The sequence below is a fragment of the Octopus bimaculoides genome, chromosome 10 (genome assembly GCF_046866305.1).
Source record: "Octopus bimaculoides isolate indiv1 chromosome 10, ASM4686630v1, whole genome shotgun sequence".
NCBI classification, from domain to species: domain Eukaryota; kingdom Metazoa; phylum Mollusca; class Cephalopoda; order Octopoda; family Octopodidae; genus Octopus; species Octopus bimaculoides.
In genome coordinates, this window is record NC_142937.1 from 14,774,979 (window position 1) to 14,847,067 (window position 72,089).

Here is a 72,089-nt window from a genome sequence, read left to right on the forward strand (position 1 = left end):
TCCGCACACCTCATTTCACCCAGGTCACCATTATTATCTCCCCTTCACTCAGCCTCTTTCTTCCCGTCATTTTATCCTATTAAACCATTTATCCCAATACATTTTTTCCTCTAATCCCTTTCTGTTGAAGAGTGTAGGCTCGCAATGTCGAAGACTTTTCCATTCTTCCTGAGAGTCAAATTAGTACACCCGCTTGTTATTCCCTCACCTGTCTTTGTCTTGTTTTTTCTGTACATTTCAACTATATGTATTTCTTTACTACTCTGGGCACAAGGCCTGAAATTTTTGTGGTGGGGGCCAGTCAATTAAATCGATCCCAGTACGCAACTGGTACTTAATTTTTTGACCCTGAAAGGATGAAAAGCAAGGTAAACCTTGACAGAATTTGAACTCCGAGCATAAAGACAGACGAAATACTAAGAATTTCACCCAGCGCGCTAACGTTTTGCCAGCTCGCTGCCTTGAACTCTATGTATTTCACAAATGCATGTGTATATATGTGCAGGGGCGGTTAGTGTGGTTGAATGGTTAAAAAATTTGTTTCACAACCATGACATAATAGGTTCAATTCCACTGTGTGACACCTTGGGCAAATATAATTTTCTATTGCCTTGGGTCTATCTATAGCTTGCAAATGAAATTGGAAACAGAAACCTGTAAGCCCTATTGTACCTGTAATTCGAAATACACAGCCTTGTACACACTGGTTCTACCTGAGAATTACGTTAAGGGTACATGGGTGTCTATGGAATGCTCAACCACTTACACGTTAATTCAGAAGCAGTTAACTCAGTCTGTCGTAAAACTCAGTTCTTTCATGGAACGATGGAGATCCACCACACCTGTTTGGTATCTCATACTGAGAAAGGCTAAAGAGCTAGAAACATGTCTATATCAGTTTGGAGAAGAGAAAGTGGAGGAAATAAAAATTTAAAAAAAACACTGTTCATCAATTTTCAAAATAAATACACAAACAAAAGTAAAATTATTATCCTTTTTATTAAAATAGCTATTGAAAATTCACCAAAGTGAATGTGCAGGGTAGAAAAAAAAATAAATAACAAAAATCAATAAATTAATGGTGACATATTTATCACAATTTGACAGGATTATGAAGATAAATGGAAAATGCTGCTAGTTTTGTTCATAATTTAACAGCATTCAAGATTATAACTGTATACTCTGATTAGAAAGTTATCGATAACAAAACTGTATAATATAGCAAAGATTTACTTGGGTATTAATAACAGATTTATGTTGGTTCTACATCTAATAATAATTATTCTTTCTACCATTGGCACAAGACCTGAAATTTGGGAGAATGGGCTTGCTGATTACATTGACCCAGTGCCAAACCGATGCTTATTTCATCAACCACAAAAGGCAATGTCAACCTTGACAAAATTTGAGATCGAAATGTAAAGCTGAGAGAAATACTGGTAAGCATTTTGTGTGGCACAGTAACAATTCTATGAGTTTGTTGCCAATCTTATTCCTTTCTATAGGCACAAGGCCTGTAATTCAGAGAAAGGGGGCTAGTCAGTTACATCGTCCCCCCACCCCAGTGCTCATCTGGTGCTTATTTCATCAACCCTGGAAAGATGAAAGGAAAAGTTGACCATGGCAGCATCATCAAGCCAGAATAATGCAGCTAAGTATTTTGGCTGAAGAGTTCCAAGCAACTTGAAGAGGGAAGAAAACAATAGTTAAATTCACAATTTGAGAAATTAAAGTTAAAGGGAAATGAAAACAAAAAATGTTTAGAATTTGGCCCTGATCAAGAAAACAGAATTGATACATATTTAAGTAAACAGAACTTCACCTAATTAACCTAAAGCTGTAAATAAAGACGTCCAATTCAAAGACTATTCTAAGTACACTTTTGGTATAAGCTTTAAACTGTAAGGTAAAAATATAGTTAAGACACTAATTGTTTGAAATTCTGTATATAAAAGGTATATATTAGCAAGCCCTATATAAGATACAAAATGTGTGATATATTGTGCATTTCCCAAGGCCACTAGTGACAGAAGTAAAATAGAAGTACACACAGCCAAGAATCAAAACTAAGATGTAAACTCTGGCTCACTAACAGCCAACATCCTATCTCTAGTACAGTATTACAACTAGATGTTGGCTTACATTGTGTAACAATTTTTTTGTTTTTGTCTTTGGTCAGTGTTATTTTGTACTTGTTTCTATCTAGAACTCAAAGGAAATTACTATTTCCTTCAACCTTTGCTTTCCTGACTTGGACGTCAATGTTTTGAAACTGACCTATTTTCCATTACATTTCAAACAGATTCAACACTGAGTTGCTGAGGCAGAAATAACGTTATAGCAAATGTTCTGCTCAATACCACAGATCTGCTTGACCACAACCAGTTGAGCATGTCCCTTAGTGGTTGACAATATGTGTATCCCTGATCAGGAGTAGTGGGGGACATCATAGCTGTGTACTGAGAAGGATTCTTTGGGGTTTGAATAAATGTAACAAAAGCAAGGTTTAAAGAAAATATAAACCCTTTTCATACTTTCTAAGGGTAAGCAAATAGAAAATAACAGCTGCTACCTAAAGGCTAACAACATAGCCTGTTTGCATCAACATGGTTTGCTAGAAATAGCAGGCAAATTTCCTTAAAATTACACACAACCACCTTCAAAAAAAATAAAATAAAACTACATTATGTAATGTAGTTCTTGATATAGATACGCTATGTCTAAAAATGAAATAAGATGGTCAAGGCAGATCTCAAGGACTATTTACCAGGTTTGAACAGAAGCCAAACAACCTAAGTTTTATGCGTGTGTAAACAAAAGCCTTCTGTCAAGATTATTTTAACCCTCTTAATACCAATTAGCCTAAAACCACCTGTTCTACAACACGAACTTCTAGATTAAGAGTGATCTAAAAACCTTCCATCATAATGACAAGATGGTTCTAAACGCTTTTAATGACTAAGGTCTTTTACAAGATTCTTCACTGTTTTCAAAATTCATTGAAACAAAGCAGTTAAATATGGCAACAGAGAGGTTAATTCAAGCATTCTGGTATGAGGGAAAATAACTCCAAATCTGATCCTTACTATATCCCTATGAACAACCTTCTGTGAGAATTAAACTATCATATAGAAGAAACTGAAGCTGAACACAACTGGATGGCTTTTAAGATTAGTTCTTTTCAAGTGATAAAGAAATGAAATAACAATGTCAGTGGGGAATACTAGTAACTATTTTGGGAGGGTCATTTATAATGTAGTGATGGAAAATAAAATAAAAAAATAGTATTGATAGTTATGCTAAGGAAAATAATAAAAATTAGTACAAAACAGAAGTTGGGGGAAGATATTGAAGAATGTCTAGATATTACACTGTCAAAATTATTTTAATACAAAAAGTGTGAAATTCTAACAATTCAATCAAGTCCCATGAAATAAAGAATTTTTGAAGAAAAACAACAAAAATCATCACTTTCTTTAGTGACAGTTTTTTTTTTTCTTTCATGTGCAAAAGAAAATCACAACCAATGTGTTTGGAAAGGAAATAACAGTCATATATATATACATATATATATACATTTACATCTATTTCATAAATGGTACAAAAATTTAACATGATCCTATTGTAGCCAGTAATAAACAAAAAATGAACAAAACTTATATAACAAAGACTTATTTACAAATGGTACCTAAAGAAAGCACCACAAAATAACATGTTGAAGAAGGTAATGGTTTCAAATTTCAGTAATTGTTTCACTAATTTTAGGGGCAAAGGTTAAGTCGATTACATCAATCCAACCCCAGTACTCAACTGGTATTTTATCAACCCTTAAAAGGATGAAAAGCATAGTCAGCCTCAGTAAAATTTTAATAGAGAACAAAGAGCCAGATGAAAGGTCACTAGGCATTTTGTCCGAGATGCTAACAATTCTGCTTGTTCACTACCTTAAAAAAAAAGTTTACAAGAATTTAATACCTGAACCTTGTTCAACAAGCCTCCTCCATCACTACTAATCCAAGACCAGAATAACAGAATTATACATATTTTTATAAAATTTAATTTTTTTTTTTTAAATAATTTTATTTATTTTTGAGACTTCAGCTCTTCTCACAGATTGAAAATATCTTAACTAGATTAACTTTGGATTTCCTCTACTTCAAAATCCAAACAACCTACTAGTCAAGTAAATTTCCTATTTACTTTTACCATTTCTCAAACAAAGTATGTATAAATGTTGCATTGCAAATGGTTAAAAAAAAAGATAGTGCCATCATTAATTAAACTAGCAAACTACTGCTTGTACTGACTGATGTTCAACCATTCATTAACATAAAGAAGCATCAATGGTTTGAGAAGATCGTTAATCATTGCCTTAATGAAGGCATAAAAAATGCATTTAATATTACTGTGAAAAAGACAACACTATCTTTCAAAAAAAAAAAAAAAGTTAGACTTTCAAAACCAATATTTTCTGAGTGTGTGTGCATGCATATACATGTGCGTGTGTGTGACAAGACAAAGAAAGAAGACACCAACATTTCAATAAAGTTGTATATAAAGGGGAGACTTGAGGTTTGCAGAAGTGAGAAGTTAACTCCTATGGCAATTTTCTTTTGTTTTTTTTTATTATTTGAATTACATTGATAATTACATTAGGCTAAACCTACTTAATCTGCTTGAAAACAAATGGGAGTTAATGATTGTCCATACACAATACATATTGAAAACATCGACATTTCAAAGAGTACCCACTGACAAATGAATACAATAACCAATCACTTTTCGAGCACCATAAAACTTTTATACAATAACAATGATTAAAGAACACAAACACTGATAAATAGACTATGAAACTGGAAGATGACTAGAAAAAAAAACAAGCTAATCTGCAACAAGTAGGTTCCCAACATTGTACTTAAGTTTGCAAAACCAAATAAATAAGCATGTTCTAATAGAGTAACCTGCAACTACATCATTAGTCTCGTAAGTATAATGACATTTAAGCATTAACACAATGTTAGATGCTGCTTAACTGCTGAGGTAGCTGCAACATGGTATCATTTAGTGAAAGTTTAATTTACTCACTACTGAAAAATTCAGTTAAGGCATTTCACTTCTAAGATAACAGCAACTGAAATAGGTTTCACAAATTCACAAGAAGCTAACTTTAAAATTTCTGGTGAATGAACTGAATTACAGTCTAAAATAGCACTCATAAAACCATCTTCCTGTAAAAGGACACAGCTTCAAACATTTCAAATCAATCAAACCCACTTCCTTCAATTTTTTTTTTTAAAAGAAAAGTTCCAATTAATTTCAGACACAAGCATCTATATAAAGAGAGGTTATTAAAGAAACTTGATAACTATACTGTTTTAGTGGATTAAAAAAAAAATGTCAAACTTGGGAATCAGACAAGGATGTTATACCAACAAAACAATTTGGTGCGGGGAGATGGAATTACTTTCAAAATGTCACTTATGCAATACCATAACTTGCTTCTGGAGAAATAAGAGATGGGAACATGAATTTTTGCTTATTTTTAAACTTTTTTTTTTTAAGAATCTTGACTGATAAACTTTTTGTCAAAAACAAAGATATTTTCATTTGATTTTTAAATTAAATTACTTTGCTTCACATTCAGAAGAGACAAGAGACTAAATATGAACAAAAACATTTATGATAAATAAAAATTCTAAAAGTAGAAAATAAATCTTTAATTTTATCTACAAAATATCATTTTAAAGCTAAAATTTTCATAAACTGTGATTAGTAAAAACAAACAAAAAGAAAGTTTTGGAAATAAATATATAAGCCTATAAAATATTAGAAATAATATTTCTTTCCCAGGCACATGGCCTAAAACTTTGAGGGAGAGAGCCAGTTGATTACATCAACCCCAGTGCTCAACTGATACTTATTTCATCAATCCCAAAAGGAAGACAAGCCAAGTCAACCTTGGCAGCATTTGAAATCAGAGCCGAAAGAATGCCACTAAGAGCTTTGTCTGACATGCTGACGATTCTGCCAGCTCGCTACCTTTAATCTGAGAAATAATGATGAAATTAAATATTTTGGAATGTATTTTTTATCTCAATTCAGAAAAGCATTTGCAAAAACAGAGAAACAAAAGTAGTTCATTTTCTACTCACAAAACAGTACATTTTGTGCAGTTACATATTCCCAGGTAAGAGAAATGTCATATAATCACCAAAGACACTAAGACAAAATCAGGAAAGTCAGATCACAGAAGGAACATTGAATAAACTTTAGAGAAACTGCTAGCCTTGAAAATAAGAATAACTCGAGGAAATATTGAAAGAAATAGTAAGAAAAAATCAACAAAAGCTACAAGTATTTACTTCAGTGTCTTAAATAGTTATCTTAAAACTTATTGAATGCAAAATAATAAATAAATAAAAATTAAGGGGAAAATGTCAGAGTTATTCTTGTTTTTGTGTAACACTTGAGAAAATAATTTCTAAATGTATGTAAAAGCATTTTATTTTCCTCAACCAACTGTGGTTTTTGTAGGAAAATAGTATTACTCCAGTATTAATCCAAGTGCTTATTTTCACTTTGACCTGATTTAACATAGAAATTTAACATGGTCCAGTATACCACAGGAACATAGCAATACTTGATCTTTTTATTTCTTCTTCTTCTTCTTCTTACACCAATGAATTGACTTGCCTGGTCTTTGTAATTATGTACGGAGAAGGATTATCTCCATTATAAGGGAAAACATGATCCTGAGGTCGCTGAAAATAAGAAAAAAAATTAAATAGATGTGTGTGTGTGTGTGAGTACATAGATGCATAAAATGTGTGGATTTTAAAACTGATAACCCTACTTAATCTTTATAGTGGTTGCCTACCTTCCCTCCCTTTTCCTATTTCCCCCTAATTCATGTAAACCCTTACCCATCCACACTCCTAATTTCTCTGTCCCAACCCACTTCTACTCACCCTTATACTTTGAGGTGGGAGCCACTTGGATACAGCAAAAACTTGCTTTGCTCCACTCACTTCTTTCATACCTTGACTTATCTCCTAACAAAAAGCCACCTACCTTCTCAGATTTCATAGCCTTGCAAACCACATGGCAACCTCACTCATGCCAGTGGCATGAAAAAAAAAAGCATACAGAACACCCTGTAAACTGGTTGACATTAGGGAAGGCATCCAGCTGTAGAAACCATGCCAAAGCGGACTTTGGAGTACTTGGACATAATGGATCCTGTCAAACTGTCCAACCCACACCAGCTTGGAACATGGATGCTAAATGATGATGATTCTAGTTTTGTGACTTTCTATGAAGATGGTCTAACAAAAGTTTTAATTTAATTTTAAAATTTTTAATTAAATTCAAAAATCTTCAATTATATAACTGATTGTGCAAATGGCACATAAAAGCACCTATTACACTCTCAGAGTGGTTGACATTAGGAAGGGCATCCAACTGTAGAAAACCATGCGGATCTTTTTTAAAACGGGGGCCACATTTTTCATTAACGAAACACTTTGAAACTTGGATCACTGGTAGAATGTGTCATATAAAACATCTTTTTCTCTTAGTCTTCTTAAAAAAAAAAGAAATCCATAAACTATTCCATGTTAAAGTTGTCGTATTTCTGTAATTTCAACCAATCACTGACGTCCATTCAGCCGATATACATTAAGTGCCGACTACATAAACAAACGATTCTGAAACAATTAACCCTAACCCTAGGGTTAGGGTTGAAGCAAATTTAAAATGAAAAAAGCAAATAAAACGAAGAATCGTTTGTTTATGTAGTCGGCACTTAATGTATATCGGCTGAATGGACGTCAGTGATTGGTTGAAATTATCGAAATAAGACAATTTTTTACATGAAATAAATTCGAATACAAAAATATTTTTCTGTTCTATAACACAAAATAGATAAGTATACGAAGTTTGAAAGTCTTTCGGTACCAAAAGCACTACGTAAAACATTAATGAAAAATGTGGCCCCCGTTTTAAAAAAGATCCAACCATGCCAAATCAGACTGGAGTGATGCAGCCTTCCAACTTACCAGCCCTGGTCAAACCGTCCAACCCATGCCAGCGTAGATAACAGACGTTAAATGATGGTGATGATGAAAGGCAGCAAGGTACCAGACTGAATGATGGCAACACTTTCCACTATTCACCGAGTTCAAGGTATACAAGAATTGCTAAATACTAGGATCAGCATACTACCAACACATCCTCTAGAAATTTGATATTTTGTCAAAAGAAATTGAATTTGTCCATAAGAATATGTGATGAAATTTAAGTCTTACTTTCCGTAAAATTGGTTTTAAAGGGGTGCTGCAATTCGGTCGCTGTTTCTCAACAGAGTCACAGTCTTGTTCAAGATGTTTGTTCCATTTCAGATGACGAGGTGTTCTGGGAGCTATCAAAATAATACAAAAAAAGGGATAAAATAAATTGTATATTCAACAAAATACCGACAACTGAAAACAAGAATTTCAGCAAAAAGTGGTTTTATCAACGTTCAGACACTTAGGAATTTAAATCTTAAAACACAAATTCTTTTCTCATAAAGTCAACCTAATTTCCAGTTCAAAACAATCTAATTACATTATATGTTTCTAAAAATGTCAGAACTTTACGTTTTTCTAATTCATCCATCTAGATTATGCTGGAGCAAATGTTTAGGCAACTGCATAGCTAGCTTTCATCTAAGCACATAATCACGAACCAAAAGAATTCATTTCGTAAGTTATTCAAACTTAGGCAGAGTTATGTACCTTGCTTGAGGTTACAATACCGTAACTAAAACAATGTTAGCACACTTGACCTCGCAGTCAGAGCTTTAATCCCACGGCCACTCAATCATCAAGAACACTAAAGTTTGCTTCTAAACTAGGCAACTAAGTACAAAAGTTACAAATTAAAAATAGATGCCTCAATATTTCCCACACTTGACATAACTTTCATCCGTCCAAGATTGAAAATTTAAATACCTTCATATTTCTGTTATAAATTTGTACTAGTGTATCAATATTTCTTTTAATCTTGTATTTGTTTCATTCATCTGATTGTGACCATGCTGGAGCATCAACTTAAAGGGTCTTAGTCGAACAAATGAACCCCAGGACTTATTCTTTGTAAGCCTAGTACTTATTCTATCAGTACCTTTTGCTGAACAGCCAAGTTATGGGGACATAAACACACCAACACTGGTTGTGAAGCAGTGATAGGTGGGACACACACACACACACACACAACAGGCTTTTTTCAGATTCTGTCTATCAAATCCACTCACAAGGCTTTGGTTGGCCTGAGGATACAGCAGAAGACATTTGCCCAAGGCGCCACGCAGTGGGACTGAACCCAGAACCATGTGGTTGGGAAGCAAGCTTCTTACCACGCAGTCATGCTTGTGCCTGTATACTGATGTTTTGTTTCTTTTGCTTGTTTTTTTCTTTTCCTCACTTGAAATATGGAATTCAAATATTCTCATGCTTTGAAAGACACACTATTCAAATCAGTGGCATTAATCACATATTGATGATTTAAGAAGATTAATTTCATCACAAATTATAGGAAATAATAATTGATACATTCTAAGATCGATCCATTGACTGATTTATTCCTATTTTATTGTTTTTCTCAATATATTCTAAATAATGGAAGGAGATGCGTAACAAATTAATATATAACATTGCAGATCTGGATAGTATCCACATCAAACTCCCATTGTGACATGACCCAGTAAAGAAACATGCATACAGTATATAATTTATATTCACTGGCCTTGGTGCAGATTTGGTTATAATTATATAAATATAGATATATATATATAAAAGGATAACATTTGTTTTTATAAGTGTCAAAATGTGTATTGAAGAATACAAATTAAACGATATTTTTTACGAATGTAGAATTGCCATTAGAATAGCAGAAATACTGAGTAAATTACCCTTACAAAGTGGAAAAAATTTGTCAATAACCAGCCGGCCAGCCAGTTAACAGATTTTTCGAAAAAATATCATTTAATTTATATGTGCAAGAGAGACGATTGCGCTGGTATGGACATGTGGTGAGAATGGATGAGGATAGCTGCCTGAAAAAGTGCCACATCCTAACAGTTGAGGGAACCCGTGGAAGAGGTAGGCCCAGGAAGACTTGGGCTGAGGTGGTGAGGCAAGACCTTCGTACATTGGGCCTCACCGAGGCGATGACTACTGACTGAGACCTTTGGAAATGTGCTGTGCGTGAGAAGACCCGGCAAGCCAAGTAAGATTGTTGCCAGTGCCCCTGGACTGGCTCTTGTGCGGGTGGCACATAAGATGCACCATTTTGAGCGTGGCCGTTGCCAGTACCGCCTGGCTGGCCTTCGTAGGATTTTCGAGCGAGATCGTTGCCAGTGCCCCTGGACTGGCTTGTGTGGGTGGCACATAAAAGACACCATTTCGAGCGTGGCCATTGCCAGTATCGCCTGACTGGCCTTCGTGCAGGTGACACGTAAAAGCACCTACTACACTCTCTGAGTGGTTGGCGTTAGGAAGGGCATCCAGCTGTAGAAACTCTGCCAAATTTAGATTGGAGCCTGGTGTTGCCATCCGGTTTCACCAGTCTTCAGTCAAATCGTCCAACCCATGCTAGCATGGAAAGCCGACGTTAAACGATGATGATGTATAAATGTGGAGTAATAAAGACATCAGTTATTCACTACTGGTTATTACTATAAATGCTTAGGTTTATAGCAATTTCTCACCAGGTTTTGTTTTTGCTATCAACTCATAATAGTAACTAAGATGCATCAAGAATGGTTAATGTTGTATGAAGGGAACAGATTTTTATTCTTTACTTACGAGGAAAGACAGTAAATTCTTCAAATGATTGGCCAATCTGAACACGAGGGGCCACCTGTTGTCCATTGCATGTTGTATGAATCCAGGTAATTTCATCTAACTCAGCTTCTGACTGGAAAATAGATTGAAACAGGAAAAAATTATTGTACACAGCAGTTCTGGTAGTTCTGTCTTAATAAATATTAAAGCCTTCACAACTTAATGTTTTTGTTACCATATTTTTGTCAAAATGCACTGCATTTGTTTCAATTAATTTTGGAAATAATGTATTTAAGTAAAACAACCTTGTCATTAATAAATCAGGATTTGAAACATAAATCAAGATAAAATTTTGACAGAAGTGGCGCAGGAGTGGCTGTGTAGTAAGTAGCTTGTTTACCAACCACATGGTTCCGGGTTCAGTCCCACTGCGTGGCACCTTGGGCAAGTGCCTTCTACTATAACCTCGGCCCAATCAAAGCTTTGTGAGTGGATTTGGTAGACGGAAACTGAAAGAAGCCTGTCGTATATATGTGTATGTGTGTGTGTGTGTATATATATATATATATATATATATATATATATGCGTGTTTGTGTGTCTGTGTTTGTTCCCCCACCACCACCACCATCGCTTGACAACAGATGCTGGTGTGTTTACGTTCCCGTAACTTAGCGGTTTGGCAAAAAGAGACCAATAGAATAAGGACTAGGCTTCCAAAGAATAAGTCCCGGGGTCGATTTGCTCGACTAAAGGTGGTGCTCCAGCATGGCCGCAGTCAAATGACTGAAACAAGCAAAAGACTAAAAGAGTAAAGAGAAGGTTTTAAATTAGATCATTTTTTTTAAAACAGAAAGTGAATATCATAGAATTAAGGATTCTTGGGTGGTTTGGTTTCGAAAGGGTTAAAGAATTTCCACTTAAGAGAGATCTAAGAAGATAAGATCAACAATCAGAGAATTGAGATTTCAACACTCATTACCTCAACTGCAATGAAGTTAAATTCTTATGCTATCTCGAGTATTTATCTCAGAAATTCTATCACACTAAGACTAAACAATTACCATAGGAATACTCTCAAACAGAGTTGACCTAAGGCAACAAACAATCATTCATTTGCTGTGTGTTGTTCTCTATACTGTTTATTCTATTATGCTGGCAAAGACTGGATTACTATCGAATTTAGATAAACACATTACTAAGAATAATTCTTTCACGGGTCCATGAAGTACTTTCGTAAATTTTACTTCAAAAGTGAAATGAGAAGGCGAAAGTTTAGCAAAATCATTTTTATTCTCTTTTATATATTTTGTTTCAGTCAGATTGGGCCATGCTGGGGCATCACCTTGAAGAATTTTTTCTTAATCAAATGAATCAACCCCAATACATCTTTGTTTTTAAGACTGATACTTATTTTATCAGCCTCTTGATAAACTGCTAAATTATGGGGATGTAAGCACATCAACACAAGGACACACACACACACATGTATATATATATATATATATATATATATATAACAGGCTTCTTTCAGTTTTTGTCCACCAAATCCACTTGGTTGACCCAAGGCTATAGTAGAAGGCATGTACCCAAGATGCCACACAGTGGGACTGAGTCTAGAACAATGTGGTTGGGAACTACACAACCTGATTATTTAATTTTTGTGTTTGGTTTGCTAGATTCTTGGTGTAAGCTAGTATGTTGAGACATACTCTGCTGTATCTTGGTAGGGTCATTATGCCAATAACACACATACTGGTTGTATTTCACTGCTTCATTATTTGTTTGTCAATTGGTTAACTAGTTAACAAAGTAACAAAACGACTTGTAGTAGCGAGATCATATCATTGTTGAAATTGTAAATGACATCAAAAGAACTTTGACAAACCTAGCTCATCGACTGATTGACCAAATGCTTAATTGAACAATCAATTAGTTGATTGATGAAATAGTAACCAAATGACAAATTATGAAGAAGCGAAATAGAACCAATGTGTGTTTAGTATTGGCATAATGGCTCACCCAAGGTACAACAAAATAACTATTTAATATTTATCAACATCTTACGTAATTTTTACATCCACATTTCCATGCTTTTATGGGTGGAACGGAATTTATTGAGGCAGATTTTCTATAGTTGGAGGCCTTTCTTGTTGCCAACCTCACTTGTTTCCAAGCAAAGTAATATTTTCTCCATGGCCAGACACGTTTTCAACAAAATATTAGAAATGAATTACATTCCTTTACAACTATCACGATGCCAAGACAAGGACACCCACTGGGCTTCTTTCAGTTTCTATCTACCAAATCCACTCATAAGGCTTTGGTTGGCCCAGGGATAGAATAGAAGACATTTACTCATGGTGCCATGCAGTGGGACTGAATCCAAAAGTATGAAACTGGGAAGTAAATTTCTTAACCACACAGGTAACACCTGTGCCACAGATCATCTAAAATATTTGTAGAGATCACATTCAATCCCATTGTGATCAAATAAAAACTTAACTGTTATACATGTACAATTTATAAGTAACCCCCCTCCACATTTAACAGATTTGTTATGATTTCACAATAAAACTACAAAGTTAAAATGATTTTATTACCAGCTGATCAGGTGGTCGAGAATCACAGCACAATGGTGACAACAGTGGACTACTTCTCAGAGAAGAATGTTCATCGCAGACTGACTGCAATATGAGAAATGGATGAGAAAAATATATGAATTACAAAGATACAACAAAACAAAAGTTAAAATAAAACGAGTCATTATTTAACACCGATAGTTTTTAAGAAAGTGGGAGGAAAATAGTTGTTAACCAGATATTCATCAATTACAATGGCAATCTGCAGCTTACAGAGTTGAACCATACTTTTTTGGGTAGGTATCCAAATGGACTATATTTTTAAGACTATTACATATCTTTGACTGGAACAGAGGGGCCTCTCAAGATAACAAAATTCAAGTAACAAGTAAGAGTTAACACACCAACAAGGTATGAAAATTAAATACTTTATATCTATACACACACAGACGATATGAGAGGTATTTGGAAACAATTATCAGTATATTACTCTCTTCAAACCAATAAGGTTTTTATTTCTTTCAGATCCCCCATGGTAGATAAAATCCTAGGACAAAAAAATGGAAAGATGAGCAGTTATCTGTTGTCATATGTGAGGAACACAATGATTTAGAAATTTACAACTTTCTAAATGTAAGATCTTTTATACATAAAGTTCAGTTGTGGATTGGATGCCTCTGACAGGAATGTTTCAATTGTATTAAAAAAATTTGATGTTTAGACCCTATGAGGACACTACAATTCATCCAACAGACTTTAAAAAATTATCAGATTTCAGAAAATCAATAAGGGTCATTGCCAAGTATTTCTGATGTCAAAGTAGACTACCAGAACCATGGTGCATGAGGACATCCCATACAAGTTGTATGTATTGACAAGAGGTTGATACATGTCTGCAAAGACAGAGGAAAACCATTTGATCAAAGCCAAGTGGTTACTTAAAGTTAAACCAGCATGAACATAGCCTACTTTGGGTCATCTCTACAAAAGAAAAACTTGAACCAAGAGCAAAAAGAGGAGAAATGACAGATGGTTGTGTGCAGATATTTCTGACATCCCTATAGCAATGCACACTAAGTTTGCAGCAACTGTGAAGGTTTTTGGGAGTGGTGAGGAACAAAGGTCATGTCATGTCACTTCACATCTTTCCACTACTGGAAACATTCAAGCACTGGATGAATGATATATGCAGAGGAAGGCTTACACTTTTCAACAAGGCTCAGTACTTTTTGACAAAGCCTTCATAGCTCAAGATTGGATGTCAGACAATCTTTACAATCAGTTAACACCAAAATTGTAAGCTCCAAACTCGCTAGCTTTAAATCCTATTGATTACATCTGCCATCATGTAGGTGATGGTCCAAAATGAATGAATACCATTTAGTGCAAGCCCTGACGGCGTCATCAAAACTGAAGTTAGATCCATAGACTAATCTTATAGAAAAGCTTGTCAAGAACATGTGCACAAATTACCATTATTAAAATACATTTGATGTATGCCAGATTAGGGTTGCTTTATCATATTACCAAATATATCCTCAAATACTTCTCACATCTTGTACATATTCATACACATTGCATATACACTTACATACATATATACACACACTCATTCGCAAGCAAATGTCATAACAAAAGATTACACACACATTCAAATACCATCAACAACATCATTTTGCATCCACTTTCCATGGGTTGGATGGGTGCCATAGTTTAAGTCAGTACATGCAAACAAGTTGATGGACAGCATCTTGCTCATGAGTTTCATTTCTGGCTTGCTTTCTACAGCTAGATATTCTTCCCAATGCCAAGCACTTTTAAAGTGTACTGGGAGTATTTTACCTACCAAATTCACATACAAGAGATTGGTTAGCCTGGAGATGTAGCAGAATTAAACATGTTCACATTCCCTAAGAACGATATGTCCCCTAGCTCTGTGCTTTCAAAGCATAGAGAGATCTAAAAAAAAAAATCCCTTACTTGTAAAACAAGATTTACATTTGACGGATATTTATCCTCATTTTGTTTGTTGTTAACAGAACATTTTGGCATATGGCGTAGTGGTTAAAAGCACGGGTTACTAACCCCAAGATTCCGAGTTTGATTCCAGGCAGTGATCTGAATAATAATAATAACAACAACATCGAAAAATACCTTAGGAATGAGAACCCAAGTTCGAAATTTCCCCAAGACACCTGATGAAGGCTGGAGGGTATATCAGCTGAAACGTTGTGTTAACAACAAACAAGATGAGGATAAATATCCATCAAATGTAAATAATGTACATAATTCCTCGTCTCTTGAATATAGAACTGAAGTAAGATTTAATTACCAGAAGAGTGTCAGGACATAAGAATACTGTGTCAAATATGTATTCATCCAACCCATTGTTGTTGTTGTTGGCACTCCGTCGCTTACGGTGTGGAGGGTTCCAGTTGATCCGATCAACGGAACAGCCTGCTCAGGAAATTAATGTGCAAGTGGCTGAGCACTCCACAGATACGTGTACCCTTAACGTAGTTCTCGGGGATATTCAGTGTGACACAAGGCTGACCCTTTGAATTACAGGCACAATAGAAACAGGAAGTAAGAGTGAGAGAAAGTTGTGGTGAAAGAATACAGCAGGGTTCACCATCATCCCCTGCCGGAGCCTTGTGGAGCTTTTAGGTGGTTTTCGCTCAATAAACACAACGCCCGGTCTGGGAATCGAAACCGCGGTCCTATGACCGCGAGTCCACTGCCCTAACCACTGGGCCATTGCGCCTCCACTCCAACCCATACCAAGAGGAAAAAAAAAAAACATGTAAAAATGAAATGAATGAACAGATCATGGGGTCTGCTCAATCGAGGCTAATATAGGATTAAAGAACAATACCAACAAAGCTTTCACTGGTGATTTAGTAATACATTAGGAGTTCATCCCAAACCAAACTTACCTTATTACTATTGATCTTATTTGTACCTTCAAGTTTTCTCAGAAAGTCCTGAAATTCAGCATAAGTATGCTCACTTGATTCATATTTTGGTGATAGCAAATATGAGGAGCCTACAACAAACAATTTTCAATAAATAAATAAGAATAAGAAAAAAAAGCATATGTGAGTGAGTTATTTAATTAGTCATTAAGATAGAATTTACTTAAATATTTACAGAAAATCACTATCATATTACAGTTGATGTCTACATCATATTAAATATTATAGCAAGTTTTTTTGTTTTTTTTCATTTTTTGAAATTTTATATTTGTTTCAGTCAATAGAGTGTGGCCTTGAAGAATTCTTAGTTGACTGAATCAACCCAAGTATTTATATTATAAGCCTAGTGCTTATTCTATCAATCTCTTTTGCTGAACCACTAAGTCACAGGGATGTAAACATACCAACACTGTCAAGTGGTGGTGGACAGACACAAAGACACACATATATAATCATTATCATCGTTTAATGTCCATTTTCCATGTTGGCATGGGTTGGATGATTTGACCAGAGCTGGCAAGCCCAGAGAGCTTCATCAGGTTCTAGTGAGATTTGGCTTGATTTCTACAGCTAGATGCCCTTCCTAATGACAACAACTTTACAATGATGTGTGCTGGGTACTTTTACATTTACGCTTCAATTTTCCATCCGTTTCAGCAAGAGTTTTAACAATTCCAACTTTTTTTTTTTTCTGAGAATTATCCAGGAGTGGCTGTGTGGTAAGTAGCTTTGCTTCCCAACCACATGGTTCTGGGTTCAGTCCCACTGAATGGCACCTTGGGCAAGTGTTTTCTACTATAGCATCAAGGGAAGCAAGGCACAACAGGAATGGTAAATAGTTTACAGTACAAAAGAAATCACCTTGAACTTACTAAAGTAATATTCGTGATGTTTTATCTCTACTAAGTATAGAAGTAGATGTGTTGCATAAGATTAATTTTGAGGATTTAATCAAAAACTTTGCTATTAAAAAAAAAAACAAGGAATAAACTTTGCAAAGTGGAAATATACAAAAATAAACATTATTTTCCATCTTACTGTTAGTTTTGTTCCATTTTGAGAAATAAAAATTTATTTTATGGTTTATTATTGGTTATATTTTGAATTACATAAAAATGGGAGCACCAAAAGGTGCTTAATCCAGCCCTGCTTAGCTTTGTCCACCTCAGCTATTACTCATTCACCCCAAGCATTCCATTTCTGTCATTATACTCTTATTTCTTTATTGCCCACAGAGGGGACAAACAAGGACAGGCAAACGGATTGAGTCGATTATATCGACCCCAGTGCGTAACTGGTACTTATTTAATTGACCCTGAAAGGATGAAAGGCAAAGTTGACCTCGGCGGAATTTGAACTCAGAACGTAGCGGCAGACGAAATACCGTTAAGCATTTCGTCCGGCGTGCTAACGTTTCTGCCAGCTCACCGCCTTATTATACTCTGTCATTATACTCTTGCTCTCTTCACCTCTATCCATTCTGGTTCTTCTAGCACCACTCTCTCCAACTCCACCTTCTCAATCACATCATTGCCTAGAGTGAACACATGTGCCTTAGAGCAGTTAGTACTCTTTACTCTTACAGTGTACAAAGCAATGTACCAACTGTGTTGTGTCAGAATCCACTTGGTGAACTCTGGAGAGTGGTTGGCAAGTGAGTAAAGAAAACAGAGCATTTAGAGCTCCTTTTGGTCCTGTCACATTAAGAATATGGCAATTTCTCTGGTGATAGTGCCATGATAAAATGCATACAGTGTACTTTGTCAGATAGTTGGTAAAAATGGAGAGAAAGAATAGATTTGAGAGGACCTTTTAATCCTGTTCTGCCAGGGATTTGACAATATGTCTAGTGCTAGTGACATGATAAAATGCACTCAGTAGTCTCTTTAACCCTTTGGCATTCAAATTACTCTATCAAATGTAATGCTTATTCATTCATATTGTTTTGAATCACTTGTGTATTTATCTTGTAGTTTTGAGATGTTGATGATTGATTGTTTATTTTCAGAATGACATTGTAGGATAGGTGTCACAGACCAGATTTAGATAGTTTAAACAAAAAACAGGTAGGATATATGGGCTGGATGTGGCCAGTTTAAATGCTAAAGGGTTAGGTGGTCAGTGATAGGAAGGGTATTCAACCACAGAAATCAGGACAAAAATTAAATGTACAAACACCCGTAAGAACTGACTAAAACTATGACAACATGTCCAATGCAAACCAGAATGGAAAGCATTGTGGCTGACATCATCATCAGTGTTTAACGTTCACTTTCCATGCTGGCATGGGTTGGACAGTTTGACATGGGAGCTGATCAGCTGGGAGCTGTCCGCACTACAATTGTCTGTTGGGGCAAGGTTTCTATGGCTAGATGCCCTTCCTAATGCCAACCACTTTACGGAGTGTGCTGGGTGCCTTTTATGTGGTGTTGAAATTAAAATGATAATTATAAAAATCAATACCACATTAATTTTGTTGATTAGTAGAATATATCAGCAAAGTAGTATTTACTATAATGTTGATCAAACAGTAACGAGCTGTTACCACAAACATAATTGTCTGTGCACACACCACTTCCCAACCATGTGGTTTCAGGATCAAAAGGTCAGTCCAACTTCTTGGCATCTCAGGTGTCTTCTACCATAGCACCAGAGTGACCAAAGTCTTGAGAGTGAATATGGTAAACAGAAACTGAAAGATGCTCAGTATATATATACATACATGCATACGTATTATGTATGTATATATAGTTACAATTAGGTGAGCTTCTTCACATCTGTGTGTGTGTGTCTGTGTGTGTGTGTGTATAGATCTCTGAAAATTCCTGGACTACAAGTGTCAATCTACTTGTCAACCATTGCCTAGTTTTGTGCCTCTGAAGACATGAAAGAAAGGTAAGTGTTAGTGACAGTTAAGGCAATTGGCTATAAAACAAAGTTTCATTAATAATGGTTTCAAATTTTGGCACAAGGCCAGCAATTGCAGGGGACGTGGGGTAGTCAATTACATCAACCCCAGTTCTCAACTGGCACTTATTTTATCAAGCTCAAAAGGATGATAGGCAAAGTCAACCTCAGCAAAATTTGTAACCTCCTGACTGGCCCCTGTGCCAGTGGCATGTAAAAGCACCCACTACACTCTCGGAGTGGTTGGCGTTAGGAGGGGCATCCAGCTGTAGAAACTCTGCCAAATCAGATTGGAGCCTGGTGTAGCCATCTGGTTCACCAGTCCTCAGTCAAATCGTCCAACTCATGATAGCATGGAAGGCAGACATTAAAACAATGATGATGATGAAATGCCCCTAAACATTCTGCCCAACAAGCTGACGATTCTGTGTGTTCGCCACCTTAGACCTACTCATTAATATATTCATGTACCCATGCTAGTATAGAAAAAGTGGATGTAAAAACTAATGAATAAAAGAAGATTAACTCACCAGAATGTTCAAAGAGGTTCTCGAGCATATTAGCAAGAGGTGAGTGGTCATATACTGCTATAGAATTCCAATCGTGGGCTTCCTTGGCATCTGTAAACAAATGTTTGACTGTCTCCTTCTTATAACAAGTATCATCTGCTTGATGGTCAGCCTCTAAGTTCAAGCGTTTGGGTGGGCTTCTATATTTTCTCCCAGAACAGGAAGCCTCAACTATTGCTGAATCATCTAATATGGGTGAAAAATAAGTCTTACAATGGTGTGGGTGGGGAAGCGGATATTCCGATCCATCCACATCACTTGAACTACTAGCGGCCAACATGGGGGAGCAGGTCTGCCGATTTGATCGAACTGTAATATTTGGACTTAGTATTTTGTAGGGAGATGGAGACCTGACAGTGATGTTAGAGCTATTCAGTATCTCTTCACCAGACAACCTAGAACATGGACTGGAAGTTTCTGTATCAAGTTTAGAAGGAGTTTGTAGTGGTGTAACATAGATTGAAGTGTCTGACTCTTCCAAAGTGTCATCTTGTTCATCGTTAGAATAAACTATATATTCATTGTTCGACTTTGACTTCACAGATTTTTGGTTTGGCTTAGACTTGCTCGAAGCAGTTGAACTTTGGAAGTTATTCTTCAAGTTTTTATTCTGTATTTTATTTTGTGCTTCCAATGAAAGCTGTTTGGATTTTTTTGGTGTTGAATTGAATTGAGATTGACAGTAATCTTTACATGCCATTTTCTGTGATTTTGGAGGTGATACCTTAGCGTTACAAGCCATTTGCTTTCTGTAAGAGCCTTTCTTTGGTCTGTTGCAAACATGATTTGCATTAGCCGATGAATTCTGGATATCTTTACTTGGAGATAAAGGTTTGGCCTTGGCCTTACATTCCCTGTCAGCTCGGGGAACTTCATTCCTGTTACCAGTATGGAGTTTTCTTCCATTTAGACCCCTCTGTACATTCTGAACATCTGCTACAATCACTGATGTTACAGGCTGACTATTGTAAATGTTTTCTTTGTTATGTATCGGTGTGTTTGTTAATGTGACTGAAAAATTAATGTGTCTCTCATGAAAGTTGCTATCATCAAGCGATAAACCAGTGGTATCAAGAAATTGAGCTTCATTCAAGTCATCTTTTATACTGGGATCATCATCTATACTATCAATCCGCGCTCTGTTCAGTACATCAATCGAACTAAAACTTGAATCAAATGAGTTCAGGGTCATAGAACTTATATCATATGTTAAAGTACTGGCATCAATGCCGCTGTCATATTTTCCAATCACTTCCTCCATGGCATTAAAGTGATAGAAACCAAGTGTATAATACAAGTTATTACATATTTTAGATGATGTTCTGGGAAATAATTCTTACTGTTTTGCTCATTTCCTGCAATAGAAAAAGGATTTATTAGTCATATAAATACATTTCGTTCCCTCATTTACAATATTTAAATACAACTAACAATGATACATTAAATACAAAAAAAATATAACAAAAAACAGAAAGCATTATTCAGAGAAGAAAAAAAAAAGAGTCTGACAATGTTAACTGATGCACATGATTGAGGAAGAAGCAGTCAACAAACTACAAAATAAGTGAGTTGAGGACTTTCTATGATTTGCTCTGGATCTCAACAACCATGTTAAAACAGCAAGCCTTGAGCTGCATTGTCAATGTGAAAAATCCAGTTCTTCACACTCCACACATCCGGTCACTTTTGCAAAACATCCTCCCTCAAATGCTTCAGAACATCGCAGTACAACTCTCAACTGATGGTCTGGCCCTGGCGGACGAATTCTCGATGCACAATATCACATTTTGAAGGGTGATGCTCATGGCAGGTCTTCCAGGGACATTCTTCCATCTTTGAAATGCCCATACCACTCGAAGCATCGCACACGACCCATTGCCTTGTCACTACAAGCCTGCTGAAGCATGCTCAATGTCTCTAGCAGACTTCCCAAGTTTAATGCAAAATTTCACATTGGCTATTTGTTCCTGTGATCACAAAAACACAAATTTCACAACTTGTGAAGTAAACACAGCGTTGTCACTCAGCACACTGCCTCATGAAGGTCACTGCTAGCTCTCACTGCACACGCAACAATGTGCTGCCATCTGTTGGCACACTACAGAACTAGTCCGAGAACTTTTTGATACCACCTCGTATCAAACACGTTTTTATAGATTTAACACATACACTATTATAACCTTAAAGAAGCAGTTAAATTATTCTTTCATAATGTTATTCTTCAAATTTCTCTTCAGTTCTAAATTCCTAGGTCTGAATTCTTCCTGAACTTGTCACAATTACTTCCAGTCATTTCAAAACTAACGAACTCGATACAAAGTGTTTTAATCAAAACTTGTTCAGAAGCACAACAGAAGCTCTTGTCAAACAACATTAATCCCTTTAAGTATCTGTTTCAGTGTGTGTGTGTGTGTGTGTGTGTGTGTGTGTGTGTGTGTGTGTGTGTGTGTGTGAGAGAGAGAGAGAGAGAGGCAGAGAGATAAAAGATTAGGAATAGTGTTATTATTTATTTAGTGCTTTTAAAAAATTAATCCTAAATGGTTGATTTAAAGGGGAACAAAAGCTGGGGAAGAGTTTTACAGAAAAACTGTCTTCCACATGTAATGAATTAGAGTTCATTTCACCTAAGTGTGTAATCCAGTAGCCCAAAGGTAAATATCACAGGTAAAAAAAAGGATTCAAGTTGAAGTAGTTATTAATAGAAAGAAGGTAAAAAGAGGTAACTAAAAAAATGAATTCTGTGATAATATTCCCTTTGACAACCCCACTATTTCACTAAGGGTATAGAAAAATATTAACAAAGGGGTTATTAAGTTTGAATTTACAAATAAGATCAACTGGAAAAGAGTATTTCAGTCGTTCATGTTTATAAACCATACTTAAAATTATGTAAGTCCACAAAAGTATGTCCGAAATTTTAGACATCAGTTATAACTGAATATCATAAGACACCAAAATTGTCCTAACAGCACACTATAAAACTATGGCCACCCTTAAAATGGTAGCCACTAGCAAAGTACAAGCAAGGCCACAGCATTAGCATAACGATACTATAGATCAAACAGATAATGTACAGGTATGGACCAGATACGTTTACATGCTAATAATATTATAAATATAACACTTCAACTTTGAAAGATAAACCATATCTTTATCTTTATCTTTATAACTTTCAAATTTCATTTGAGATTCAGCAGTACCCGTGTAGTGGTACTGTCCTAGTCATTAAGTCAATGAGAAGATTTGCTTGTTTTAGCAGTGTTAGTAATGTTAGTGGTATGGAAGGTTACTAAAATTTAAATATTAGTAGCAGTTTGAGAAAATTGATAACAACACTGACTCGTTAGATTACTACAGCAGATCAACTGATCAAGTAGTAACTCAACAGGAGATGGAGAAGTTGGTGATATCAAACCACTGATAACATTATCACAATGAGCAGATGTGCATCATCATCGTTTAACGTCCGCTTTCCATGCTAGCATGGGTTGGACGATTTGACTGAGGACTGGTGAAACCGGATGGCAACACCAGGCTCCAATCTAATTTGGCAGAGTTTCTACAGCTGGATGCCCTTCCTAACGCCAACCACTCAGAGAGTGCATGGGAACGATATTTAGGAGCTATCTGTTTAGCTCATGTAGAGCTTATCGGCATTCAGTTTTAATGTAGGAAGCACTTTCCAAAACAAATCAGATATGCTACATTGACAGTAAATTTCTTGTAATGTACTATTTGGTCTACCCCATAAAAGTGTGGTTTACCATTATTCTTAATTGTCTGCCAAGTAATTTTTCAGTTGGAAATAACTTGCATGCACTAGGTGCACTGCAAAAGTGCAAAAGACTCTTCAAACTGACAGCTTCCGTAATGCAGACTTGATTGTTTGCACAATTCTTTCTGCTGCACCATTAGACTTTTAGACTATAGGTCGTACAATTTCTTTGCAATGTCGTTAGTTTAACCCTTTAGCATTTAACCTGGCCAAATCTTACCCAAATATTCTGTTTTATGATCAAACTGACCAAATCTTGCCTCTCAAACATACCCTACGATGTCACTCGAAAAACAAACCTTTGCATCATCAAAATCTTGAAGCTATGAAATACTATATGATGAATTCAAAACAATGTGAATAAATAAACATCAGAACTGAGAGACTAATTTGGATGCTAAAGGGTTAAGTAGTCCTTTAATTGAATAAATTCTGAGTCATACTTCAACCCGTATTTTGTTTCCATTCAAAACCTGGTACTTATCCTATCGGTCTCCTTGCCAAAGCAACAAGTTATATGGATGTAAACACCAACACTGGTTGTCAAGCAGTAGTGGTAGAAAGCACAGACACACACACACATATACGATGGACTTCTTTCAGTTTTCAACTACTAAATCCACTCACAAAGCTTTGGTTGGCTCAAGGTTATTGTAGGAGACGCCCAAGGTGCTCCGCAGTGGGACTGAACCCAGAATCATGGGTTCTTACCACACTGCCATGTCTGCACGTATATATTCTTTTGTTTCAGTCATTTGACTGCGGCCATGCTGGAGCACCGTCTTTAATCAAACAAATCAACCCAATGACATACTCTTTGTGAACCTGGTACTTATTCTATCATTCCTTTTTGCCGAACCACTAAGTTACAGGGACGTAAAGACACCAACATGGGTTGTTAAGCAATGGTGAGGGGGATAAACACAGACACAAATGTACATATATATATATACATGACAGGCTTCTTTCAATTTCCGTCTGCCAAAGCCACTCACAAGGATTTGGTCAGCCCAAGTCTATAGTAGAAGACACTTGACCAAGGTGCCATGCAGTGGTACTGAACCCGGAACTGTGTGGCTACTTACCACACAGCCACTCCTACCATCATCGTTTAACGTCCGCTTTCCATGCTGACATGGGTTGGACGGTTTGACTGAGGGCTTGCAAGCCAGAAGGCTGCATCAGGCTCCAATCTGATCTGGCAAAGTTTCTACAGCTGGTTGCCCTTCCTAACGCCAACCACTCCGAGTGCGGTGGGCGCTTTTTACGTACCACCGGCACAAGGGCCAGTCAAGCGGTACTGGCATCGAGCACGCTTAAATGGTACTTTTTACTTGTCACCAGTACAGGAGCCAGACATACGGCACTGGCAATGACCACGCTCGAATGGTGCTTTTTACGTGTCACTGGCTATATCTATATATATATATATATACCTACTCGTATGTATACACAGAGATTATCAAACTGGCAATTTCCCAGCTCCAGCACAATATCAAGTTCTTGCTTCATTTCTCCACTATTCGTTTGGCATTTTACAAAATAAAATCTTAATTTTAAGGAAAAGAAAACACACAAACACTACTTGAGTTGAACCCAAGTCGAGCAAGTGAGAGGTAAAAAAAAAAACAAATTGTTTATAACAATAACATAGAATCGCAACAGAAAATTCAAAACTTGAGACATCTGTTATAAATTGAGTATCACATTTCACCAACGTTATCCAAGCGGTACGGCACACCATATAACTGTTGCTCGTCATCACTGAAAAAACTGCTAACCGCATGCAAAATGCATTCAACGCCACAACAAAATTAGCATAACAAGGGTATCGAATTCCCATTGGGTGGAATTCTGGTTTAAGCACCCCATATAACCCTTCGTAACTTTTTTTAATTTTTGGAATTTTCGGGAAATTTTTGCAAATTTGTTCTACACAGAGGAATTCATATGAGTATGAAAAAAAATTTTTAGTTCGTATGATTTAAGCACAATTTAGCTGAGATACTGACTAAATGTTAACATTAATAATACGGAATGTCTTCTTTAAGCAGCAATTTCGACCCAGTACTTGACTAGTACTTTATTTTCTCGTTTTGGTATTAAAATATAGCAAACAATTCCAGGTTTCATATTTTGGCGTTACGATTAATCGCATATACACACACTTATACATATATACATAATACTTTCAGCTGTCTATTATATGTCACCGTAGCATCACCGTACACAAATAGATAAGGAAAACTAAATGCTATCCACACGATGTCGGTTTATCAGCTGGAATCGTTAAAATACTGTTGACATGATAACCAGGATTGATTCCACGCTGATAAACACGATAACTTACAAGAAGACGAGAAGGCCTTACATGGTCGTTTGATTCGCTAGAAATAGCAGCCAAATACTCCACAAATCACACACTAGCGTTTTTAAAATAGATTTAAGACAGCACTCTAGGTAGACTATGCACGTACAATAAAGAAAAGGTGGTATGCATAGCTGGAGAAGCTTTTGATCATAGATTAGTTCAATCAAGACCCATCTAGGATTAGACAACACATAAAAATGAGACATAACAGTAAACACGATAACTCAAAATATACTTTGATGAAATAAAACCTATTCAATGAAACTAAAACTTTTCCTTTAGAAATTTTAGAATGTTCTATCCAACATGCCTGGTTAGCAAGCTATAAATCATACGCATTAAGCATGATTTTTACATAGGGTTAAAGTCTGAAGAAGAAAGAAAAAGCAATGAGAAGTTGGGACAAAAGAAGTAAAGGATTTATACATTTTGCTAAGACTGAAATCTAGTGGCAAATAGAATATATTTATATATAGTAAAAGTTCGTAACTATACACAAGCCGTATTAGCAACATCATGGGTCTCTGGACAAATCAACACACTGGGTCCCTAAATTTGTGAGGCCGTTTGTGTACATGCCTTACAACAACACACACTATACAAAAATTGTTTTCTCATTATGAACACTAAACAGAAAATATGTAGGCAAGATATTAAATGGTTTGTAAATATATGGGTAATCATATATTTGTTATAAAATGGTAATACACCCCAATAACCACAGAGAGGAAATATACACACATTCATTCATGCATGCACATTAAGAAATACTTAGTTACTGACGTATAACAGAAAATCATATTTCGAAGACAGGAATAAAAACAGTTCATGGTTTAACTTCATAAAAAAAACTAATTACGTTGTTTAAAAATTAAAAGAATACAATTAAATCCAGATATGAAATCACGTTTAAGTGTGCAAGATACATATTAGAAATTAACAACACTAATATAATAAGTGAAATCCAGGTATGTTCTCTGTTGTACTTGGTGTGATTAGTGAAAATGTTACTCTAACCCATGTCCCGTTCAATGCCAGTGGAACCCCACTCCCGGTTTTTTTAAGTGACTTGCAATGCAACAGTTAAAAGACAATTTTGTATGCACACAATTATAAATTAAACTAAACCATGTTATCAATTGCTTTTACATTCAATGCAAAGAAGTATTGTGAGAAACTTAACAGCTTGCATATTGTGAATGTGGAACCCTTGAGTTTTTTTAACATATAACAGTTTGACTTAGCTCCATAGTGTTGGATTGCCATCTTCTTTCGTTTTCAACTCGTGTGTGTATACATATATATATATACACACATATATATTTGCACGAAGCGTAATGATGCTCAATAAGCATCTACCTGCTAGAAATAAGAGCTAAGTCTTAAATTAATCCACCGTAACGCACCAATATAACAGAGGGAAACAGAAAGCACTAAAACATTTAACAGCACAAATAAAAATATTATGCAGGTGTGTTTACGTCCCCGTAACTTAGCGGTTCGGTAAAAGAACCGATAGAATAAGCACTTGGCATCCAAAGAATAAGTCCTGGGATCGATTTACTCGACTAAAGGCGGTGCTCCAGCATGGCCACAGTCAAATGACTGAAACGAGGAAAAGAGTATATATATATATATATATATATATATATATATATATATATATATATATGTATGTATGTATGTATAAAATGACACAATGACAAAACAACATATGATATCTTCTGGACATATATAAATTTAGTTTCTAAAGTATTCAACGCATAAATACATATATATACCTGTAAATTTGTGCAGCAAGTTGAGTTAATCTGGTAAAATAAGCCATTAGAGACAAACGGATGTTATTTGAATTTCGCTCCGTTCCGGCATGCATTATAAACAGGAAGTTGTGTCATAATATTTCTCCCACCTTCCTCTCTCTTTCTGTTATAGCACCCTTCCACCACTTTTTCTTACTATTTAATACAAACAGTTTTGAGTGTCTTATCGCTTATTCATTCATTGACCGCGCGTATTGAGCTGTTTGACCCATAATTGTTTCTGTATTAAGTAGCACTCGGGAAAGAGTTAGTCCATCTCACCGACTTCATTACTTGACTGTTATATTACCACGCCGAGCGAATTCTGACGATGTTGGCTTTGCCTTTCATCCTTTCGGGGTTCGATGAAATAATTTACCCGTTGAGTATTGGAGTCGATGTAATCGACTAGCCCCCTCCCCCATAAAATTTCTAGTCTTATACTCTTTGCTCTTTTACTTGTTTCAGTCATTTTGACTGTGGCCATGCTGGAGCACGGCCTTTTTTAGTCGAGCAAATCGACCCCAAGACTTATTCTTTGGAAGCCTAATACTTATTCTATCGGTCTCTTTTGCCGAACCGCTATGTTACGGGGACGTAAACACACCAGCATCGGTTGTCAAGCGATGTTGGGGGTCAAACACCGACACAAGCATATACACACACACAGATACAAGCATATACACACACATACATATATATACATATACATATATACGACGGGCTTCTTTCAGTTTCCGTCTACCAAATCCACTCACAAGGCTTTGGCCGGTCCGAGGCTATAGTAGAAGACACTTGCCCAAGGTGCCACGCAGTGGGAATGAACACGGAACCATGTGGTTGGTAAGCAAGCTACTTACCACACAGCCACTCCTGCGCCTTATGCTTACATTCTGAGTTCAAATTCTGCCGAGGTCGACTTTGCCTTTCACCATTTCGGGGTCGATAAAATAAGTACCAGTTGAAACCTGGGGTCAATATAATCGACTTACTTCCTTCCCTGAAATTGCTGGCCTTGTGCCAAAATATGAAATTAGTGTTAGGACTGTGAACTGGCAGAACTGTTAGCTCATCGGACAAAATGCTTAGCGACATTTCGTCCGTCTTTACGGTATGAGTTCAAATTTCGCTGAGGTCTCTTTTGCCTTTCATCCTTTCAGAGTCGATAAAATTTAGTAGCAGTTGAGTACTGGGGCTGGATGTAATCGACTTCCCCTCAAAATTGATGACCTCGTGCCAAAATTAGAAAGAATTGTTTGGCGGACTTTTGGAACGGCTACTGCTATCCAACGAAGAAGGGAAGAAGCAAGGAATTGGGGAGTCAAAATATGAGAATGGAATTTTTTGGAATAAATTTTCACATTCGTAATTCCAATTGCATACTAAAAAAAAAAATTAAGCAAACAACCAGCCAATTCTTTACTCTTTTCTTTCTTTACGAAGTAGTGATAGCTATTCCGAAAGTTCGCCCTTTATTTTATTGATCGCGGAGGGATGAAAGAGAATTTGACCTCAGCGCTATTTAAACTCAAGGTATTCCGTCTATGATCAGTATTTCCTCTAAGCCGTTGCGTTTGTGCGCGCACATTTTACATTAAAGAAAGGAAAAATTGTGCACATATAAGTTGAAATTTGATATATTTTTTCTTCTTTTAATTGAAGAAACTCGAGCATGGATGCGTACATACTTTGCAGAAAAAGACTAAATTTGCACACGAGCAATACTCTACGCACACCCACAGCAAAAAAACAGAGGGGACCGTCGCTCATGACTATTATGCAGTGTTTTGTTGGCACACCTATACAAATGTGCCCTCCCACCAATTTTGTTTCCACATAATGTTCAGAAAAATTAATGTCTTCATGGAACTTTCTACAAATACTTCTCAAATGTTGATTACAGTTATATCGGAATTAACGTTTAAAAAACTGGTGGGCACGCACACATACATACATCAAAATCTTTTTTTAAATTATTTCAAGTTTTGGTGCTGTGTGTTGGTGTGTATGTGTGCGCACCCACTAATTTCTTTTTTCTTTTATTTTTCACATCAAATTCCGATGTAATCCAAGACGTATTTATAGAAAATTTAATTTTAAAATAACCCAGAAAGTCGGTGTGAGGGTAAACTTGTTAGGTGCGCCGTTTTGTTTTGGGGTATTTTTTAGGATCACATTACCTACCCAGTGTCTCTTTACATTTCTTTAATTCAGAAAGTGGGGCGTGATTTAAGGTGTTATTTTGACTGCTATTTTTAGCAGGTTGAGCTATTACATAACGGATCCCTCGCGTTTTTTTTTGTTTTTTGTTTATACTTTAATGTTCAACTTCCACGAAGTGAGCGTGTCCCAAAACTTTATAGGGATATTCTGTGTTCACTTCTATGACTAAGATAATGTTATTGAGAAAAAAGATCAGAATGAATGCCAGGCAATCTTAACCTTCTACGTATGAATCTCATGCCTTGCTGCTAAGTTTAAAGAAAATTATACAAAACCCACTCTATTTATAGCAACTTGTATTGTACATTTTACACGAGCCAACCATAGAGCCTCTACGCGGTCGTGCAACCTGTTAGAAATAACAGCCAAATATCTCTTTTTGGTTGTATATCTGACATTCATATACCGTAGATTCATAAAATAGTTTGTTTATTAAATATATATGTTCGTTAATTTTGATTCCTAATATTATCACAAAATATATATGTTCATTAATTTTGATTCTTAATATTGTCACAAAATTTGTGGGAGCGTACAAGTGATTAGATAGGTGTTTAACTTATAAACTCCAGAGGAATATAATGTAAAATAGAGCCCAGGATTTAAAGTAACATATGAAGAAACATAACATCGGGTATTTAATTTGAGGTTCAACAATTTTTGTTATCTAACTACGTCTAGCAATTATGCTAATTATAAACCAAAAAATAAAATTTATATTTTCGGCTTCTGCAATACTTATTCAATATCTCCTATAAGAATGGTTTTCATATTTAACACTGAAAGTATTTGATTCTTGCTTTGTAGAGAGATATTTGATGAAACATGCGAAAAAATTAGGAAAATGTGAAGAACTGACGTTTGTAAAGTGTTATTGAGGGTCCTCCACCGCTTCTCGCAGTTTAAGAGCTTTTTTTTTCCAAAGCGGTGGAGTAAAATCGCTTTTCTTTTTAATGGTAATAAATTTTAGCCAACGCTTTTTGAATTTAAAGGGTTACAGCTGAATCAGTTTGTTCTAGGTTGTTGATTGTAATCTGTCACTGTTTCTAGACCTAACGACTTTTTCAGACACATGTATATCTCCGGCTGACAATTTTTGGTACGATTTTGAATACCTACCTAGTTGTGAGTAACTGCCTTGAGAGACGAAGAAAAACAAGGGAGTAAATTTGATAATCCAGAATAGAGCTACGATGGAAGTCTAGTCTTCGCTCGTTAATCTCTAAGCAAATCTTGTAGCCAATTTGGCTACAAGTACCATTTTATTGTTCAGCACTTCTTTGCACATCAACAATGTTGAGAAGGACCATGACCGAAATGCCTACGTCTGGGCCACTCGGAATCTCTCTGCATTCGGCCCACTCGTTCGTAGGAGAGGTCACTTTTGTACATTGTGAAAAGCCAAGCAACAGCACATCATCATCAACCTTTGGACATTCCTAAGACTCATAGCCTGTTTTCCATTACGTCTAAGTAACCTAGATCTCAACATAACCCCTGAAGAGGAAACCAGTCTGTTGCAGCATTACTCATGTAGTAACGCCGTGCGCATGCGTGGAATTAAACAGCCAAGCGTTCCCGCTTAATTCTATCTCTTTTACGGTCGGCCGACCATGAGCATGGACGTGTTTTGCTGTCTCTCACCATCTTTCGGACTTACACTCGACAGCTCGCTTGCAACTACATACCCACGTCCCAACAACTATGCTCATACACACAGAAGCTGTGACAACAAGAACTAAAGATGTATATATTTACCACCTAAATAAAGTGTTGTTTAAGTTGATAGTCTGGAGTTCAGCGTTCCGTTATATATTCATTAATTTTATATAGGAAAGTCAGGTATACATCTAATGATGTATAACCAACTTTCCTATACTCATTTACCGCCGAATTGACGTGAAATGAAATGTCTTGCACAAGAAGGCAACGTACCGCCCGGTCCGGGAATCGAAACCACGGTTTTGCGATCGTGAGCGCAACACCCTAACCACTGGGCCACGCGCGTACACAATTGTCTGCTTTGCTGCCACTCAAATTGTGACCATTACCCATTACCCTCTTGAGATCGACGTATGTCAAAAGAAAGAAGAAAAAGGGAAGTTTGTTTTATTTAAAAGGTAATTTTCGTTTATTATTACCGTCTGCATTTACCACACCAAACTAAAGTGACCTGGCTCTAAATAACAACAGTAATATTTATGAATAAGTCTGGGCCGCTATTAATGAACTATCTTCTCAGTAATATTGTGCTTGGCCACCCGTAAACCTCAAAACCTCACACAAACAGGAGGAAGAAAATACGATTTTGTTTTAAACTTCTGTATGCTCACTTATCTCATAGGATATTAATTCACAACATTATCTCTTGAATAAAAAGAAGTGGAGAACTTTTTTGTTTATCTTGCCCCCAATAATTAAATTTTATCTTCTTTAACTTCCTCCCACCGTTATTATTATAACAGGGTGTAACTTATTTCTTACCACTCGACAAATTTTACACTTGTTTTGTGATAATGATGAAAGTGTGTGACCTAGTGGTCAGAGTGATCTTTCATAGCAATAACTTACCAAATATTGGTAAAACTGCATATCAAAGGTAGGATTTCCTTGTACTTCGAGTCTAAAACATTCTTTGATTCTGATCAATTATCCACTAAAAAGCAAAATTTCGTCCTTCATTAAAGTACTACTTATGTATTTGGGAAGCCCTTGTTACTCTATAACATCCTGAAATGTGTCCAGACAATCTTGATAGTCAAAGATTCATACATCAGCTAATAACAGTAAGTTTCAATGAAACTGTTTCTTCCTGCCATTTTGTTTTATTTATATTATATGACATGAAACCAGGATTACAATAAATTACCTCTAATAACGGATTGTAATACCCCCTCACACACACATACATAATATTATTATTACTATATATTACTATATATACCGCCGAAGTCGACTTAGCCTTTCATCTTATCGTCGTCTATAAAATAAGTACCAGCTGAGCAAAGGGTCAATGTTATCGACTAGTCCCCTACACCAGACTTGATGGCCTTATGGCAAAATTTGAAACCATTATTATTATTATTGAGTGAGAAAGCAATGCATGTCATCAAAGTGGCACTGGGGTAGAAATATACGAAGCCCAATATACCCATCATGGCTACCCGTCTGATAAGGGTACACCAGGCACATGCATCACAACTACATATGCGTGACATGGTAATCTCATCTCAAGATAAACACCGCATTACCTTGCAGGTGAAGCCCACTTGGACTTTTCTTCAGGTGAAGTAGCCCATCACGTTCAAAAAATCCTTGGATTAGGTTTGTTTAAGAACAATAAACGAAACACCTGGTGAATTATTCAAACCCCAAAGAATCCCTCTCAACAAATGGCTGCATCATGATCAGAGTTGCACACATCGTCAGCCACTGGGAGACATATTCAAGTGGTTAAGGTCAAACAACTGACAAGCAAATCTGTGGTACTGAGCAGAATATTTGCTGTAGTCCATCAAAGACAAAGCATATACATGATAACACTTCCAATCAGTTAAGATCTCAAAAGCCATAGCAACACACACTTACACACATGCGTTCTTTGTTTTGTCCTATACTGTACATAATGTTTTTCTTAATATAAACTTTAATGTTTAATAAAGAAATCATTATTGTTATTATTATTTTTATTATGAAAGCCTCTCGGATAGTTCTTAATTACCGGTTATTCTTTCCTTGAAAGCAGGCAACAACAAATCACCAAAGATTTCAAGTAGTGCTTTCTCCTGTGACTCAAAGAGATAATTTTCTCCTTAGAATGTGAGCTGTACCCAACAATGCCATCTTCTGGATCACCTTGAGCCTGACAGCAACTCCAATCTTCTTGATATGTTTTTCAAAGCCCTTGGAACTGCTCCTAATGCTCCAGTTATTACTGGTATCACCATCACTTTCCTATCTCATTCCACAGTGGCTGGTATTTCTCAATCTTTTTTGTTTCCTTACATTCCATCCTCAAATCACCTGGTATTGCAACATCTATTATCTTTACTTCTTTTTCATTTCTATGGATCATTATTATTATTATTATTCTGCATTTTCCTATTTCACACATTAATTTTTGAAAAAAAAAATGTCTTTGAAGAGAGCAGCAAGCTGTTCTCTTCTTTCTACATCACACCCTCCGAAAAAGAACGACATGTCAAGTCGCACACAATCCCGCCCATCTCACGCCATAAAAAGGCAAAGAGAGAAATGTTGAGGAACGTTCTGCCACTTGCAGCACTCCTGATTCCAATATTTTCAACCGACTTTCGGATCTGCACTTCCCAGCTCTTACCTCCAACCATTGCTCCTACACCGGAGAAGGAGGAAGAGAAAAACACAACAATGAAGAACAAAGAAGACAACACCACCAAGACCAGTAGCCATTGTAACGGTTTCACTTCCGCAGCTAAGCAGAGCTCGGAAGAAATCCAAGTTACAATGGCAGAAACAAAGGATGCAAAGGAGTTGTTAAGGAAAGATGGAAATAATGTTTTCCTTAACACTCCACAAGCATTAATCCACGACACCAACAAACGTACAATCATTTACAAGATATATAACACAAAGTACCATAAAATGGAAAATGCTACTCCACAGACGTTGGAGATAGCACTCAAGCTCATATGGGGCCCGAAAAGTTTCATGACCAAAGGGAAGTGCTATGGAATGGTGAAAGTGCGCTTCCCACGGAAGAGGATGCCATCCAGGCTAGCAGGTTGTTTAGTTTCATTTTTAATGTTTTAAAAGAAAATACACCATTTTGAGCGTGGCCGTTGCCAGTACCGCCTGACTGGCCTTCGTGCGGGTGACACGTAAAAGCACCCACTACACTCTCTGAGTGGTTGGCGTTAGGAAGGGCATCCAGCTGTAGAAACACTGCCAAATCAGATTGGAGCCTGGTGTAGCCATCTGGTTTCACCAGTCCTCAGTCAATCGTCCAACCCATGCTAGCATGGAAAGCGGACGTTAAACAATGATGATGTTCAAAGATCACATGTAACTACTTAAATCAGCAAAAAATAACTGTTACAGTTCTGGAGAATCCAAAATCTTTAAACAGTTACATCCTATATGCATCCCTTTTCAATAAAAAATACATAGTCTCTATCAAGATACGATACGTGAACCAGTAAGAATACGATTTACATTCTCTTGATGAAATCTTTGATTGTATTGCCTGGTTCTTGAAGCATAATATTTTGAACATTTATTGAAAATGTTATAAACCAAGAAGTCTTGTGCAATGTCTCAAACATTAAAGACCAACATTTTATTTAACAGACAGGAAAAAAATTTCATAGTCTTTTTCAAAGTAGTCTTATTCAAAATGTATGAACAAAGATGGTATACATACATGCATGCATACATACATACAATGGGATTCTTTCAGTTTCCATCTATCAAATCTACTCACAAGACTTTGGTCAGAGGGCTATAGTAGAAAACACTTAGTGAAGGTGCTATGCTGTGAGATTGAACCCAAGACTACATGGTTGGGAAGCAAGATTCTTAACCACACAACATATGAATATACATACATGTGTATGGATATATATATATATATATATATATATATATATATATATATATATATATATATATATATATATGTATGTATGTATGTATATTCATATACATTTGTATATTCCTATCTCTCTTTCTCTCTCTCTCTCTCTCTCTCTCTCTATATATATATATATATATATATACACACATACATACATACATACATACATACATACATACATACATATTGTTTATAAATATAAATATATGTATGTGTATATATTATCGAGTAGTATATTCCTGGTTATGGCATATAACTGGTCAGAAGGCTACTGTTGGATTCGTTTGGCAATAGATAACCCATCAGGCATACTGGCTGGGAACCCATAGCCTCTTGAATTCGTACACACACACACACACATTATCCAGACTATCATTCCTTTTTAACAATGTGAGCTAAAGGAGGTATAGCTGCTATTTCTAGCATACCAATGAACCACGTTGCCTCATTTAACAGCTTAGCTATTGTAAGTGAAGGGATTACATGCACACAACCAAAAGCTGTATGAAGATATAGGACTTGCTGACAGAGCCAAGGGTAGTAAACAATTGAGGTTCCCATGAAGCGAAGTCATGCCATTGTCAGGTGTTTTACGATATGTAGTTGATAGTTTCTATTACCCAGGTGACCTAATTACTGCTACAGACTGATTGAAGCAAAAGCTAAGGAGCTCAGGGTAAGGCAGGGGCATGTAGAAATTCTGATAGTTATTGCTTATGTTCATAACAATGGTAGGACAGTCTGAACAAAGAGCAGGAAGTTATTATGTGGCTGAGGCTTTGATCTTGTTGCATGTTAATCTACACAAAGTTGCCCGGGTGAATTTCGTAAAAGGTAGCACAAAATGTTTGAAAAGTACTAGATTTGCGTTAAAAAGTTGCCCAAATTATACATTTTACTTGAAATTCAATACACACGTGCACACACATACACACTCACCCACTCACTCACACACATATATACATAGAAGATAGATACATACATACATAGATGGACAGAGAGTCAGACAAGAACACACACAGACACACGCACATATATATATATATATATATATATATAGTTCAAATTTATTTAAAAAAACAAAAGACAAAGACAGGTGTAGGAACAAAAAGCAGGTGTGTTAGTTTAACACACAGGGAAAAATGGAAAATATATATATATACGCATACGTACATATAAACCATCATCATCATTGTTGTTGTTTAATATCCATTTTCACCGCTAGCATGGTTTGGACAGTTTGACAGTAGTTTGCCAGTCGGGGAGCTGTCCAGACTCCAGCCACTTCTGTGCATACATATATACACATATATATATGTATATTGTGTGTCCTTTTGTTTGTCCCACTTTATTGTTTGACAATTGGTGTTGGTTTTATTTACATCCCTGTGAATTAGCAGTTCAGCAAATGTGACCAATAGAATGAGTACTAGGCTTTAAAAAATGTAAGTGCTGGGGCTGATTTATTTAACTAAAGCTCTTCAAGGCGATGCCCCAGTCCAGTGACTGAATCAAATAAAAATAAACGGTTAAATGCAGGGATCTATTTTAAAACGGGGGCCACATTTTTCATTAATGTTTTACGTAGTGTTTTTGGTACGGAAAGACTTTCAAACTTCGTATACTTATCTATTTTGTGTTATAGAACAGAAAAATATTTTTGTATTCGAATTTATTTCATGTAAAAAATTGTCTTATTTCGATAATTTCAACCAATCACTGACAAGTATTCAGTTGTTTATATTTACTCCTTTGACTGATTAAGCGATGTAAAGCGTATTTAATCTCCATACCTTCGTTTTATTTGCTTTAACCCTAACCCTAACCTTAGGGTTAGGGTTAATTGTTTCAGAATCGTTTGTTTATGTAGTCGGCACTTAATGTATATCGGCTGAATGGACGTCAGTGATTGGTTGAAATTACAGAAATACGACAACTTTAACATGGAATAATTTATGGATTTCTTTTTTTTTTAAGAAGACTAAGAGAAAAAGATGTTTTATATGACACATTCTACCAGTGTTCCAAGTTTCAAAGTGTTTCATTAATGAAAAATGTGGCCCCCGTTTTAAAAAAGATCCAAATGCAGACATAAAAAACACGATATATAGACACATTCACAAGGCACATACAGAAATATAATGTTCACATTGGAAAAAAGGCAAAATGAATACAATAACAGACACCTAGACTTACATAGAAACTCAAGGCTTTCACGTTATCATCATCTTCATCATCGTTGTTATTGTCATCATCATCCGGAACATCTTTGTCTCTGCTTTTTTCATGCTACTAAGAATTGGTTGAAGATTCTTCAGGTAGTATTTTGTAGCTGGATGCTCTTCATTTATTCCAGACCTTACATGTTTTCGAATAAGACCCTTTATATGGCATCTTTTGTAATTTGACTCTGACAAATTGAAATGTAGTAACCTCATGAAGAAACAAATTGTGCAACCTTGGTAAGGCTGGAGACTACGAATTGAACATGCATCGCTTCTTACCAGCATACAAAACCATGGTATGGCTGTGTGATAAGAAGTTTTCTTCTTCCTAACCACATGGTTCTGGGTTCAGTCCCACTACATGACACCTTGGTCACATCTTCTACTATAACCTTGGGCTGACTAAAGCCTTATGAGTGGATTTTGGTACATGAAAACTGAAAGAAATGTGATAAGAGTATTGTAGTTTGCTTGAAGCATTGTAATATCGAGAAAAATGTAAAAAGAGAGAAAATAGACAGCTTTGGACAATGCAGAAAGTTTAATAAAACCTTTATATTTCGGAATCAGATGCCTCTGTGTTTGTCCTAGACCACCACTTGCCAACTGATATAGGTATGTTTACATCCCTGTGACTCAGTGGTTTGGCAAAAAGAAACTGATAGAATAAGTATCAGTTTCAAGAAAAAAGGAACTGAGGTTGATTCATTCAACTAAAAGTTCTTCAAGGTGGTGCTCCAGCATGGCCACAGACTAATGACTGAAACAAAAAATAATATATCCATATATTGGTTGAAGGTTCTTCAGGTAGTATTTTGTAGCCGGATGCTTTTCATTATTCCAAACCTTACCTGTTTTCAAATAAGACCCTTTATACTGCAAGGAGTGGCTGTGTGGTAAGAAGCTTGCTTCCCAACCACATGGTACCGGGTTCAGTCCCACTACATGGCACCTTCTGCAAGTTCCTTCTACTATAGCCTCGGGCCGACCAAAGCCTTGTGAGTGGATTTGGCAGACGGAAACTGAAAGAAGACCGTCGTATATATTTGTGTGTTTGCTTCCCCCTCCCCCACCATCGTTTGACAGCCGATGTTGGTGTGTTTATGTCCCCGTAATTTAGTAGTTCAGCAAAAGAGACTGATAGAATAAATACTAGACTTACAAAGAATGGCTGAAACAAGTAAAAGAATAAAGGAAAATAATCTATTTATATATTTATCTCTCTCTCTCTCTCTCTCTCTCTCTATATATATATATATATACTCTTTTACTCTTTTACTTGTTTCAGTCTTTTGACTGTGGCCATGCTGGAGAACCGCCTTTAGTCAAGCAAATCGACCCCAGGACTTATTCTTTAGAAGCCTAGTACTTATTCTATCAGTCTCTTTTGCCGAACCGCTAAGTTACGGGGACATAAACACACCAGCATCGGTTGTCAAGCGATGTTGGGGGGACAGACACATACACACATACATATATATATATATACATATATACGACGGGCTTCTTTCATTTTCCGTCTACCAAATCCACTCACAAGGCTTTGGTCGGCCCGAGGCTATAGTAGAAGACACTTGCCCAAGATGTCACGCAGTGGGACTGAACCCGGGACCATGTGGTTGGTAAGCAAGCTACTTACCACACAGCCACTCCTACGCCTATATATACACACACACACACACACACACACATGTATGTATTTGGTATATTCACAAATAAACATTTAACATTTGCAGTTTTTGCAGCTTTCATCAAATAAATTTATATTACATATTACAAATTCTAAACCAAATTTGATAGAATTTTTACCAAAAAAAAATATATATAAAATTCACTAAGAAAAATTTTAAAACTTTTTATATTATTACTCTTACTTGTTTCAGTCATTTGACTGTGGCCATGCTGGAGCACCGCCTTCAGTCGAGCAAATAGACCCCAGGACTTATTCTTTGTAAGCCTAGTACTTATTCTATTGCCTCTTTTGCTGAACCACTAAGTTACGGGAGCATAAACACACCAGCATCAGTTGTCAAGTGATGTTGGGTGGGACAAAGACAGACACGCAAACATACATATATATATGATGGGCTTCTTTCAGTTTCCGTCTACCAAATCCACTCACAAGGCTTTGGTTGGTCCGAGGCTATAGTAGAAGACACTTGCCCAAGATGCCACGCAGTGGGACTGAACCCGGAACCATGTGGTTGGTAAGCAAGCTACTTGCCACTCCTGCGCCTCATGTAATATTTTTAAGGCAGTGAGCTGGCTGAATTGTTAGCATGCCAGACAAAATACTTAGTAACACTTCTGGCTTATGTTCTGAGTTCAAACTAAACTGAAGTTCACTTTGCCTTTCATTCTTTTGGGGTCAATAAAATAACTAACTGGTGAGTACTGAGGTTGATGCGATTGACTATCCCCTTCCCCAAAATTTCAGGTCTTGTGCCTATAGTAGAAAGAATTATTTTGGAATATTTTTGAGTTGGAATAAATATAATTAATCTCCTGTTGTCATTTTTCATCTGCTGATGAAATATTATTAAAAAGACATTTATCATCTGGTTTAAACCGAAGGAAAACAATTACATTTGTTTTATAAGTGATTATGTTTACTTTTAATTACCTATTGAGATATTTCATGTTTTTAATCTATTATATAATTGATGAAGAAAAATGGAAAATCTTCAAGAATTGATTCATCCTGTATTTTAGAAGATATTATAAAAGATTTATTCATTTGTAAATATTTTGTTGCATATTTAATAGAAGATTATAAATGTCAATAGACAAATATGTGTGTCTGTGTATAAAAATATCAACAATATATTTTATTGGTTGTGATTCATTTTATTTTTGATGGTTTTGTTTTGTTTCTTAGAAGTAATTTTGAAACATGAAGTAGAAAAATATTACCTCTTAGCAGCAGCTAATTATTATTTGTATATAGTTTAATTAAAGGAAATCAACACCTTCAATCTGAAAGATATTTAATAATTATCATTATGTATTATACAAAGTTAATTGCACAAGCTAACAAGGAGTGTCACCGATTTCTCGTTTTTTCATCGTTGTTCATAATCTTCACTATAATTCATCGGTGAAAGATACACACACAAAAATATGTATCTGTCTGCATATACATAATGTCAACTTTCTATCCAAATTTTTACACACTATCGTTTATAGCTTTATCCACTTTGAGATCCACTGTTCCAAAATCAATCTTGAGTGACTGTGTGGTAAGTAGCTTGCTTACCAACCACATGGTTCCGGGTTCATTCCCACTGCATGGTACCTTGGGCAAGTGTCTTCTACTATAGCCTCGGGCCAACCAAAGCCTTGTGAGTGGATTTGGTAGACGGAAACTGAAGGAAGCCTGTCATATATATGTATATATATATATATATATATGTATGTGTGTGTATATGTTTGTGTGCCTGTGTTTGTCCCCCCAACATCGGTTGACAACCGATAGTGGTGTGTTTACGTCCCCGTAACTTAGCGGTTCGGCAAAAGAGACTGATAGAATAAGTACTAGGCCTCCAAAGAATAAGTCCTGGGGTCGATTTGCTCGACTAAAGGTGGTGCTCCAGCATGGCCACAGTCAAATGACTGAAACAAGTAAAAGAGTAAAAAGAGTATATATATATATATATATATATATATATATATATACTAGCAGAGACACCCAGTGTTGCTCAGGATTAAAATGGCAGAGTTTTTTATTGTTTTACTTGTTTCAGTCATGTGACTGCGACCATGCTAGAGCACTGCCTTTAGCCGAACAAATCAACCCCAGGATTTATTCTTGGTAAGCCTAGTACTTATTCTATCAGGGTCTTTTGCCAAACCACTAAGTTACAGAGACGCAAACATAGCAACATTGGTTGTCAAGTGATGGTTGGGGTACAAGCAAACTCACAAATATACATATATATACAAAAGTCTTCTTTTGGTTTCCATGTACGAAATCCACTCACAAGGCTTTGGTTGACCTTAGGCTATGATATATCATCATCATCATCATCATCGTTTAACGTCCGCTTTCCATGCTAGCATGGGTTGGACGACTTGACTGAGGACTGGTGAAACCGGATGGCAACACCAGGCTCCAATCTAAATGTGGCAGAGTTTCTACAGCTGGATGCCCTTCCTAACGCCAACCACTCAGAGAGTGTAGTAGGTGCTTTTACGTGTCACCTGCACGAAGGCCAGTCAGGCGATACTGGCAACGGCCACGCTCGAAATGGTGTCTTTTATGTGCCACCCGCACAAGCCAGTCCAGGGGCACTGGCAACGATCTCGCGCGAAAATCCTACGGAAGCCAGTTAGGCGGTACTGGCAACGGCCACGCTCAAAATGGTGCATCTTATGTGCCACCCACACAAGAGCCAGTCCAGGGGCACTGGCAACAATCTTACTTGGCTTGCCGGGTCTTCTCACGCACATCACATTTCCAAAGGTCTCGGTCAGTAGTCATCGCCTCGGTGAGGCCCAATGTACGAAGGTCTTGCGTCACCACCTCAGCCCAGGTCTTCCTGGGCCTACCTCTTCCACGGGTTCCCTCAACTGTTAGGGTGTGGCACTTTTTCATGCAGCTATCCTCATCCATTCCCACCACATGTCCATACCAGCACAATCGTCTCTCTTGCACACCACAACTGATGCTTCTAATGTTCAGCTTTTCTCTCAAGATACTTACACTCTGACGGGTATTCACATTGACATTACACATCCAACGGAGCATACTGGCTTCATTCCTTGCGAGCTTACGTATGTCCTCAGCAGTTACAGCCCATGCTTCACTGCCATGTAGCATGGCTGTTCGTACACAGCATGGCTGTTCGTACACAAGCATGGCTGTTCGTGCACATATATATATATATATATATATATATATATATATATATATATATATATATATATATATATATATATATATATATATATATATATATATATGTATGTATATATATGTATATGGCAAGGAAGAAAATGGAGAAGAGATTCAAATGGCAAACATCAGTAAGATTTATTAACAAAACATTCAAGCGAGGTCGTTGCCAGTGCTGCTGGACTGGCTCCTGTTCTGGTGGCATGTAAAAAAACACCATTTTGAGCGTGGCCATTACCAGTACCACCTGACTGGCCCTCATGCTGGTGGTACGTAAAAGCACCCACTACACTCTCGGAGTGGTTGGCGTTAGGAAGGGTATCCAGTTGTAGAAACTCTGCCAGATCAGATTGAAGCCTGGTGCATAATAGCAATTTTTCTATGTATGTATGTAGGTAAGTAGGTAGGCAGGCAGGTATGTATGGATGTACTTATGTACGTAGATCATTATTCAGTTTTGTTTCAAGATTTCTTGCCAATAGACAAAGAGCCGGTTTCTGACCTTGACCCAGGGCTCTTTCATTGGAATTTCAACAACATCAACAGGGTATTTTTGTATGTATGTATGTATATGTGCAGATTTGTATGTTTTCTCATGTATATGGTTGCATGTTTAGACATGCTCATATATACTTAAATGATAAACTTCTTGAAAGTTTCACAAATTCTTACAGCTTTCTCCTTTCTGGTTTTGAGAAGCCTACTTTTTCAAGATTGGTATTTAGGCAGTGTGTGTGTGTCATCATCTTTTAATGTCCATCTATGCTAGCATGCATTGGACAGTTTGATAGGATCTAACAAGTCTGAGGAATATGATGTTGTGGTAGGGACAGAGATTAACCGAGATAAGTCAATGGGCTTGCACTATCGTACTGTAAGAAGCAAGTCCATTCTATCCAATAGCATCATGGGGTACTGGACAAATAAACTTACGTTTTGTGATGTCTGGTTTAGTCTGGATCTCTATGTTGACACAAACCGGGATGACATTAGAAACCATATTTCTGTAAAAATATAATGCCTTTACTTCATTTTCGTATTTGGTTTGCTTGATTCTTGAGTTGAATTCCTGAGTTGAATCAAATTTTGTTCTGTCTTGGGAAAGTCATTACACCAATAGTAATAATAACACATGCACAGGTTCAATGCACTGCCATTGTTTTAAATAATTTTGGAAAATAATGAAGAATTTAATGAAATAACTTTGCTATTATTAAAATGGTGTTAGAAACATAAATTAACTTGAAATTTTAGTGGAATGTTTTATGTGAAATTACTTGAACCCTTCAGCATTCAAACCAGCCATATTCAGCCAAAATGCTCTACCTGTTTTATGCTCAAACTGGCCAGATGTGGCCTCTCACATCAACCCTACAATATCTTTATAAAATTTAACAGTTGCTTCATCAAAACCTCCTAGCTACAAGATAATGCATAGCAAGGAGCTGTTAGAAATGTTAGCTCGCCGGGCGAAATGCTTAGTGGTATTTCGTCTGTCTTTACGTTCTGAGTTCAAATTCCGCCGAGGTTGACTTAGCCTTTCATCTTTTCGGGGTCGATTAAATAAGTACCAGTTACGCACTGGGGTCGATTAAATAAGTACCAGTTACGCACTGGGGTCGATGTAATTGACTTAATCTCCCTTTGTCTGTCCTTGTTTGTCTCCTCTATGTTTAGCCCCTTGTGGGCAAAGATAATGCATGATTAATTTAAAACAATGTAAATAAAAAAAGCATTACTTTTGATAGAATAATCTGGATGCTAAAGGGTTGAATAAGTTTGTATCATAGAACCAAGGGCAGTCTCAGGTGTGGGTTAGTAGCAGAAGGGTTCAACTAATATTTAACTGCATTACAATTTATATGGGTTCTAAATTTGAGCAGAGGAGCTAGTTTCACCCAGAAATGCACTGAGAGGAAGCTATTGCTGAAAGTTTGAGCACTGTTACTGAATACTTATATCCCCTCTGTTATATATCACTAGCTGACTACTGTGCCTTGCTTTGGTTTTCTTCTGACCAAACTAGAGTACCTGCTCTTTCATTTCTACTTAGGCAAACCATCAGCTATTTGTGTCCACTGTGTAGGGGGCTCAGTGTACCACTACTGATGATGTACTGACATGCACTGAGACTGAAAAACTGTCAGAGATTCCTAAACTGCTAACAGGTGTGGTCACCCTTTGTCTAGTTTTCTTTCTTACAACCAGTGTCTTTAACCGAGCTACAGTCCTGCATTGAATGAAAACCAGACCTGGGAATTAGGCATCTGGAATGTTGTCAAGTGCTCACAGCCCTCTACAAGTTGGAAGATATGGTTGGGAGAATTTCCACATTAATATTTTTTAGAAGACTAATGAAGAAGAAAAGACGATGACGTTTTTGGAGAAAGCTTCAGGCTTAGACACACAACAGGAATCATCGTTTATGTATGCAATTATCATTTACACACGTGCACACACACACGTATGTCAAATGTCATATATGTACAAACACACACACACATGCCTGTTGATTTCTGTGACTCAATGGACACATACATATACTTGCATCTACTATTGACACAGACACATACACAAATTAAAAACAATCACACAAATACATACTAATGCACATGCCTGCTTTCAAAAGATGCACACTCACTTTTGAAATCACACACATACACATGCATTCTCTCACTCTCTCTCTCACTCACTCTCACTCTCTCTCTCTCTCACTCTCACTCTCTCTCTCTCACACACACACATACAATGAACATTAGTTCTGTTTGTTAATTGTTCAACATTGAATACCACATCCTTCCCCTTCTTCTACCTTGCTTGGAAATATGGCCTTTTCCTAAACACACATGGATTAACTTGTCTCTTTTTTTGTTTTGTTTTCTCTCTTCACTCACTGTTCTCTTTCTTTTTTCTTTTTGATAAAGAGCAAATAAGTCTGAAATGTCAAACATTTCTTTTCTCCTCCCATTCACTGTCAAACAAATACAACATTTCTATCATGCTATTTTTCTGTCTTAGTTGTTATTACACATTTGAATACATACATGTATGTATATATGAATGTATGTGTGTGCATGCATGTATGTATGTGAAAAGGCATGTCAAAAGACTTCATACTATGGCACCTGTTCCCTCTGCCAGCCAACACAGCCGTCCATTATACAATAGAATGTGCAAATCTTTAGCTGAGCTCAGGAGTCACACTAGGGCCTCACATTGTCTTCATCAATGACTTGTTTCAATGATTCTTTCTAGCAATAGCTTTCTACAAGAAAGCAGCTACTATGCATATACATATGTGTGTATGCATGTATGTATGTGTACATATATAGGTGTACGTACGTATGTATGTATGTACGTATGTATGTATGTATGTATGCAGGCATGTACGTATGTGTGTGTGGGGTATGTATGCATGTGTGTGTGTATACACACAAATACATTTATATGTATGTTTACACATTTGTATGTATATAACTATAGATATATTATATAATACACACATGTTAAATTTTGAATCATTAGCAGCAGCTCTAATAAAGTAAATATTACTAATGTCATATACAGAATGTATGTTTAATTATATGCTCATTAGCTGTGGGATTACATCAGGAGGAAAGTACCTTTAAGACAATTGATGTTTAAAAAGACTGAATATCTCAAGTCAGGTAAAACAACCCACTCCATAGACGAATGAGAATGATGGATATCAATATTTTGCTATTATTTCGGCCCATCAGCATCTTGTACAGTGAACTATTGGTATCTATCATTCTTGTTCACCAATGGAATGAGTTGTCTTTCCTGGTTTTTAACACATGGTGTCTTAAAGGGACTGTTCCACTCATGCAATCCCGCAGCTAATGAGCACATAAACAAAACACATTCATTAAGTATGTGACATCGATAATGTTTACATTATCTGAGCTGCTTATAATTCAAAATTTAATTTTGTTTTACTTATGTGGTACTGTTGTACATCAGCAGATAGACTCCACAATATTTGCATATAAACCTCAAACCAGCAATTCCAATTTGTTTCGAGGTGAGATATATGATGCTAATAAGCTGAAATAACTAAACTAATTATATCCCTCATTCTCATTCACAGGGTGAGTCGTCTCTACTGGTTTAAGGTATTCCATGTTTTTTAACACTTGGTGGCTCAAAGGGACTTTTATCCTGACAGTCCCACAGCTAATAAATAAATAAATATTTAAAAGTAGAAGACACTTGCCCAAGGTGCCAAGCAGTGGGACTGAACCCAAAACCACGTGGTTGGGAAATATATATTTCTGATATATTAAAATACTAAATCTAAGCGTAGTTATAAACATAAAAGACACAATAAGGAAGAAATCTGGTGAGCATTTGTTGAGACTTGAAGTTTTCCTTCCTTGTAACACCTTATCTATGAATGTCTGTGAATAGATTAGATTTACTATTTAAAAATTAAAGGAGCTTTCAAAAATGACTGATAAACAAAAATAATTTATATTCATTTGGAGATGATGGAATTGATACTTGAATATTCCTTTCTTTCTTCTTTGATAAGCTTCATTGATGAAAGTAGCATTCATTTTCTAGGTCGTTTATTTTTTTCTTAACCAATCAATGAGCCTTTCCATTTAGTTTCCTTCTACCAAATCCAAAACTAGAACTTTTCAGTGTTAAAATAAAACCTTCTACTCATCCTCTGCTGCCACCACCACCATCACCACAGCCACCCACCACCACCACCACCACCATCATCATCTGATATATGAAAATTCTCATTGTTTCATTTTAGTTCAATGTCAGTTGGTACAATGAGAGAGCATAACTCACCACTTCAGGCAATGAGGGTACTTCTATATTAACAATAGTTACACAGTCTTGTTTTGCTTATTTGGACATTTCCTGAGTATAGAGCTTCAAGAAGATGGGATCCACTAAATTGTTGCTAAGTTTAATAATCAAGAATTCTGTTTATTTCTGATGTTAATAATATAATGTGGAGGTGCAATGCCCAGTAGTTAGGGCAGTGGACTCACGGTCGTAGGACTGTGGTATCGATTCCCAGACCAGGCATCGTGAGTGTTTATTGAGCGAAAACACCTAAAGCTCCACGAAGCTCCAGCAGGGGATGGTGGCAAACCCTGCTGTACTCTTCCACTACAACTTTCTCTCACTCTTACTTCCTGTTTCTGTTGTACCTGTATTTCAAAGGGCCGGCCTTGTCACACACTGTGTCACGCTGAATCTCCCCGAGAACTACGTTAAAGGTACATGTGTCTGTGGAGTGTTTGGCCACTTGCACGTTAATTTCACAAGCAAGCTGTTTCATTGATCGGATCAACTGGAACCCTCATCGGTGTAACAGACGGAGTGCCACTATATATAATAATATAATATAATGAGCTTCATGTACACAGAACTTATGTGCACAAAAAACTCATCACAAAAATGCAAAAGTAAGAACAGAAAGTATCAATAAGTTAAGTACAGAATCATGGAAATGAAATCCCAAACTGCATGCAATGTAGCACAATACATTGAATAAAACACAAAAATGACAGGAAAATGAAAAGTAAAAGAGAAAAGGCTGTATAAACATGTCAAGAGTAGAGTTGGTGAATTTTGGGAAGCAGGGAAATTTTTGACAAATGCAATGTCCAACAAACTGATGTGGGTAGTTCATTCCATGCTTTGACATATGAGGTCTGATCAATAAGTATCCAGACTGTTGCCATAGTAACAAAGCTACAGCACAGTGGGAAGCCACTTAGCACAGATTGACTATGGACTCTGCTGTGCATGCACACTAAGTTCCAGCATTTTAGCTCACTTCTGCTGTTTACAACAGTACTTGGAAGGTACGTGTGTAGCGGGTGAAGGTCTAAAGCCGAGACAAACTTTAGTGCAGACAAGCTAGCTATTTAAGAGAAATAATCGGCTGAACCAGGGGTTCAGAAAACTGTTCCACGTGACCTTATCAGAAGGCTGCGATTGGTTGGTATGCACCCTGGCGCGAAATAGAACAAGATACAAAAATGCGCCAATACCAACCAATCAGAGTGGTGGACACAACAGGGTCCAAAGATGCAGCCAAAGGCTAGCTGTTATCTGCTACGTCCGCATTCACATATATATAACTGAGAGAGAGAGAAGCTTTGCTACAGTATCCACTACATTTTGTAAAGAGGTTGGCGTTAGGAAGGGCATCCAGCTGTAGAAACTATGCCAAAACAGATTGGACCTGGTGTAGCCCTGCGGCTTGCCAGCTCCCAGCAAACTGTCCAAAACATGCCAGCATGGAAAACGAATGTTAAAAAATTGGCAATGAATTATATTTCAACACATTATCCCCCTTTACACGGAACTTTGTAAGACAACGCAGTAACGTGTCGTTGTTGGTGTAGTTTAATCCTTGTCGAGCAGACCTCTATGCTCAAAAGCATTCTCGTTGGACGATCACGTCTGTTGTTCTACTTATTACCTCCGCCTTAGCGAAGGCGAAGGTATTGTTTTCAATCTTGTTTGTCCGTGGACAAAATATCTCAAGAACCGCTTGATGAAACTTTCAGAGATGTTTGGCCTCATGACTGGCACGAACTGATTAGATTTTGGGATCGATCCGGTTCCGGACAAGGATTCTGGATTATTTTTCCTGTTTTTTTTTTTTTTTTTACTTAATTTTTGAGAGCGGCAGGGTTCATTTTTAGTATTCTTGTTTGTGAGAGCAGTCAAGTTTATTTCAGATATTCCCATTTTAAAAATCATCTCTGGGTAATCGTTGAGAGGATGTTGGTGTTGCTTTGGGTGGGGTGTGCTTTCTGGGTGCTCTTGTTTATTATTTTGTTTTGCAGCTATAGTGTAGAATGCAGGATCGTACCACAAAATGGTTTTTAAGGAAACAGGATACGATACGAGAGAGATTTGGCGTTTTAGCAGTTAGGCGACCACAGATAATTCATTATTTTGTAGATGGATATAGAAAGAAAGGTAGGCCTAAGAACTCGTGGCGTAGACCAACACAAAAGGAACTAGAGAAAGGGGGACATTCATGGCAGAGTATAAGAACAGAAGCGAAAAATTATGCGACATGGAATTCAATTGTAAGTGGCCTATACTCTTCGTTGGAGGGTTAAAGGCAAAAAAAAAAAGAAAAAAATTTTCCATAGGTTATCGTTGAATTTAGTAACTTCTCGATTTTTCTCTCCAACAATTTCACGTAAATATACAATTTGGAAAAATATAGTTATCTCCCATGCCCGAGTAGCCTCCCTTCCATTACTTGTATTGTCCAAGTCAGAAACACTAGTAAGGAAATGAGCTGGGTTCTTTCGTTCTTTCTTTCTTTCTAACTATTTTAGCCAAAATAATGCTGTGGAATGGTAGAGTGTCGGACTAGATACTGTAGCATTTGGTCGTGTTTTTCCGTGTTTATAATCTGGGTTTAATCTTCGCAATGTTTTATTATGCTTTTGATACACGAAGTACTGTCTATCTGCTGAGACAGAATCGGTTCATTTTGTACTCTTTCACGACTTTTTCGTTTCAAAGTCAAGAAAAGACAGTTAAAAAAAAAAAGAAAAAAGATGGTAAGAGAATGAATACCTTATAGTATGGAACACTTTATAGTATTCATCTAATCTCTCAAAGTAACGAATTGAAATCAACTTTGCCTCGTATCTCTCCCGGTTGATATACTATGAACCATTAATATATTCAAATGTTAGATAATCGACAGTGTTCTTCCAAAGTACTGATCATGTGATGTAGATGGATGTAGAAAAAGCTCTACAAAGAAGAGCCGATCATTCAAACTGGATGGAACTCATGGAAGACGGAGACCCAGAAAGACATGGTACTGAAAGACGATCTTAGAACACTGAACTTTATGGATGAAGTGACAAAGGACCGAGATATTTGGCACCTTGCTGCGCTACAGAAGACCCTACTTTCACAGCAAAAATGATGTTGCTCTTCCTGCTGAAAAGAATTGGCTTATAAGAGTCCTGTGCCGGGGCCACGTAAAAAACATCTGTGCCGGCAATACATAAAATGCACCCGTGACACCACGTAAAAAGCACTTTCCCTCTCTTCTTTTTAGTCTTTCTTTTCCAAATAACCACTTCTCTTACCCTCTCCTCTTTATCTCTCTTCCACTTACCTTATATTTATACTTATTGCCTTTCTTCGCCCCCCCCCTCCCATTGCTTGTATCATTCTTTCGGAGTTCTGCTTTGTTATAACCAGAAATTACTCTGACGGAAGTAACATTAATTTTATTAGTCGTTCAATTTTTCTCAACCGTCAATAGGCCTTTCCTTTTAGTTTCCGTCTACCAAATCCATTCACAAGGCTTTAGTTGGTCCGAGACTAGAATAGAATAATACTTGCCCAAGGTGCCACGCAGTGGGACTCAACCCAAAACCATGTGGTTGGGAAGTAAACTTCGAACCACACAACTGCACCTGCGCCTGTCTTACCTCAGTATGTTTGGTTTTTGTAAATTATATTCTTTAGCAGTTTTATAAGTAATTAGAGTTAAATATATAAATAAGTGTGCAGGCATGGGTGTGTGATTAACAAGCTCGTGGTTCCAGGTTCATTCCAACTGCCACTGCGCTGCACCATGGGCAAGTGTTCTACTATAGCCTTAGGCCGACCAAAACTTTGCGAGTGAATCTGGTAGGAAGAAACTGTGTGGACGCTCGTTGTCAGCTGGTGGAACTGTTAATCCTGGCACTCTCTCTCTCTCTCTCTCTCTCTTTCTCTCTCTCTCTCTCCCCTTTTCCCTCTCATCTCTTTCTGTCGAAGAGCATAGGCTTGAAACGTCAAAGACTTTTTCAATCTTCTTGAACGTCAAACTAATACATTTGACATACATACAGATATACTTTTTCTTCTTCTTGGTAGTCTATCGATCTCCGATGAAGACGTAATCTGATCTCAGCAGTCAGTGTTGGGAACGCATGTGGCTCTGCAACCCAAAGCCGGAAGCACACAGGCGCACGTGGGTTGGACACTGGTAGTTTGTGAACAGGACAGAGGATGCGAGGCATTGCCGTTTATCCTCCTCAAAGGCAGCTGCAGCAGTATTGGTGATTGACCTCCAGGTAGCCTTGTTTGTGGCTGCGGTCTCAAGTTTGCGAGGCTGGAGGCTACATCACTTTAGGTTAACCTTTAAGGTTTGTTTCAGTCAGCTGGCTGTGGCCATACTGGTGCACCGTCTTGAAGGGTTTTAGTTGAACAAATCGAACCTAGGACTTAATTTTTTTAAAGCCTACTACTTATTCTATCTGTCTCTTTACAAGTACTTATTCTTTGTAAGCCTAGGACTTATTCTATCGTCTCTTTTTACGGGGACGTAAACACACCAAAATTGGTTGTCGAGCGATGGTGGGAGAACAAACACAAACACACATATATATGACGGTCTTTCAATTTCCGTCTACCAAATCCACTCACAAGGTTTTGGTCGGCCCGAAGCAATAGTAGAAGACATTTGCCAAAGGTGTCATGCAGTGGTTGGGAAGCTAACTACTTACCACACAGCCACATCTGCGCCTATTTATATATATATATATATATATATATATATATATATATATATATATATATATATATATATATATATATATATATAGAGAGAGAGAGAGAGAGAGAGAGAGAGAGATGACGGGCTTCTTCCAGTTTCCAGGTCCCCTCACCGCTTAGTGGTTCGATAAGAGTCATTGACAGAGTAAGTACCAGACTTAAAAATAAATGCAGGGATCGATTTGTTCAACTAAAACCTTTTAAGGTGGTGCTCTGGTATGGTCGAAATTCAATGACTGAAAAAACAAAAAAACAAAAATTACATGGATATTTTTTCTTGGCTTTTGAGAAATCTTATATAGGCGCAGAAGTGGCTGTGTGGTAAGTAGCTTGCTTACCAACCACATGGTTCCGGGTTCGGTCCCACTGCGTGGCACCTTGGGCAAGTGTCTTCTACTATAGCCTCGGGCCGACTAAAGTCTTGTGAGTGGATTTGGTAGACGGAAACTGAAAGAAGCTTGTTGTATATGTGTATATATATATATGTGTGTTTGTGTCTGTGTTTGTCCCCCCAACATCACTTGACAACCGATGGTGGTGTGTTTACGTCCCCGTAACTTAGCGGTTCGGCAAAAGAGACCGATAGAATAAGTACTAGGCATCCAAAGACTAAGTCCTGGGGTCGATTTGCTCGACTAAAGGCAGTGCTCCAGCATGGCCGCAGTCAAATGACTGAAACAAGTAAAAGAGTAAAGAGAGAGAGAGAGAGAGAGAGTACAACTGAATATACCAACCAGATATTAATCGCAGTTATCTCCCATGCATCTCGCATTTTAAAGTTTTTCGTTTGTAATTTAAATACAAAAAATAAGAGATTTAGAAATATTTTGGTAAGTCTGAAAAAATAATTTCAACTAAAAATATAAATGAAACACTTCTTTATGTTTATAGATATATGCATGTAAGAGATATTTACTTTAATAGTTTATAGTTTTATTTAATGGTCACTCATTGTACAGGGTTTCCACAAGGCCTGGGTACATGGAGTAAATAAAATCGTAACGTAAACAATTAAATATAATTTCTGCAAAATTTCCTTTATAAATATTCATTTTGAAGGAAGTTATGTAGAAACACTGTTGCCCATCCGAACAGAAATATGCTCCACATGCTTCCATGAAAACTTTTTTGTTATTTTTATCAAGATAATCGTAATCTACATCCCAAAACAAATTTCTGGAAAACTTCATTAAAAAATATACATTTGAAAAAGACCAGCGGAAATTTTTCATCCTAAAGGAATTTTAAAAATCATCCCCTCCTCATCCTGAAGTATTTTTTCAAATTTTCTCAACATAATCATAATAAAGTGTAAAAGGGTAAAGACCCCTTCGGTCATGAATGACCATGGATTGCACCTAAAAATTTTCCCTCCAAGGCTCAAGTCTGTTTATGGAAGACCAGCTGTAGTCCATGTATACTAGCCTCCCCTTTCCATGTCACCATTGTTATCCAAGAGAAACACGAAGGCCGATACAGCTTGGCACCAGTGATGTTGCAACTCATTTCTAGAGCTGAGTGAAGTGGAGCAACGTGAAATAAAGTGTGTAGCTCAAGTGCACACCACACAACCCAGTCTGAGAATTGAACTCACTACCTCATGATCATGAGCCCAATGCTCTAAACACTGAGCTAATATGCACCATCTAAAATATATCTACAAAATCTTATAAAAAAATACGTATTTTTTAAGGAAGTTATGAAGAACCATAGTTGAGCAGACACCAAACTGTAGTTATGCTGACAAGATGTTGAAAAGTTTTGACGAAATTGGAGGTTTAAATGATATTGATTTAAGTTTAAATCAGATGTGTTGCTTTATATCTCTGTTGGAAACCTAAATGTTGTGTGAAGATGATATAAAAATAATAACAAACTTATTGTATACAATGCTGAGGTGTATTACAGCTCATGAGAAAAGGTAGCCAAAAGTGCATGAACTGTACATAGAATAATGCAGAGGAAGTGAACAATGACTGAGTTGTTTAAAAAGATGGAGGGGAACATCAGGTGTGCATGTGGCAAATTTCAGGAAGCATGGAATTTTTTAGGAAGTAGTGTCCTGACAACTGATACAAGTAGTCTGTTCCATGCTTCAGCAATTCTGAGTGTGAAAAATATTTCCAAAAGTCATGGATGTTGTGTTGTTTTGGTTTTGTAATCATGTCCATGAGTGATAGAGATAAGGAATTCAAAAAGTTCAGCAACAGAGATCGATAGAATAAGTACCAGGCTTTAAAAAAAGAATGTACTGAGGTCACTTCCTTTGACTAAAATTCTTCTAGATGGTGCTCCAGCATGGCCACAGTCTAATGACTGAAACAAGTAAAAGATAAAAGAGAAAAGATATATTTATATATATATATATATATATATATATATATATATAAAACCGCCTCTTCCGGTCCTTTCACAATGTAACCTCGTGGGCATCGGTACCATTTTCCTCTTCCTCCGTTTTTCCATTCTCCGAACTTTCCATCTTTCCGACGAAGGGCTCCGCCCGAAATGTCATACTCTCTCTCCTTCCTTTCCCGAGCATCCAATAACACTATCCATATCACGTCCTCACTATGTTGCTTTTTTTTGTTATTGTTTTTTGTGTTTTTTTTTAACCTATATATATATATATATATATATGTATATATATATATATATATATATATAACTACTTGTAGTGCCATACATTGAAACTTTTACAGATATGTTATTGTTGTTAATGTTGTTTAACCCCAGTTCAGTTCCTGATTGAGCTGATCTATGTGCAAAGATATTCCAGCTATTACCATTGAAATTACTTCATTTTACTTCATTTGAAATACAATTGGATTGGATTGCTGCAGGACAAAGGCCTCAACATCTTCTTTCCACCAACCATGATCTGATGTGGAGGGTGTGAATTTGAACCAGAGATCATACTGGTTTGATGAGCCTACTCTGCCACCCTTTTTCAACATAGCTTGTAGTTTTTATACTCATGCCCAGGAGTAGTTAAGCCGATTACATTGATCCCAGTGTGTAACTGGTACTTATTTTATTGACCTCGAAAGGGTGAAAAGCAAAGTCATCTGTGATGGAATTTGACCTCAGAACATAAGGACAAATGAAATACTGCTAAGCATTTTGCATGGTGTACTAATGATACTGCCAGCTTACCCAATTAAGAAAAACATGAATGTCACAACCTTCTATACACCACTTTGTAACCTTAAAGCTTCATGCTTAATTAAAATGTTTATTCTATTATATTTGTAGACCCTGAAGTTCAAAAATGGCTACAAATATCAAACAACCAAAATACAGTAAGCAGTTATTTTATTTTAATTAAATAATTCATTTTTCTGTTGTATTTCTGCATTTTAGAAATCAGAAATATTACTTCTATTATTTCTTAAACATGTTTGTTATGTTTCGCATTGTTTCTTATAAACAAGAATGCATTTTAGTAATAAAATTTTTTTTTAAATTGGGATTAATATTAAAACAGTCACATATAAAATAAACATCCTACTCAAACAGGCGAAAAATGATAAAGGCAAAATCTTGTAAGAAGTTGAAAGGGAATGAATGTGTAAGCAATTTTGTGATTATGATTTTTTTAACCATTTAATTATATTTACTGAAAGAGAACATTTACTTTTGACATTGTCCAAAGAGAGGATTAATTTCAGGATATTGATCGCATTTTACTCCTTTCAGTCACTTGATTGCAGCCATGCTGGAGCACTGCCGTGAAGGGTTTAGTTGAACAAATCCATTCTAGGACATATTTTAAGTTTGGTACTTCTTCTATCAGTCTCTTTTGCCAAACTGCTATGTTATGGGGATGTAAACAAACCAGCACAAGTTGTCAAGCAGTGGTGGTGGACAAACCCAAAGACACACACACACACACACACATGATGGGCTTCCACATAGTTTCCATCTACTAAATTCACTCACAAGGCATTGGTCAGCCTGGAGCTATAGTAGAAGACTATTATCCAAGATGCCATGCAGAGGGACTGAACCTGAAACCATGTGGTTATCCGAAGAAAGGATTAATTTCAAGGTATTGATTGTGGATTTAATTTGGTTGTTTTGTCATTGTTTTAAATTAAATGTTTTAATATTTCCATCATTAAGATTTAAATAATCTTGAAATGAAACTCTTTTTAGATTTTGGACTTTTACAAACACCCGCTACTTCTGATGAATCAGAGTTTTCAGATACATCTGTCAGTGTCTTCAATAAGAAGCCTATATTTATGGGAACCAAGAGGAAACAGCAGAATCTGGGCCAAAGAGAGGATATTACACCATACTCAGAACAAAGGTACTGAATCATCTATTATGTCTGATGTGTGATTTAAGAAGGCACAGGCCTTACTTTTCTTGTTACATAAATAAAAAACAGAAAAATAGCTAGTTATAAAATCTCAAGAAGAGATAGAATAGTAACGTATACTAGACAGTACAGTGAGTAGCCACATCAAAGGGGCAGATGAATGTTACTACTAGTTTAACCCCAGGTGCATTATCCACCAGCTGGTTTTCAGTGCAAGCTCTACACCCTTTATGTACAATACAGGGTGTCCACAAAGTCTGGGTACATAGGGATTAACACATACTTTAAGAAACTATTATTTCTTACATTTAATTGTTTATGTTATGATTTTATTTACTCCATGTACCCAGACCTTGTGGACACCCTGTATATATATATATATATATATATATATATATATATATATATATACAGGGTGTCCACAAAGTCTGGGTACATGGGGATTAACACATACTTTAAGAAACTATTATTTCTTACATCTAATTGTTTATGTTATGATTTTATTTACTCCATGTACCCAGACTTTGTGGACACCTTGTACATTGCTATCAGTGGGAGTGAACCCCTACTACGCTCCAACAGCTGGGAAGATTGTGGGACCGGGGTTAAAGTAGTAGTAACATTCATCTGCCACTTTGATGTGGTTACTCGCTGTACTGTTTAGTATACGTTACTATTCTATCTCTTCTTGAGATTTTATAACTAGCTATTTTGCTTGTTGGAAATCAGTGACCAATGGTCAGTTTGTTTACAATATATTGCTGACAAAAACGGATCTTAGCTACACTCGTGGCTGACGTGAGCCTATTAGCTTGAAACAGGCTGGTCCCATGATCCTGTCAGCTGTTGGAGGGTAGTAGCGGTTCGCTCCCCCTGCTAGCAATGCATTGTATAGGGTGTCTACAAGGTCTGGGTACATGGAGTAAATAAAATCATAACATAAACAATGAAATATAAGAAATAATAATTTCTTAAAGTAAGTGTTAATCCCCATGTACCCAGACTTTGTGGACACCCTGTACATAAAGGGTACAGTGCTTGCATTGAAAACCAGCTGGCGGCGAATCAGCCTGGGGTTAAACTAGTAGTAACATTCATCTGCTACTTTGATGAGGCTACCCAAAAAAGAAAAAGTCCTTGCATAATTATCCAATCCATGAATTCATAAAGCCAGCAAAGTTAGTTTATTTTAAAATCTGCTTTGGTCATTAGACTGTGACCATGCTGGGGCACTGCCTCGAAGAATTTTTAGTTGAACAAATTGACCCCAGTACTTCTATTCTTTTTTCTTTTTTTTGAAGTTTAGTACTTATTCTATTGGTCTCTTTTACTGAACCAGTAAGTTACAGGGATGAAAACACAATAACACTGGTTGTCAAGCAGTGGCGGGGGACATCCTCCATCACAAAGACACACATGCACACACACACACACACACACACACACACACACACACACACACACACACATATATATAGGATGTCCATAAATTAGCTTTACAACTTCCATACTTTTAATCTCAATATTGTAAAGGGACTTTATGGACACCCTGTATAATCCCACTCTACTGACTGATATATGAGTGTATCTTTTCTCTGACTTATGGTCTCTTAGACAACTCATGCGCATGTGTGTGTGTGTGTGTGTGTGTGCATATGTGTGTGTGCAAGTGTGTGATGGGCTTCTTTAAGTTTCTGTCAACCAAATCCACTTACAAGCGTTTGGTTAGCCTGAGGCTATAGTTGAAGACACTTTCCCAAGGTGCTGCACCATGGGATTGAAGCCAGAACCATGTGGTCGGGAAATAAACTTCTTACTACACAGCCATGCCTGCACCCACTGGGCATTATTTTGTTTTTCTTGCATCCCAGTTTTTATAAGTCCGGTTACTCAGTTTCCATGGCACATAAGTGACTAAGGCCATAACATTTCTCCCCAATGGGATACCACTCCGTTGCAGAGTTCAAGGTCAGCTATTTTCAAAGGGAGGGAGTAGGTCGATTACGTTGACTCCAGTACTTGACTCAAACTCTGTTTTATTCACCCTGAAGAGACAAAAAGCAAAGTTGACCTCAGTGGGATTTGAACTCAGAACGTGAAGAGCCAGAAGAAATGCTGCTAAGTATTTTACCTGACATGCTAATGGTTTCGCCTGCTCACTGCCTTCTCTGTGTGAATTTGGACAAAGCATATTGTCCTACATATGTTAGTTTGTTTGACCAATATTTACTATTTCCGGTTCACAATTAGGAAGAAGTTATCAATAGAAAAGGCATCCAGCTGTTACAATATACATTCCAATAATTTTGCATAAATTATCTCATCCATGTCGACATGAAAACAGAGACACATATATATAAAAAAAGCATTGTTTTTGGTGTATGTATATATGTTTGTGTGTTACTGGTATTTCACTGATAAGAGGACAATTTAACAGGTCATTAAGGAATTATAATTACCAATAAAATTTGTCAGTAATTGTCTTAACAGTTGTGGTCAATGAATTTTTAAAATAAATGTAATGTCTCAGAATATCATTATTAACCAAAAGCCACTGTTAAGTTTTCAACCTTAAATTATAGTCCTCCCTGATCGTTACACAAAAAGAATTTCCTAATAAATATAATTTGATTCACTCAGCATTAAATATATTTATTAATTTTGATTATTGCTAAAATGAATCTACAAGAACTAGTTAACTATTTACCTGTCCTGTGTATCACATGTGACACATAGGACATATTTCCCTGGCATCCATGTATTAGGTTGTTCTGAAAATAATGGCCACTCTAAGTGTTGTGTTTTTAAACGCAATTTTATCATAGTATTTTAATTATATTTTATGTGAATTTCAACATGCTTAATAATTAGTGAACGCTCTTTAATAATTTTCTACTAATTTCAAACAGAAAACATTCTTGAAGCATAGGCGCCCTTAATTATGAACATAACAAAAAAAGGACCTTTGCTTACTTTTCTTGCATGAGTTCAAGCTTGGGCACAATGCTTCCCAAACTGCTGCCAATATCAACAGAGCATGGGAAGAGAGTCCATGAGTGATCGCACAGTACGAAGGTAGTTTCAGAAATTCCGTAGTGGTGATGAGAGCCTTGAAGATGAGGAAGGTGGAGGACGGTCATGCAGTCTTGACAATGAACAATTAAAAGCACTTGTTGGACAAAACCCACGTCAAAGTGTCAGAGAAATGTCTCAGGCACTTGGTGTCGGCATTGCAATGGTCTCACGCAATCTGCAAAAGGTTGGTAGGTGAAAAAGCTCGATAAATGGGTTCTGCATGAGCTTAATGAAAATCAAAAAGTTTGGTGTTTTGAAGTGTGCTCGATGCCATTTCTGTGAAACACCAATGATCCTTTTCTTGACTGAATAGTCACTTGTAATGAAAAGTGGATCCTTTATGATAACCGTAAATGGTCAGGTCAATGGCTTGACTGTGATGAGTTCTCCAAACATTTCCCAAAGCCAAAGTTGCATCAGTTAAAGATTATGGTGACTGTCTGGTGGTCTGCAATTGGCGTTGTCCATTACAGCTTTCTGGAAGCCATTCAGAGCATTACAAGAGAGGTTTACTGCAATCAGCACACTGAAATGCATGCTCACTTGCAAAACATGAGACCTGCATTGTTGAATCGGCATGGCCCAATTCTGCTCCATGATAGTGCAAAGCCACATGTTGCAAGAATGACACTGCAGAAACTCACAGATTTAGAATAGTAGATTTTACCACATCCTCCATGTTCTCCTGATCTTTCACCCACTGAATACCATTTTTTAAAGCATTTAAACATGTTTTTAGTCTGAAAATAACATGAAACCTTAATAGTCTGCTTCCTACTGTAACAGTTATACTTTTTTTCTCCTTTACTTTCAATTAGTCTTAGAGATCTTACTAAAAGGTCTAAGCTAGTGAATTTCTTGTAACTAAGCCATAAAAATAGATATTATATAACAATTAGTTTCAAAATTTAGTACAAGGCCAGCAATTTGGGGGAGGGGATTAAGTCAATTACATTGACCCCAGTGGTCAACTGGTACTTATTTTATTCTTTTCTACTCTAGGCACAAAGCCCGAAATTTTTGGGGAGGGGGCCTGTCGGTTAGATCGACCTCAGTATGCAACTGGTATTTATTTTATTGAGCCTGAAAGGAAGAAAGGCAAAGTTGACTTGAGCGGAATTTGAACTCAGAATGTAAAGACAGACGATATGCCACTAAGCATTCTGCCCTGCATGCTAGCAGTTCTGCCAGCTCACCACCTCATATAACAATATAATAAAATGCTTAGCAGCACTTCTTCTGGCTTTACAATCTGATTTCAAATACTGCTGAGGCCAGCTTTCCCTTTCATTCTTATGGGGTCCCAGAAATAAGTACCTGTTGAACACTTTGCCTTTCTTGGAGAATTGATCTTCAACTTTATGGTATTTTTTTCTCCTCATTGCAAGTATAATTTTAAGTAAAATTTTTGTTCTGCTACATTAGGTATGTTAATACCAACTTAATTACTTGTTTTTCATTCTGAAAGCATCATTAATTAATTTACCCAACCAATAAAGTCAACCTGCAATTTGTATAGTCAAATCTGCTTCAAAGCACATCCTACTATCTTAAAAAATTACAACCATATTAATATAATCTAGTTCTAGGGTGGTGGGCTGGCAGAATTGTTACCATGTTGGGCAAAATGCTCTGTGGTATTTTGTCTGTCTTTGTGTTTTGAGTTCAAATTCTGCTGAGGTTGACTTTGGTGTTCATCTTTCTGGGGTCAATAAAATAAGTACTAGTTGAGTATTGGGATTGATATAATTGCCTTTTCCCCTCTCGAAATTGCTGGTCTTGTGTCAAAATTTGAAACCAATATAACCTAGTTCTGTTGTCATGTCCTGTTATTTGTATTTGTGTAACATTCTCCGTTTTTTTCTGTCCTTGTTTTCATATACATTCGCTGCTGTCTTACAAGGAATCAATGCTCTTAGCTTAGTTTTTCTTTGGGGCTGGCCAGATTGGAGCAATCTCCTGTATAACCAACTGAAATTGCAAAGATAATCTGGAACTTGACTGAGGAAAGAAAACTCTGAATGACCCATCCTTGTTTTCTTTGTATCGTCTATCTGGATGTTTTGCTGTCTCTTTTTTGTATTGCCTAACTGTCTGGATGTTTTGTGTTCTTGTCCCATTTTGTATCTTATATATATAATCTAGTTCTAGCTCTACAACAGGTCTAGAATAAGAAAATCAGACACATGCATAGTGATCCTCCCTAGACACAACAAGATTTGTTTCAACACACCAATTCACATCAAGAACCAATTACAGAAATGATGTAAAATCAGACAGTAATGACCAGAAGTCTGCAAAGTCAGGGCTAAACTTGGGTTACCTAATGAAGGTAGCTGTATTTAATCCAAGAATTGTGCTTAATTTTTCATTTGCTTTAAAAAAAAAAGTACTGCTTTTTGTGACTCTGTTTCTCTTCATGAAATTAAGGAACACTTAGGTTTTTTTTATTGAGTAACATTAGAGCACAATCTTTTTCGTGTAATGAGAAACGAAATGAAAAAAAAGGCAGTAGTTAAATGATTAATTAGCTTAATAAATAATTAAGATTAGGAATTGAATCATGTTGGCTTTTTTTTTTCAGGTTGTCTTCCTCATCAAGTGATCGTCTTAAATTAATCTCACCTGCTCTGACTAAAACATCTGCTGTGAAACGGACTCCATATACATCATCTACAACGAACTCTGATAATAACGCAGTTATTGCAGGTAAGATATTTTTTTGTTTTCTGTCTAAAGTAATAATACTATTTGCTGTTTATAACTTTTTTTCCTGTAATTATTAAGTGTTAATTATTCATTTACTGTTTATAATTTCTCAAGTAAATCAACTGAATAATTAATCAAGATTAATTGCTGGAAAGGACACCATATTTCATTATGCAACCAAAATATACTATCAAGTATTCAATCAACTGTCATGCCTATTCCTTAAAAAATGGCTTTGTCCATAGTCCAAAAAATTCAATATTTTTATAGTACAAATTAATAATTTTTCATTGTAATACTTACCATCAGATAAAAACCTTGACTGATGATGATGGCGGTTGATTTATCTCTTGCTAACAGGAGATAACAAAGAGTGCTTATATGCACTACAAGTCCAAGTGAGGGGTTCTCTCATGGTAGCCATTGCAGTATTCTTAGTTCTAACACAATATCCACTTTTCAGTGGGGATAAATATTACCCTTTGGTATTAATACTACTTCTGTTGCTATTAATTATTTTATAGGTAGAGGGTCTTTGAAAGGGGTCTCAGAGTAGTATCCCTGCTTTCCCGAGCTAGTTTTCCACCACATTTCTTAAAAATTGTGGTAGAAGACTAGGTCTCGGGACCACTCATGTCTAGAAACTGATGTTGGGGGTAAGCAAGCACATGCTCCCTGTAGAAAATCCAGCTCCAAAAAAGCAAAGGAGAATGGGCACCAGCCAGCCCAAAGGTTGGGGTGGGCTGCACCTGACTACCTCAGTTGCTATGGCATTGAGGTAGATCTGGCCACCCCCGTTAACGGGGACAAAACCTGCATTTAAAACACTGGATGATGATGAAAGCATACATATTCAGGGAAAAGTGAACATCAGGGATAAAATTAACTTGCCATATAGGCAGGGCTGGATTAAGAGCCATAGAGGTCCTAAGCACTTAAAAGATTTTGGTGCCCCATGGAACTGGAACGCTCGTTGTAACTGAGGGAGAGAGCCAGAAAGATATGATTTAACTGATGGAATTTATTTGCTTTTGTAATTTTTTTTAACAGCTCTTGTTGAAGGCCGAGGTCTAGCAAAGGGAGAAATTGGAATGGCTAGTATTGATCTGAAATGCCCAGTGTTAGTGCTGTCCCAGTTTTCAGATAGCCAAACCTATGTAAAAGTCATGACTAAACTTCAGATCCTACAACCGATTGAGGTAAGCTGGGTTACCTTTTGTTATTTTTTAAATCTTTTACTTGTTTCAATCATAGGATTGTGGCCATGCTGGGGCACCACCTTGAAGGGTGTAGTTGAACAAATTGACCCCAGCACTTATTTTTTTAAGTTTGGTACTTATTCTGTTGGTTTCTTTTGATGAACTGCTAAATTATGTATGGGGATGTAAACACACCAACACCAGTTGTCAAGCTGTTGTAGGGGTGACAAGCACATATACAAAGACATTTACACACACACACACACACACACACACACACACACACACACACACACTCATACATACACACATTTATTTATAAATGTATATATGTATGTATAAGTATATATATATATATATATATATATATGTGGCACATAAAAGACACCATTTCGAGCGTGGCCGTTTTCGTGCGGGTGACACGTAAAAGCACCCACTACACTCTCTGAGTGGTTGGCGTTAGGAAGGGCATCCAGCTGTAGAAACTCTGCCAAATCAGACTGGAGCCTGGTGTTGCCATCCGGTTTCACCAGTCCTCAGTCAAATCGTCCAACCCATGCTAGCATGGAAAGCGGACGTTAAACGATGATGATGATGATGATGATGATATATATATATATATATATATATATATATATATAGATAGATAGATGTATGTATTTATATGTATATACAGGGTGCGATGGGTGAATTGTTGCCATAATATATTTTAAATTTTGCACATGTGCATTATTTGTTTTTGATTTTGTTGATTACATAGTATAGTAGGGTCAGCTGGGCACCATCTGTGCCAAAAACAGCACTATGACACAATTTACTCTGCCAGAAATTTGGAAATGACATGCAATACTGCTTGGCATTCACACCAGAAGCTCCAATACAAACACTACAGTATTTGGGTGTCAATTTGAGGACATGTACTGAGTGTGATAAAAATCAAACATCCAGTCAACATCATGGTGTTTGGAGTGATAACTAGAGATGGTGACGTTATGTCTCCAGTCATCTTCCCTCACAGCCTCAGACTCAACACTGAGGCCTACATCAAGTGCTTGGAAGAGATAGTGCTGTGCTGGTGAAGAGAGTAGCTACTGGAAGACCCTATGGTTGGCAACAGGACTCTGCACCATGCCACACAAGCAGGAGAACCCAGTCATGACTGTCAGACAATTTCTGCGACCACATCACCCCTAACATCTGGCCACCTAACTCCCCAGACTGCAACCCCCTTGATTATTATGTATGGGATGCAGTTGAGTGAGAGACCAACAAAACTCCTTGTAACATCAAAGATGAACTGAAGGCAAAGATTATGGCAGCATTCATCAAGGAGACCGTCCAGAAGAGTTGCAGGAGATTCCAAAGTCGTCTGGAAGCCATTGTTGAAGCCAATGGCGATTTTATTGAATAAATTTACTCTTTAGTATTTCAAGATATTCTTATGTAACTTTGGTAAATATATCTGTTAAAATGAGATGTTAGTGTTATTATCATTTTTGCACAATTTAGATGACAGTATATTCACTGCACCCTGTATATGTATTTTATATGCATATATATTTGTATGTGTATATATATATATATATATATATATATATATATATATACTTCAATTCCATTGTTTGAAAAATCAAGTAATGTTCCACTTTTGTTTGTTAATAAATTTTTATGTAGTTTGAATAATGTCAGTGATAGATGTGTGATATTTTTTGTATTTACTAAGTATATAGTACTACGACAAAATAAAGCAAAAGTGAATATGATGGTAGGTGTGCCTAGATGAAAGGCTTCTTTCAGTTTCCATCTACTAAATCTATTGACAAGGCTTTGGTCAATCCAAGGTTATAATAGAAGACACTTGCCCAAAGTTCCACACCTTGGGACTGAACCCGGAACCATGTGGTTGGGAAGCAAACTTCTTACCACACACCCATGCCTGTACTTGATTTATTTATTTCAATGATAATGTTTTTGTTTCTTCTCTCTTTTCTTAGTACAGGCATCCCACATTATGGAAGCAGTATTCATTTGAACAATCTTGCTGTAACTTAGAATGCCACAGAATTCCTTAATTTGGCAAGATTTTCAGAAATGAAACATTTCTGTAATAGGGGTTGTACTTGCTGTTTGTGCTATGCTGAATGTTGTTGCTTAGAAATTTACTCAAGGAAGATCAAATATTATACAACATGAAATTTCATAAAGTTTTTACTCAAAACTATTTGCATATAATATAAATATATGAATTTTTTTCTTCCATAATATTGTATTGCATCACTTTTCTATTAATATTTATTTAATCATTTGTTGATATCAGATTGTGATACCAAGTACTGCTTGTGAAAATGGAAACATGTCTAAACTTTTCCAAGTCATATCTAATAATCTCTCAAACTGTTGTATGTCAACAGTTCAAAGGAAATATTTCAATGAATCCAAAGGTAAATGTTTATAAAATATCCTCAGAAAATTTTGTTTCTGATAGCAAAATGAAAGTTTAACAATTCTCTCATAATTGCTCCAGTAAACTATTTTGAGCAAAGAAACTCTTCTCTCATGTATGTGTGTGTGTGTGTGTCCAGCAAAGAACCTCTTCTCTCACGTGTGTGTGTGTGTGTGTGTGTCCAGCCTACCATCTTATTTCTTTATTGCCCACAAGGGGCTAAACATAGAGAGGACAAACAAGGACAAAGGGGTTAAGTTGATTAGATCGATTCCAGTGTGTAACTGGTACTTTATTTATCGACCCCGAAAGGATGAAAGGCAAAGTCGACCTCGGTGGAATTTGAACTCAGAACGTAACGGCAGACGAAATACCGGTAACGTTTCTGCCAGTTCACCGCCCTGTGTGTGTCCAGCCTACCATCTACCCATCCAGTTCTACATCTTTCATAATTGCTCTAGTAAACTATTTTGAGCAAAGAACCTCTTCTGTCACGTGTGTGTGTGTGTCTCCAGCCTACCATCTACCCATCCAGTTCCACATCTATTCCCCTGTTCATCCATCCACCCACCCATCCATCTAACCGGCCAGCCAGCCAACCAACCAACTCAGTCTAGACCTGGTAGTTTGACAAACGTCAAGTAATTGAGTCAGTTACTTGAATTAATTTCGTGACCTGAGTGATTCATTAGTGAGTGTTAAGTCCTGTTGGCTTCGATATAGGTGAGTGCAAAGGGTGAGGGAACTACCCAACTTTTACTAAAGCATAAAAAAGTCTATAAAAGAGCTTGTTTTCTAGGGACACCTACAGAAAAAATTAAACTTATTGCTGCAAACTAACAAAACACTTGTCAATTTTTAAAGTGTTGCTGCTGATTGTAGATAACTTGAATATACTTTGGCCAAAAACTGGCCCAGGCCCTGTCTAACTTAGCAAAATATTGTTTCTACTCAGCAGAGTCTATTTACAAGTAAGTGGACTTAAGTGTTTGAAGGTTAAGTGTATGAGCTACTGATAACTCCTTAACTGGTTCTATGCTACCCTATTGATTCAGTGATCCAAAAGAGTTGATTTTGTTTTGAGGAATCAGCTTGATTCATTAAGTTCCCTGATCTCTTAAGTATTTTGTAGTAATCTATAATCAATTAAACAAGGTATTTAATGAAGAAATCTTGTCATGCAGCAACCTGCTCTTGCTGTTATGCAGTAGTTATTTGAAGTTGTTGATTTAGATACATATTGGCTTCAAGTTTTGGCACAAGGCCAGCAAGTTGTTAAAAAAAAAGATTCTGTTTTTGAAGGTATGTGGCTTAGTGGTTAGGGTATTCAGTGCATGATCATAAGGTTGTAAGTTCGATTCCTGGTGGTGCGTTGTATCCTTGAACAAGACACTTTATTTCACATTGCTCCAGTCCACTGAGTTGGCAAAAATGAGTTGGACCTGTTATTCAAATGGCCAGCCTTGTTACATTCTGTGTCACGCTGAATCAACCTGAGAACTACACTAAGGGTATGCATGTCTGTGGAGTGCTCAGCCACTTGCACATTAATTACATAAACTGGCTGTTCCATTGATTGCCTCAACTGGAATCCTTGTCATCGTAACTGATGGAGCACCAGTCAGTTTTATGAAACTGGTCAAAATGTCAAATTTATTAAAAGATAAACCAGTAAGTTGATAATTATTTTTTAAGTATTTACTTTCCTCTACCATATCCAAAGTTTTTATAAGCCTTATATTCATATTCTGTTGATATGTAGGTGCTACAATAAGAAATACCCTTTTAAGTAATGATCCTATAACAATATTATTTCACTTGGAAAAACATTTATTTAACAAAATATGTTTTCTTCAGGGCTCCAGTTTATCAGGCAGCTCTGTTTACCAGACTACAATTCAGTGGAGATGGAAGTGGCTTCAAAGTAAGACAATATTTCATAAATTATCTGAATATAACTAATTATTAGAGAATCAATTATTCTTTTCTTTTATTAGTTGTTGGGAAATGTTTTGTTTTGATTTCTCTCTCTCTCTCGCTCTCTCTCTCTCTCTCTCTGTTTGGCTGTGTGGTTATAAGGGTAGATGGACAGCGCAAAGCTGTGACATGAGGAGATATTGATAAATCAGGTATAGCTGGTCATCTATGGAAAAATGGAGACCACCTCCCCCTGTGGGATGAAGTTAAAATAATAGACAAAGACCACTGAAAAATACGAAAACTAAAAGAAGCAGCATATATGCTAGGACACAACAACCTCCTAAACAGATATGAATAGCATATGGGAACTGGTATTAAGGAAGGATAGGAAAATATTAGATTTATAAGCCCTAAAAGTCACTCCATAGGAGCATGGGCTACTAACCCCAAGATTCCGAGTTCGATTCCAGGCAGTGACCTGAATAATAATAATAATAATAATAATAATAACAACAACAACAACAACAACAACAACAACAACAACAACAACTGAAAAGAATAAAAGAATATATATATATATATATATATTTGTGTGTGTGTGTGTGTGTGCATTTGTGTTTGTGTAAGTCCCTGCCCCAGTGCTTGACAACTAGTATTGGTTATTTACATCCCCTGAGCTTATCAGATTCAGCACAAAAGAATAAGTACTTGACTTAAAAGAAATGAGTCGGGGTTGATTTTTTTTTTCTGCTAAACCCTTCAAGGTGGAGTCCCAGTGTAGCTACATTCCAATGACTGAAACAAGCAAAAGATAAAAGACATTTCTCTTTTTTTTTTTTACTAACTGACATGGATAATTCAAATCCTGTATCTTGGCAGAGGAACTCTCCCTTCTACATAAAGATGCCACCCAACATTGTCTCCATCAAATGTGCTGCATTTATGCCCTTCCTGAACCCGATTCTCAAATTCCCTTTGAAAACATTCAGACATGCACTGTTGCACCCACCCTTTCACAGTTACATTCATCTTATCTATATCATCAACTCCTTGTCTGTTATGTGTTATCCTTGTTTCTCACCTAGATGTTCTCAAGGTAAATGTTAATCCTTTTCCTATACAGTGTTCTTTGAAGTAAATTTTATCTTATTGCAAATGTTAATTTTGTTTTGGTTAATTTTCTGTTGCCTTATCATAAAAGTCTCAATGATCTTTCTCATTCATTAGGTACTACTGCTTAGCCACTGCTTCTGCTTTGCTTAAGTATGTTGAATTCATCCAGAATATTGTTTATGCACCTTCTACTCTGAAAATTATTTTTAGAGGCTGTGAAAATACAACAATGATTGGTTAGTGGCTTGATTTCCTAAGAACTTTTTCAATTAAAAAAACTTAATTATTTATTTGGTTTTCTAAGCTCTCTTCACTGCCTTCCTGCTTTCACAAATTTCTTTATTTTCTGTAGAATACCTATGCATGCAGTGCTTATATATGTATATGTGTGTGAGTGTATCATCATCATCGTTTAACGTCCGCTTTCCATGCTAGCAAGGGTTGGATGATTTGACTGAGGACTGGCAAGCCAGAAGGCTGCACCAGGCTCCAATCTGATCTAGCAGAGTTTCTACAGCTGGATGCCCTTCCTAGCGCCAACCACTCCGGGAGTGTAGTGGGTGCTTTTATGTGCCGCCGGCACGAGGGCCAGTCACACAGAACTGGCAACGGCCACGCTCAAAAGGTGTTTTTTACGTGCCACCTGCACGGGAGCCAGTCCAGCGGCACTGGCAATGACCTCGCTCAAATGATTTTCTAACGTGCCACCAGCACAAGTGCTAGAAGGCAATGCTGGTGACAATTACGCTCTTTACGGGCCACTCACATGGAAGCCAGACAGCTGCTCTGGCAATGAACATGCGTATGTGCATGTGATATTTTTAGATGGAATAATTAAAGGTTAATTTTTTATGTATAAGCTTTAATTGAAAATTTAGCTGTTGATATTTCCTTTTCCTGTTCAACAGATGAAAATTGTCTAGCAACAGCAGCTGGTGAGAATGTTTGATGAGCATTTCTGCCCTGCTGCACATTGTCAATAGCATATACTTAAAGCTATGATGAAATCTGTTATTGCTGATGTAGGAAAACTTTGTTTTCCTAGATATTATCTCTGGATAAATGCCATAGTAAACTTGCGTTTTTGCAATGTATTTACATTAAATATGATATGCAGAGAGCTATTTTTATCTAATTCTGTTTCTGTTGCATGTAATCAGATATTTCAAAATATATTCTATTTTCCTTCTAGTTGGTTACATGTAGGAATGTACCAAATTCATATTCTATTTATTATTTATTATGAAATTTACAGAATATAAAAAATTTTATAATTACACCCTTATATCCCTTGTATTACAGATGTTACTACAGCAAAGAACTTAGAGCTTGTTCAAAATTTAAGGGATCCTAAAAGCAGTCACTCATTATTTGGTATACTCAACTATTGCAAAACTGCTGGTGGAGTCCGATTGCTTCGAGCTAATATTCTTCAACCACCTTCAGGTTTATAAATGATATTTTTCTATATGTACATTTGAAGATAGTTTGTTGAATTAGGTTATTGCTTTGTTAAGCATTTTGTCCAACATCCTAATGATTCTACCAGTTCACTACCTTAATTTGAAGATAAAATAGCATATGGTTCATATTATCTAGTTTCTTATTCGTGTACTCATTTTTATTTACAGATATAGAAACTATTACTTTACGTCAAGATGTGGTTTCAGAACTAACTGACAACGAGGACCTCTTTTTTAATTTGCAATCTATATTGAAAAGGTTCTTGGATGTTGATCATCTGCTGTCTTTGTGTGTACAAATGCCAAAACAAGAGACCATAAGAACAGCAGAAAGTAAGATTACAAACATCATTTATCTAAAGCATATCTTAGAAATGCTACCAGCGTTACAAGATGCCCTGAAGAAATCAGATAATACTTTACTGGTTGCATATTCAAAGGTGAGAAATGTTTTCTCTATTGGTTAACAACTTTGAGGGGAGGGGGATATTGAATACATCAACTCCAGTGCTTGACTGGTCCTTATTTCATTGACCCTCAGGGGATGAAATGCAAAGTCAATTTTGACAAAATTTGAACTTTGAATGTAAAGAGCTAAAAGAAATACTGCCAAGTATTTTGTCTGACATGCTAATGATTCTACCAGCTCTGTTAATTAAGCATCTATACTCTAATGGAGAGAGCTGCTTATTAATTAGGTATGTAACAATTACTAAAAGTACTAAAAGAAAGCAATTATTGAAGGGTTGACCGTCTGGAAATATTTTTATAAATTCATGTTCTCAGAAGTTTCCTATAATTTCAATTCCTCAAGTTTATTGAATTTTTTAACTCCAATTTCTCACAAATTTAAATATTCATTGCATGTAAAAACATTATTTATTGAATGAAAATTTTTTTAAATACCTGTATAATTTTTGTAAACATAATTTTAAAGTGATTTCATTGTTATGGCTGTTTGGAACACTATGAGCCTTACAATAATAACTATTTGGACCAATTTGGGCCATTTTCTTTTTAACTTAAAAACCATGGTAGGAGCCTTTTTGGTTAAAAAAAACAAAACTAATTGTAAACATTTTCAGAGGAAAAGGTGAACAATTCAAGAAAGGTTTCGCTGTCGTTTCTAGCACAACCCAAATCACCCTCTCTTTTTACTTTCACATGTATTGATTTTTTTCAATAATTTTCTCCCATTAAACACATTTTATGGAATGATGATGTTGAAGTAACATGTGTGTGGTCCATTGATGGATGGTAGGCAACAAAATAAATTGTAATCTAAATTTTTACTCCCACCTCAATCAAGCAAAGCCATGTGTGTGTGTGTGTGCGTGTGTGTGTGTGTGTGTGTGTGTGTGTGTGTGTGTGTGTGTGTATAAGAAAAAACATTTTCTAACAGAAAAGTATGCTATTAATATGAATTATTGTGTACATAACTTCTTAAAATCACTGTGGATAAATGCCAGCAATGACCTTCTCAGGTTCTCCAAT

General features: G+C 36.6%; 2 protein-coding genes across 2 annotated transcripts in view; one reads left to right on the plus strand and one right to left on the minus strand.

The window, feature by feature from the left end:
- Window positions 1-4,475: 4,475 nt before the first annotated feature.
- On the minus strand, window positions 4,476-27,921 carry LOC106875010 (uncharacterized). Its single transcript, XM_014922953.3, has 7 exons — window positions 27,785-27,921; window positions 19,819-21,212; window positions 16,343-16,452; window positions 13,428-13,511; window positions 10,848-10,959; window positions 8,307-8,419; window positions 4,476-6,761 (listed from the first exon to the last, which is right to left on the minus strand). The coding sequence occupies exons 2-7, from the start codon at window positions 21,116-21,118 to the stop codon at window positions 6,672-6,674; spliced, it is 1,809 nt and encodes a 602-aa protein (XP_014778439.1). The 5' UTR covers window positions 21,119-21,212; window positions 27,785-27,921; the 3' UTR covers window positions 4,476-6,671.
- Window positions 27,922-53,100: 25,179 nt separating this feature from the next.
- Window positions 53,101-72,089, plus strand: part of LOC106875011 (mutS protein homolog 4) — a 67,735-nt gene continuing 48,746 nt past the window's right edge. Inside the window, exons 1-10 of the mRNA XM_089358391.1 lie at window positions 53,101-53,176; window positions 55,602-55,648; window positions 56,505-56,661; window positions 62,333-62,457; window positions 63,508-63,656; window positions 65,974-66,097; window positions 67,957-68,023; window positions 69,247-69,368; window positions 70,435-70,578; window positions 70,764-71,035. Of these exons, the coding sequence (XP_089214517.1) occupies window positions 55,618-55,648; window positions 56,505-56,661; window positions 62,333-62,457; window positions 63,508-63,656; window positions 65,974-66,097; window positions 67,957-68,023; window positions 69,247-69,368; window positions 70,435-70,578; window positions 70,764-71,035 (1,191 nt within the window). The 5' untranslated portion in view covers window positions 53,101-53,176; window positions 55,602-55,617. The remainder of the gene's footprint in view (window positions 53,177-55,601; window positions 55,649-56,504; window positions 56,662-62,332; window positions 62,458-63,507; window positions 63,657-65,973; window positions 66,098-67,956; window positions 68,024-69,246; window positions 69,369-70,434; window positions 70,579-70,763; window positions 71,036-72,089) is intronic.

Bases quoted from the DNA above. Each gene is read 5' to 3' on its own strand.
- LOC106875010 (XM_014922953.3), bottom strand. From the start codon at position 21,118: ATGGAGGAAGTGATTGGAAAATATGACAGCGGCATTGATGCCAGTACT. The intron at 10,960-13,427 runs GTAATAAAATCA...TCTATTTTCCAG, and splicing joins CTCGACCACCTGATCAGCTG to TCAGAAGCTGAGTTAGATGA. The intron at 6,762-8,306 runs GTAAGACTTAAA...TCTTATTTTCAG, and splicing joins TAAAACCAATTTTACGGAAA to CGACCTCAGGATCATGTTTT.